General features: G+C 34.2%; 3 protein-coding genes and 2 long non-coding RNA genes across 6 annotated transcripts; 3 read left to right on the plus strand and 2 right to left on the minus strand.

Moving 5' to 3' along the window:
• Nucleotides 1–13,502: 13,502 nt before the first annotated feature.
• LOC141681004 (uncharacterized) lies at nucleotides 13,503–14,322 on the plus strand. 2 transcript variants are annotated; one of them, XR_012558476.1, is made up of 3 exons: nucleotides 13,503–13,691; nucleotides 13,816–13,901; nucleotides 14,065–14,322. It is a non-coding gene; the product is annotated as an uncharacterized LOC141681004 (long non-coding RNA). The 2 variants fall into 2 exon arrangements; XR_012558475.1 differs by having other exon boundaries at nucleotides 13,816–13,896.
• Nucleotides 14,323–15,642: 1,320 nt separating this feature from the next.
• Nucleotides 15,643–19,481, minus strand: LOC141680746 (pentatricopeptide repeat-containing protein At1g19720-like). The gene is made up of 2 exons (XM_074486882.1): nucleotides 19,468–19,481; nucleotides 15,643–16,030 (listed from the first exon to the last, which is right to left on the minus strand). The coding sequence occupies exons 1-2, from the start codon at nucleotides 19,479–19,481 to the stop codon at nucleotides 15,643–15,645; spliced, it is 402 nt and encodes a 133-aa protein (XP_074342983.1).
• A 2,326-nt stretch (nucleotides 19,482–21,807) lies between these two features.
• On the plus strand, nucleotides 21,808–22,764 carry LOC141680747 (uncharacterized). The gene has a single exon (XM_074486883.1). It carries the CDS (start codon nucleotides 21,808–21,810, stop codon nucleotides 22,762–22,764), a length of 957 nt encoding a protein of 318 aa, XP_074342984.1.
• A 19,725-nt stretch (nucleotides 22,765–42,489) lies between these two features.
• On the plus strand, nucleotides 42,490–43,155 carry LOC141680749 (uncharacterized). Its single transcript, XM_074486884.1, has 2 exons — nucleotides 42,490–42,805; nucleotides 42,917–43,155. The coding sequence occupies exons 1-2, from the start codon at nucleotides 42,490–42,492 to the stop codon at nucleotides 43,153–43,155; spliced, it is 555 nt and encodes a 184-aa protein (XP_074342985.1).
• A 4,218-nt stretch (nucleotides 43,156–47,373) lies between these two features.
• Nucleotides 47,374–54,246, minus strand: LOC141677086 (uncharacterized). The gene is made up of 2 exons (XR_012557324.1): nucleotides 53,903–54,246; nucleotides 47,374–47,670 (listed from the first exon to the last, which is right to left on the minus strand). It is a non-coding gene; the product is annotated as an uncharacterized LOC141677086 (long non-coding RNA).
• Nucleotides 54,247–72,089: the final 17,843 nt, after the last annotated feature.

Here is a 72,089-nt window from a genome sequence, read left to right on the forward strand (position 1 = left end):
ACCGGATGGATGTTCTTCAAATATTGCTAGGTGTTGCAAGGTATCACAATTAAAGTTTCACGGAATGAAGTCACATGATTGTCATGTATTCATGCAGAAGTTGTAGCCTTCTTCTCTTCATGAGCTTCTTCCGAATGATATCCACAAAGAACTTTGTGACCTGTCTAATTTTTTTAAGGGGCAATGAAGGCCATGGACATGATGAAGATCGTAATTAAGATACGATGGATGAGGATCATGACCAAGCTCAAGATCAAGGTGACAGTAAAAATGAGGGTCATAAAAATGGTAATCAGGAGGAGAATATAGAGCAGGTGGTTTAGGTTGTTCTCCCTCAGAATTATTGAGGACGTGGTTATTCACCGGGCTTGTTCGGTAGTTTACCAAATCAGCCGATCGTCACCAGGATAGCAAATAATGAGTAAGTCTTTGTATTAAAATGAATAAATTAACTGCATCTTTACTTGGTTAGTTATTAGTATAAGACTGCTTTATTATCTAACATTTATCTAAAATATTATAAGAATCATTGTGAGCTAAGTTTTCATGTCCAGATTATATGTTTATGTGTGACATAATAAATCATAATTGCAGTCGTTCGTCTTGTTTTCATGACTAGAACATGGAAAGAAAATTTATGTAAAAATGAGTTTTAATTGGTGCACCTCACAAATGTCTTCACATTTCACTAAAACTTTTTTTTCTACCTTGTTAACAATTTTCTCATTTTTCAATAATTCTGTAGTAATTTCAGGATAGAGTCTGGTCCGGCATCTCACACACTATTGGCTATTATGCATAGGTTCTGGCGAGAGGGTGTCATATCGCAAACGGATATTGACCAGATGCAGCATAGATGGTGGAATCATGTTCTAACTGAGTTTTAGGTGAGTTGAATTTATATGTGGGATCTGAATAACAGTAACTCAGCCCTTGTTATAAAAGAATATTCAGAAAAGATCATATAGAAGATTCTGCTTTCATTAATTTATTTTAATCCATTTTTTCTTACAGCGATACTATGCGTTTAATCCTGATTATGCTACTCAAGAGAATGCCCGGGATTCAATTATGCATCATATGCGAAATAATGTTCATAAAATCATCAATTGTGAAAAAACAAGGGCTGACAAAAAGATTAGGGAACACGCGGGCACATATGAGAACTACAGGCCTGCTTATTTGAGGGAGGTGGTTTGGAAAAAGTTTTGTGAATGGTGGAGGACCGACCAGTTTCGTAAGAGGTCTGTTGCTACAAGGGGTTGTCGAGGGAAAATCAGAATCCCTCATACTTCTGGATCCCACTCAATTGAGCGACATCGATGTGTATCTTATTTTAACCGTCCTCTTGAATTTTCACTTAAAATGAATTAAAGTAGACTAACATCTATTTATAATTAAGATGAACATTTTAGTGGTCAAGCTCAAGCCATGTCAAGAGGAACATAGAATTATATATTATGCTTAAAACATTAATAAAATTTTGTGTACAGGACTATGTGGTTAAAAACAAAAAGGAACCTTCGGTCCTAGAACATTTCAAGGAATTGCATTCACTCCGTGAGAATGGTGCTTTGACTTCCCCTGAGGCAAAGAACATTATGGTAAATGATTTTATTTTTACTTTCCAAGTTATGTTGCTCAAATACACGTAGAAATAATTTGTTACATATGCTTTTACATTTTACATATATATGTCTACTTTAATCTGTTGAACAGGATTGCTATGAGAAGATTTATGTTGATAAGAACATTGATCCCACAACGACTAGTTTGGAGCTGTGGGTGAAGGCTGTTGGCGGTGTTCGCAAGAACAAGATCCTTGGCAAGCAATCATTCCAAAACTACTGAGAAAGGAAGTGTTCAGGAGTCTGGATATGGATCAAACTCAGAATCTCACCAAAGTCCCCACCTGCAGAGAATTCGTTTGTGTCAAACACAAACTCTGAAGCAAACCGAAACTCTAAACCTAGTAGTAAAGAACCATTAAGGTATAAAACACTTTCGGAGGTGTGTGCATATGCTGAAAGAGTCGATTTAAATGATGAAGAATTGCTTCTAGTGGCTGCTAATGAGCCTGCAAACTATAAAAAAGCTTCCAAACACCGATTGTGGAGACAAACCATGAAGAGAGAGATAGAGGCAGTTGAGCAAAATAAAACACGGAGTTTGTGTACACTACCACCTCGACAGAAAGCTATAGATTTAAAGTGGATTTTCAAACTAAAGAAGGATACGGATGGAAACATAGTGAAACACAAAGTGAAAATCGTTGCAAAAGGTTATGTGCAACGAAAGGGAGTAGATTTTGAGGAGATTTTTGCCCCAGTAATGCGCCTCGAAATAGTAAGCTTATTGCTTGCACTTGCTGTAAAACACAGCTGGGAGGTACTCCATCTTGACGTAAAAACAGCGTTCTTGAATGGTGAAATCAAAGTGTTTCAGCCTGAAGGGTTTGTCAAAGAAGGAGAAGAACACTTGGTATACAGACTTCACAAGGCGCTCTATGGGCTTCGACAAGCCCCAAGGGCCTGGTACTCGAAATTAAATAGATGTTTGGAGGAGCTTGGTTTTAGAAAATGTCCCTATGAGCATGCCGTCTACACCAAGAAATTTGGAGGAGAAACGCTGATAATTGCAGTGTACGTCGATGATTTGCTAATCACTGGTACAAACATTTTAGTCATTGAAGGGTTTAAGGCACAAACGAGTCTGAAGTTTGATATGAGCGATTTAGGTTTGTTGTCACAGTACTTGGGTCTCGAAGTAAAGCAACACAAAGGGCATATAGTGATAAAGCAAACTGCATATGCGAGGAAAATATTGGAGAAGGCAGGCCTATCTGAATGTAACTCGACTAAGTATCCTATGGACCTAAAGGAGGTTATTACTAAGGACGAAATGGGAAAGGAGGTAGATGTGACATTCTTTAAAAGCTTAATTGGTGGTCTGTGATATCTGGTTCATACCAGATCAGATATTGCGTACTCTGTGGGAATCGTCAGTAGGTTCATGGAAAGGCCAACTCTGATGCACCTGAATGCTGCAAAGCGAGAATATGTTAGCATATTAATCCAAGCGTGTGTTTGTTTATCTAGTTGTTTTGAATTTAATTGGTGTCCCAGTTGTCTGTTAAGTCGAGCTAGACTTGGTCCTGCAGTAGTGGCATGGGTTTAGGAGAGTTGAACAAAATAAATGTGTAGTAGTCCAAGTGTTTAGGAAAGTAGTTGTTTCCAGTTCCTAGTTCTTAGCTGTTTACTTTGTATGCACTTTCTATATAGGGTGTAGTTCAGTTAATAAAAAAGTGAGTTCCCCAAAAGATTTATTCTTCTCTGTGTTTCTATTGTCTGCATAATACAATTATACTTTGATCTGCAACAAAAATCACCAAACTCTGGAAAATGTAAATCCTTAGCCTATCTCTTCTTGAATTAATACTCCTACTACAAAAAGGGCAACGTCCTTACTATTTGTATGCAATTTTTATGTATGTATTTTTTCAGCCATGGGATCACTACAAGAAAATAGGCCAATTACGACGGCCAACTTACGACGGAAAAAAATGCGCGCCCAACTTACGACGGAAAAATGTAAAACATCGTAATTATTTACGACGAAAACCAAAACCGTCGGAAGTTTAGTATTTTAATAATAAAATTATCCACAACACGATTAAACAAAAATAAAAATTATTTGAAGTTGCGACGATTTAAATATTTTGTCGTAAGTTAATTATTTTTATTAAAATTTTAAATTGAAATTGAATAAAAAAATATTTTATCTAAATTTACAACGAAATATTTGCGACGGAAAAAATCGGATCGTCAAATTTATGACGGAAATTAAAATTCATCGTAAGTTATCAAAGAGGGAAATTTAACTTTTTCCCAAAAAAATTTGGCGGGAAAACAAAAATCATTTGAAGTTGCGACGATTTGAACATTTCGTCGTAAGTTAAATATTATTATTAAAATTTTAACTTGAAATTAAATAAAAAAAAATTTCATCTAAATTTACGACGAAATATTTGTGACGGAAAATATTGGAACATCCAATTTACGACGGAATTTAAAATTCGTCATAAGTTATCAATGAGGGAAATTTAACTTTTTCCCCAAAATTTTGACGGTAAATTTGACTTCTCTCAATTTCTTTGCAGATAATAATTTATGACGGAAATTAGCACATGATTTTTTAGAATTTTAATTTTTAAAAAATATTATTTCACGATCCAACCATATTAATGCCAGCATTTATTTGTTTGAGTGACATTTCAAGAATTTCAGAAAAAAAAATAAATATTTTGATTAAATAATTTAATATTAAATATTGATTATATCACAAAATATATATTGTCATCCATACGGTTGGATCGATGAAAATATATTTTTAAAATAATCGAACACCAATTCAGGATTAAACACTAGTTAACTATACTAGTCAAACTGATGCTTGACTGTTAAAAAAGGAAAACCAAATTAATTTATTTTGATATAAAATTTTGGTTATATCACTAATAAATATATCTATTGACATCCATACGGTTGGATCGATGAAACATATTTTTAAAATAATCGAAACACAAATTCAGCACTAAACACTAGTTAGTTGTACAAGCCAAACTCATACTTAACTGTTAAAATGACACACCAAATAAAATTATTTTGATATGTAACTTTGGTCATATCACTAATATATATATCTATTGACATCCATATGGTTGGATCAATGAAAAATATTTTTAAAATAATTAAAACACCGATTCAGGATTAAATACTAGTGAGCTGTACTAGTCAAACTGATGCTTGACTGTTAAAAAAGGCAAACCAAATAAATTTATTTTGATATGAAATTTTGGTTATATTATTAATATATATATCTATTGACATCCATACGGTTGGATCTATGAAACGTATTTTAAAATAATCGAAACATAAATTCAGCACTAAACATTAGTTAGTTGTACAAGTCAAACTCATGTTTGACTGTTAAAATGACACAACAAATAAAATTATTTTGTTATGTAACTTTGGTCAAATCAGTAATATATATATCTATTGACATCCCTACGGTTGGATAGATGAAAAATATTTTTAAAATAATCGAAACACCAAATCAGGATTAAACATCAGTTAGCTGTACTAGTCAAACTGATGCTTGACTGTTAAAAAAGGCAAACCAAATAAATTTATTTTGATATGAAATTTTGGTTATATATATATAATAATATAAATATAGATATAGATTTTTCAAAAAAACTAATGACTCAAAACTAAATAAAAATTGTTATCATTCATTTTATTTACTTTCAAGTTCTTAGAGGCCAACAACTTTCTCACTTAGGCCCAACTAGAAGCTCAATTCACAGGCCCAGTAAACCAAAAAACAAAACCCTACAATTCAATCTTATATATACCAAACTTTGTTCCGCCTCCTTCCTCACGACTTATGTTCCGCCTCCTTCCTCACGTCGATTTAAATCGCTGCAAGCAAGTCTTCCACCTTTGTTTCTCCTTTATATCTATCTCTTTAATTCTGTTTGTGTTGCTCCTCTCTCTCTCTCCCTCTCTCTCTCTTTCTCAATCCTCTTCAATGCCAGTGTCGTTTATGCACTCTCTGGGCACGAGATCGAGTCACAACGTGCTCGATTTCTTGACGGTGATACACCAGATTTCGGGGAGTTGCATCTTACAAGCCAACATGTCATACAATACAGTCAATTGAGGAGCAGATTCAAAGAGTATTGTGAGCTAAATATCCAAGTAAATATTGTACTACAGAAGAGTAGGAGGATATTGTACAGTATAAGCGCGCACACGATGTTTGATATAATTCCTAGCTGAAAAAGAGATGGTTTTACTGTATTCTAATAGTAAATATTGAATTGTTTGAGCCATTAAAGCTGGTGGTCTAGATATTTTAAATTTTATTCATTTGCGTTAATGTTGGTGTTTACGGAGCCTTATTATGTTTCGGAGACTTGTAATGATGTGTTTAACTACTGTGAGGAGTGTATGAATGCGAGGAGACAGGGGAATGTGGTTCCGTTTCATTTGTGTGTGAATGATGCTGGTGTCGTTTCGATCTCCGGCTGGACCGATTACTAAGCCTAATTGTTACTGAATGGCGCTGTGATGTTCTGGTACTATTTTGTATAGAAAATGAGGGGGGATGATAACATAACTTATTGGTCCTGCATTGTGGTGATATGCTTTGCTTATGACTTATAACTAGTTTATGTATTGGATAAATAATAGTACTCTACATTTGCACCAATGTAAATGTAAGGATTGGTGATTTAATGGTGTTTTTGAATTGTTAATTTTATACATAATTGTTTGAGCTGCATTTTCTGCTGTTTTTTTTAAGATTGGTGTTCATTAAAATCGACCGATTTTGGTCGAATTAATTAGAATTTTTGTCCAGATTCGGTCAAATTTTGCAAGGTTCTGTAGAGTATATTCGGTAGAATTTAGTATTTAGGCGGTATTTTCAAATTTTTTAAAATTTTGGGGGTATTTTCAAATTTTTAAAAATTTGGGAGGGATAACTTACGACGTTTTTGTTCGTCGTACTGTGATATCTTACGACGATAAATTCCGTCGTAAGTAGATTTATTATTTTATTGAGTATGTGGGCCCCTACTTTCTAACTTGCGACGCAATTTTATCTTGTGACAAAAAAACGAACTTACTACTCGACCAAAAACGATGATTTTTTTCCGTCGTAAATGGCTCAATTACGACGATTTCAGTTCAAAAAAACCGTCGTAAATGGCCAGATTTGTTGTAGTGGATCTAAAAAAGAGGAGCAATTAGAAATGGTTGCTTCAGCTAGAACAAGAGATGCTGCACAAGCTGGTATATTAAGCACTTCCAAAGTCCAATCATATGAATTTTGAACCTGACACATAAACAAAATTTCTAATATTAGTACAGTTTAGCAATTAATATCATTAAATGATTTCATGAGTTTTAATTTATATTGTGTTATACTCGAGCACGTAGTAATGATTTGATCTAGTGTAGTGTGGTTATTAATTGATTAGCAATTCAGATTAATATATATGACCATGATTAAACTTTTGTGTTATAGTTTATTACTAAAATTTATTAACATCATGTGCTATTACATGTTAGTCTATGATGTTGAGTATTATGCAATGCTACTGTTGGGGATAGGAATTACTTGACATATTGTGTGTATGAATTAAGTGCCTTCAAACAAGTACTAAAGAGTCATGGATTCATGTGCATATTTTTTTATTTCGAGTGTACTGTTTGACAAGTTAGACCATATTATATTTTTTTTTTTGGATTTTCGGTGGTCTAACGTAATTAGTCAGAGGTTAATATCTGCGGTGTTTGACTATAAATTAAGAATATATGTTTAAAAGTAAATTTAATTATTGGCAAATTAAAATAAATTATTTATTTAAGTGGACAAATATTTTTTAAGTTAATTGATTGAAGCAATATGTCGCCAAAGTGACCTCTTTTGTGTAGATTGATTATTTAATTTTATGAAAATTTTATCTGTCCAAAGGAAGGTAACGTTTGGCCAAAATTAAAATATTCTTGTGATAATAAGTATGTAACAATATTAAGTTTTTCATGTGAATTATAAGCCGGTCAAAAGAAAGGCATATTATTTGACAGAAATTAATTATTAATACTTGATTATTTCGTGGAGAGTACCAATTATAAATTAAATTTTATGTCCAAAGACTAAAATTTAATGTTGCACTAGGTATCTTGTGATGGTGTTGCTGCATCCAATTTCCAAAAAAAATCCCAATTGTTTCGAACTTTCAATTTTTAGAATGGAATATTTACGGAATCTTCAATATTTAAAATTTTATCACATTATTGTATATACTAGTTTTTTAGCATTATGTTGTATATTTGTTTTCTATTACAATTACTGCTTCTGTTAATTCTGCTTCCGCTCAATTGACCAATTCCAATGTTGAATGGGATAAATTATATCACGTGGAAAGAGAATGTTGAGATCGTTCTTGGTTGTATGGATCTCGACCTTGCGCTAAGGAAAGAACAACCAGTTCCCACTATGGATGATCCCAAAATGGATCAAATAAAGAAATGGGAACGCTCTTATCGCATGTGTCTGGTGATCTTGAAGCGAACGATTCCTACTGGCTTTCGGGGCTCTATTGTTGAGAGCACAAGTTCCAAGAAGTTCCTCTCCGAAAAATGAGAAAGCGAAAATGAGTAATCTTTTGTCAAAACTCATGACCATGAAGTATAAAGGAAAGGGGAACAGAATGGATTACATTATTGTGATGTCTAATTTTGCTTGCAAACTCAAGCAACTCAAGTTAGAACTTTCACATGTGTTACTTGTTCATTTGGTTCCTATGTCTCCGCCTCCTCAGTTCGGACACTTTGTGGTGAGTTATAATACTCAAAAGGAAAAATGGACTCTTAATGAGCTCATTTCACACTGTGTGCAAGAGGAATAGAGGGTTGTGTGAGAGAAGACTGAGAGTGCTCACTTGGCATCAAGCTCTCATGATAAGAAGAGAATGAGAGGTAAGGATATTGTAAGTGGAAAACCCAAGCATCAATTGCAAGAGAAGCGGGATAAGGGAACAACCTGCTACTTTTGTAAGAAGGCTGGACATATGAAGAAAGAGTGTTCCAAATATAATGGTTGGTGTGTGAAGAAGGGTAAGACTTCTATCTTTGTTTATTCTGAAGTTAATTTGGCTTCTATACCTAAGGATACTTGGTGGGTAGATTCTGGTGCTACTACTCATATTGCTTTCTGCTTTGAATTAATAAATCCGCAACTTTTTCATCCCTTCCTTAGTAAATATGGCTATTTTCCACACGGTAGTTTTGTTTTCTATGGAGCCAAGGATCCTGAACTGCCACCACCTCATTTTCATCTCCAATGACCCATCTGAAGCCATTATATAGTGCTTCTTTTGCTGTATGGATTCCGGTCCAAATGAAGCTTGATCCTGTGCATTTAATAGATTTCAGGAAATGCACATCTACGAAATATCAAGCTTTGAACATTCGAGAAAACAAAGATTGGGGGTGATGAATAAATTTCCAACAGTGCTTTCCTAAAATAGCAAAGTTAAAACCATGTAGAGTCCGAAATCCTAGTCCTCATTGACACTTGGTACTGCTCATACCCTCCGAAGATATTCACTTCACGCCTGTATTATCAGAATTACCCGATTGCCACAAAAAAATTGTTGATTAAATGCTCGATCTCCGTACATAGAGTTTTTGGTAGCAGGAAGCATGCCATACAATATGCTGGAATCGATTAAATAACATTCTTAATAAGAACCAATTTACCTCCTCTAGAAATCGGCATACCCTTCCATCCTTGAATACGTTTCCACACCCTATCTTTAATAAAGCCAAAGACCTTCTTTTTTAATCTCCCCACTAACGAAGGAAGTCCTAGGTATTTGCTGTCTCCAAGTGCTTCCGATACTCCCAAAATTTCTACTAACTCTCGCTGCTTTTCCGGTCTCACATTCGAGCTAAAAATCACACCATACTTTTGAAAGTTCACTGATTGACTTGACTATTGTTCATAGATATTCAAATCCCTTTAACAGCATTAGCTTATGCCATGTCGGCTCTGAAAAATAAGAAACTATCATCCGCAAACATTAGGTGATTAATAACTGGAGCTGTAGGACTTACCTTATACCCGTGGATGACACCGTTTGTGGCTTCTAGATTCAAGGCATCCGAAAGACCTTCAACACACAATAGAAAAAGATACGGAGAAAGAGGAGATCCTTGACGAAGCCCCCGTTTAGGGTTTATGGGGCCAATCGAGGAGCTGTTTAAACATACTTTATAAGACACCGTCGTAACACATAACATGACCTAACTAATCTATTTACTGTAGAAACCAAGACTTTTCATACAATTTTAAAAAAAATTCCAATCCACCCTGTCATACGCTTTGCTTATGTCGAGTTTTAAAGCTACCTCTCCTTCCTGTCCTGTTTTTTTCCATTTCATATGGTGGAGCACCTCAAAAGCAATAAAAACGTTCTCTGTTATATTATGTCCTGAGACAAACGCAGACTGGTTCTCCAATATTAAGCCAGAAAGAAGCACCTTAAGACGGTTCGCCAAGACTTTGGCCAAAATTTTATAGAGCACATTGCATAATGTTATAGGCCTAAAATCTTTCATATTATTAGCATCTAACTTTTTTGGAATTAGCACTAGATTTATGTGAAGAAAGCTGGATTCAAACCATCCGGTCCTGACACTTTGTCAGGATGCATTAGTTTCATAACTGCAGAGAATTCCTCAAATGACATCTCTTGAACAAGCTTATTATTTTGTTCTCGTGAAACTCGATTTTGTGGAATACCTTCCTCCATCCTCACCTCATCTGAAGCTTCAAAAATAGTCTGGTAATAATCTTGTATAATAGATTGCATACCTTCATCATTCTCCATTTTTTCACCGGCATCATTCATTAAATAATTAATATAATTCATCTTCTTTCTGCTTGTTGCTGATGCGTGGAAGAGTATAGTAATGGCATCCCCTTCTAACCAGAAAAACTTGGCACGCTGCTTCCAATATGTTTCCTTCTGCAACAAGAAATTATTAAGACACTCTTCTTCCTCCAAATAAAGATTCACCCCAGGTGTGTCAGTTTGATTGACCAGATCAGCTATGATCTCCTTCTGCCTTCTTACTTTTTCTCAGAACTTATTGAAAAAATGCTTCCCCTATTTAGCCATAAACGTAGAGACCCCATGCAGTTTAGGAAGTAAATGAATTGGAGGGATTTTAGACCATTAGCTCTACACTTCTTTTTTAAAATCTGGATCCTTCAACCAAACATTTTTGAATTTAAACTGGAACCGCTTATGCGACATTGTTGAACATACAAGCTCTAGCTGAATTGGCTCGTGATCAGACCTTGTAGTATGATGAATAGATATGTTACACAATGAAAAATTTGTTTAGCCAGCTTACCGTCCTAAAAGCACGATCCAATTTTTCACGGACCCAATCCTACTTACCTCAACACTTCTCCCATGTATACTTTCCTCCATGTAAATCAATTTATGTGAAATAACAGTCCTCCAAAGCTAAGCCAAACCCCTCCATGAGACTCCAAGGGTGATCAGTTCTACCCCATTTATCCTCCTTATAAATCAAATCTTTAAAATCCCCGAATATAACCCAAGGCACTTAAGAGAGTTAGCCAACCTTCTGATTAAATCCCAAGACTTCTTCCGGTTATGTCTTTCAGGATAACCATAAAAGCATGTCAGTCTCCAAGATACGCCATTGTTGTCTAGGAATTCAATGTCGACGTGATTTTGAGAGAAACCTGACACTTGACACGTAGCATAATATTTCCAGAATACTGCTAAACCACTACCGTGACCCACTCTATCCACCGAAAAGCACTGAGAAAACCCTAACTGAATACGAAGACTCTCTGTTCTACTAGCTGTAGAAATTGTTTCTGAAAGAAATAGAACATCAGGTGTACGATCCTTAACGAGATCGCGTAAAACTCGCACTGTCCGAGGGTTCTCCAACCTCCTGCCCAAAGTTATTAGCATCCATAGTCTATACAATCACCATTAGAAAGAACAGATTATGTATGATAAAGCCCAAAGTTATTAGCATCCATAGTATCAGTACAAAATGACCCAAATCTTCTATGTTTTCTTTCCTCCAAGTCCAGCCCAATAAGTTCCTCATCCACAGGTGACATTTAAACTTTTTGAATTATATCCCACTACCTGAGTGATATCACTTGAATTCCAAACTTCCTTAATAATAGACTTTTATTTATTGTTTTTTCGATTTTTGCGCTCATAAATAACCAGCTTCCCAAAATTCCACACCTGATGTTCCGGAAAAGCCTGGAATTTGTTATCCTTTCCAAACCTTTCCCCCCAGTCATCATCTCCCTCCTCTCAGAGCCATTTACTTTTTTCGGCCACCCTACGTGGCTGAGCTCGCAACCACACTCCCCGTTCCTTCTCTTCCGCACCTTCCTAACAACTAAATTTCCTCTGGAAAAATCGCTCAGTGTGTGATAGCATGCTACATCTGAAACAAAAGTCACCAAGTTTTTCATACTTATAATGGACAATGAAGTCTGCTGCATTTTTCCCTTATAATGGACAATGAAGTCTTCTGCATTTTTCCTAGTCACCTTCTTCCTTCTCTTGAGAGGTTTCCTAACGTCCACCTGAATTCTGACATGCATAAAATCCTTCCATATTCCCTGTTGTTATTAGGATCATATTCGATTAATGTACCAAAAAAATTCCCAAGCTATCTACCAATGGATTCCGACATAAACCCAATTGGCAAATCATGGATTTGAATCCAGAAATTCACAGTTGTTAATGGGATTTTCGAGGGATCCTCTCTGAAAGCAATACCACTAAGCACGAAGATTTAGTAAATTGTTAGAATTTTGATGAAGAACAAAATGAAATAATAATTTTTTTTTATAAGATGGTGAATACTACTTTTGAATCAATTTATCAAAACAATGCATCAAAGTTCGTATGAAGCCGTTTCATTGAAAAAATAACCATAACTGTAGTAACAGTGGATGACTTGTCTCAGCTTATTGGATTTGTATTGCTTGATAATCTTAAATTACTTGTGAAGTACTACAATACGCCAAAGACGATTGAATTATTGAATATGAAGTGTGAAAGATTCATACTTGCGAGAAAGATCGCATGTTATGTTACAAGAAAAATAACAGGACAAAATGTGACATGTGCAATGAAGATGGGTATAAAGTGCAAATAAATCCTAAAAAGTAGAAAGATCCTACGAAAAATATTAGGTTACTTTCTATTATCATGAGATTGCATCATTTATTCAATATTGAGAATATTGTAAAATTTATAAGATTGCACTTATTGGACATTAAAGTTCAGTTCTAACCATTCTAAGAAAGTAAAGAAGCTAGTATTATATGATAGAACATGAAATATAGCTAGTTGCCATTTATCACCTTCAATAATGATCAAATTTTAAAGTCTAATTCATTTTAAATTAGACATTTAACCAATAATAATTGAGAAAATAAATCTAACAAACACTGATATTTTTATCATATTTTGACAAATAAATATGTGTAATTAGATTTTTCAAATGGAAGGTGGATTTGTCAACGATATAATTGTAAATAAATATTAAAACATATTGTGAATTATAAAAAGTAGCGATTTAAAAGGATTTTGAAGAAAAAAGAAAATTATAAATAAGTGAGAAAATAAACCATAATTAATGTGGATTTCATAGTTGAAATAGAGAGGCTTATCTATAAGAAAAATTAATTTGGGCTTCACATTTAAATTGGACATGTCCATATGTAAGAAGGTTCTAGATGCAGTAAAGGCCCATCTTCTAGAAACAGGTCATGAGGGTGCACCCTACCTCCCAGCCCTACATATAAGGGAAATGCGGCAGCTTTTGTAGTCAAAGAAGATGAAACACATAAGCTAGATAAAAACTTAGGGTATATATATACACATCTTACTTTCCTATAGTTTTTGAGGCTTTCAAGGTTCAGGCGGTTAACAAAGCCGATCGGATCGTAGATCTTAATTCATGGCCAGTTGAGTTCTGATGATGGCGGGGATAGCACATCAGAAGATGATCTCCTAGTTATTGTGCCAAAAGGTATACAAATAGATAGATAACTCAAGAAATTTATATTTATTATCATATCAGTCTATTGTGTTACAGAAGAGTGACTTCTAATTCTTATTAATTTCTTTTTCCTGTTTGTATATATCATGAATAGGCTATATAAAAAGATTATTCATGATACATCAAATTAGAGGGCTCTTAGTCGATCAGAGGGGAAGACTTCAAGGAAGCGCAAGTAAGGTCATCCGTACGTGTGTTATTATTTTCTTTTTATATATTTGCATAAATCTTCTGTCTTGTGGTCACCAAAAACTAATATGAGAATTTAAAGGGAATAAATCAGACGTTTTGGATTGTTGTCACACAGCTTTTTGATGTTTTGTGATATATGTTTAAATGACAGGACGTGATGCTGCCTTAATTGTGATCAAGGGCTTTCCAATCACAATCCATCAAGGGCTCTTGGAGAGCTATAGGAAATTCATGGTGACCAGAGATTCATCAGCTGCCAAGAGTTCAAAAGAAATCAATAACAACCAGAATCAACAATCTATTTTTTATTGTTTATGAAATAGTATCGCTAAATGTTAGATGTTAGACCATTGTGTAAATTGAATTTTTTTAGAGCAAGTAGTTATCAAAAAAAGAACACTGGTGTTGTAGAAACAATCCATATTTTATAATGTTTTTTGTCTTTCTTAAACTTTTTAATCATTACAAATGGACAAATAACTAATCTAGCTTAAAAGTATATATACTTCCAGCATTTTAATGGTATTATCACTAAAAAATTAACAAAATATACTTCTTAATCCTCAAACATACTCAAAAGAACATAATATTAGTGAAATGAATGACTAAACATTATTTAATATGTATTTAAATGAAAACTAGAAACTGTGATCTCCACCTCTCTTTCTTGTAAAATATTTTTAGGTAAGATTATCTGACTCTAAAATTAGCACTTCTCTTTGCATACTCTTATTGGTGGAATTTATAATAAAGTCGACCAAAATAATGATTTTAAAGTTTTATTAAAATAATGAGATGTTAAAAATAAATTATGAATTTATAACATTATAATATTTGTAAGAAAGAGAATAGTTAATTATTATATTTATTTCCTAAAAATTATAAGAAAATTTATTATTTATAACATAAAATGAGTGATAAATTCAATGGAACTCAGTTGAATATATAAATTAACACTCTTAAATATGACATGAAACCGTTGAATTTAGTGCCACTTGAGCCATTGAATTATATCTGACTTACCAAATTTAACTTTAAATATAACAATCACTACAAAAAAAATGGCTAAATACAACCGCCCAAAAAACGGTTGTATTTAGTTAAATACAACCGGATCCGGTTGTATTTAAGTAATTACAACCATTTTTTGGGCCGGTAGTAAATGCTCGAGTCATAATCAGTAGACCGGTCGTATTTAGTATAGGAGCGGCTAAATATGACCTCTTAAATTCGACCGAAAGCGGTCAAATCTTTTTCACCTAAATTTTGAAAATCCCGCCCAAAAAATTAAATTTTTGAAAAAATTTAAAAAGTCCGCCTAAACTATAAATTCGACTGTATACGGTTGAAAACATTGTTATAAATTCGACCTATTGCGGTCGAATTAACGAGCATCAGATTTTAAAAAAAAAATCTCACCGGAAAATTTTCAGTTTCCGGTGAGCTTCGATCACCGCCATTGTTCATTTACTATTTTCTTTTCAGTGGCTTCTTCTTCACCTCTAGCAGCAACTCAAACTTAAATTCCTCTCCATTTCCTCCTTTTTCACTCCATCCACCGCCATCTCCTTCGGTGACACTTCATTCCCAATTTCCCCCAAACCACATCCCCCTTAACTTCCTTAACACTAAACCGACTATACATCATCCCAACAACCTATTCCCCTCTTTAACTTCACCCTTCCTCCTCTAATCCCCACACTTTCCATAAGCAGCCAACATCATATTATTAAACCGAACATCCAAAATCTATCCCACATTTCACCACTCTCGAATGCATCACCTTCGTCGTCCTCAAATCCCCACAATTCCCACACGCATCCAAAATCTTCACAAACAAAAACTCATCCTGAACAACACCCTCCTCCATCTCACAAAAAAGCTCCAAAACTTCACCCCACCTCTTCTCCTTCGAAACCCCACCAATCATAGCAGGCCAAGTAAACAAACCCCTCTCACGTAATTCATCAAACATCTTCCGTGCATCATCAATAAACCCACATTTTGCAAACATACCAACCAATTTAGTCTCAATAAATGAATCGACATCACCCAACAAATGCAAACTCCCATAAAGCTTACGACCCAACTCAATTGAATTACAACTTCCTTGGTGCCTATAGATGGGTACATAGAAGAAGACATGTTGGTTTGTAGTAATAAATATTTTCTATTTGTGTGTATATTTATTTCTGTAGGTGTTTGTTGTGATTTGATGAGGATGAAGAAGGCGTTTGAAGGGTTTGAGAAAAGATGGAAAGGGGGGGAGAGGTGGACGGCGACAACAGGGGAGGACAGGGGCCGTACGGTTTTAAGTTAGAAAAATATTATTTTTTAGTTTATTTATAAAATATAATACTCACCGTTGGATTATCTTTTGATACTTAAATTTGGTACGTTAGATCTAAATCACGCGGATTGCTGACGTGCCAAGCTAAATACGACCGCAATCAATTGAATTTAGGAGTGTCAATTTATAAATTCACTTCATATATTGCATATTTTTTGTTATGAAAATTAAAATATGGATAAATTCTATAAAAAGTAATGTAATTTGTTAATTTTTTTCTTAAAATATTTTAATTTTATAATTCATTTTAACAACTCACTATTATAATAAAAAAATTGAAATTATGATTTTTATCAATTTTATGATAAATTCTATTAAAAAGAATGTGCGGTGAAATTTAGAATTATGTTTAATTATATATTATATGTTAAAATAATTGATATCTAATGACTAATTCTTTTATCTTTTCAAAAAAAATTATCATATCACTAAAATTTCAAGATTTATATATTATATTGATATGATTAAAATTTTAGAAAAAAATAAATATATTCGGTTTGCCTTTTTAATAGTCAAAGTATAGTTTGACCAGTACTTCTAACTAGTGTTTAATCTCATATTGATGTTTCGATATTTTTAAAAATATGAATGAATGATCCAACCGTACGGATGTCAAAATCAGTATATTTTAGTGATATGACAAAAAATTTTGAAAAAAATAAATATATCTGGTTTGCTTTTTTAACCGTGAACTAGTAATTTGACTCGTACTTCTAACTAGTGTTTAATCCCATATTGATGATTCGTAATTTTGAAAAATATTAATGAATGATCCAACCATACGAATGTTAAGATTTGTATATTTTAATGATATGACAAAATTTTTTAGAAAAAATAAATATATTTGGATTGCCTTTTTAATAGTCAAAGAGTAGTTTGATCAGTACTTCTAACTAGTGTTTAATCTCATATTGAAGTTTCGATATTTTTAAAAACATTAATGAATGATCCAACCGTACGGATGTCAAGATCGGTATATTTTAGTGATATGACACATTTTTTTGAAAAAAATAAATATATTTGGTTTGCTATTTTAACAGTTAACTAGTAATTTGACCCGTACTTCTAACTAGTATTTAATCTCATATTCATGATTCTATATTTTTAAAAATTTTAATGAATGATCCAATCACACGGATGTCAAGATCTGTATATTTAGTGATATGACAAAAATTTTAGAAAAATATAAATATATCTGGTTTTCCTTTTTAATAGTCAAAGAGTAGTTTGACCAGTACTTCTAATTAGTGTTTAATCTCGTATTGATGTTTCTATATTTTTAAAAATATTAATAATTTATCCAACCATACGGATGTCAAGATCTGTATATTTTAGTCATATGACAAAAATTTTAGAAAAAAATAAATATATTCGATTTGCCTTTTTAATAGTCAAAGAGTAGTTTGATCAGTACTTCTAACTACTATTTAATCTTATATTGATGTTTCGATATTTTTAAAAATATTAATGAATGATCCAAACATACGGATGTCAAGATCAGTATATTTTAGTGATATGACAATTTTTTTTGAAAAAAATATATATATTTGGTTTGCTTTTTTAACAGTCAACTAGTAATTTGACACGTACTTTTAAATTGTGTTTAATCCCATATTGATGATTCGATATTTTTAAAAATATTAATGAATGATCCAACCGTACGGATCTGTATATTTTAATGATATGATAAAAATTTTAGAAAAAATTAATATATTTGGTTTGCCTTTTTAATAGTCGAAGAGTAGTTTGACCAGTAATTTTCTGCCATTTTTAAAAATAATTCGACCGAAATCGTTTGAATTTAGTACAAAATTCATTGCCGGGAAAATTCCCTCCATTTTTTAGCAAGGTTAAATTCGACCGAATGCGGTTGAATTTAGGAGCACGGCTAAACTCAACCATATACGGTTGCATATAAATATGACTATATTTATTCAGTTGTAATTACTAAGGCTAAATTCAACCGAATGCGGTTGAATTTAGGAGCACGTCTAAACTCAACCGTACATGGTTGTATATAAATACAATTGTATTTATTCGGTTGTAATTAGTACTAAATTCAACCGCGTAAATACGACCATATATAAATATGACCACATGCGGTTATATTTAGCCGCGCCCTTAATTTCAACCGGAAACGGTTTAATTTGATGTCGGTTGTATTTGTACGATTGTATTTAACCTTGTTTTCTTGTAGTGAATCCAACAAATGTGTTCACATTTTATAAAAAAATAAAAATATAATCAATAACCCCCACCCCACCCCACCCCCTTCTTTCACTCACATAGGTTGCCCTTTCTATTTCTCTCACCTTCACCAAACCCCTCTCTTTTGTTATATTTTAGGGGCAAAAAATCCACTTCTTCTCCCCCCTCTCCCCTCCCGTAGATAATTTTATGAAAATTTTTATTTACTTGATTTGATACAAATTTGTAGTTGTTATAATGACTAATAATTAGCATGACAAGAAATAAACCTGTGCCAGGTTGTAGTACAATAAATTCATTATGTTATTCATAGTATTTGGTGTTCCTCCAACAGCTAAAGGTTTGAGAGGCCCCCTCTTGGATTAATACAAAGGTCAAAATCAAAATCCCTCTGATTTATGCATTATTTATACAAATCTTACAGCAACATGCCCACATTTTGCTGCCGTCGGATCTCAAAAAGGATTCGACCAAACAGAGCAATAAGAAATTGTCGCTTCTACTTGTGTTTAGATGGAACCGGAGAAATTGTCGATCATCCACTTAACGGTCAAGATTAGATAAAAAGTTAAGCATATACGATGAAAGTGCTTACTGTAGGTACCTAGTTGTGTAAGTGTATACAGGGTATGTGTTATGTTATGTGTATTTTATTATTTCTAAATATTCATTTCTGTTGAAACTTTATTTCTAATGAACCAAAGATTGTAGGAGGAAAAAAAAGTATACAACACTATAAATTGAGGTTGATAGTAATAAGAATAAAACAAAAGGAATCAGAAGGATGAGTTCTAGAGTGAGAAGCTCCTCCTTCTCTATAGAATTTCAATTTTCCGCCTAGCTATTACACAGATCTAATATCCAGTGCATGTTATTATCCAGCAGTCCTTCCTTCCTTTTCTTCAACCTGAATTTTCTTCTAACCTTCTTCTCGGTCACTTTATTCACTTACTCTATACACGCTCTGTACTTTCTGCTTCCCCCCTCATTACCTACATTTCAACACCCATATTTCATATCTTCTTGATTCTTCATGGGGTCCCGGAATTCTGAAAACTCCGGTAGCATGAACTTGGAGGAATTTTCTAATTTCATTGGACACAACTACGTGGCTCCCCCTTTGCTAGCTCTTCCAGCAATTGATCATCAAGTATTCTTGGCAGAAGCTGCTCGAAATAGTGAGTGGTCACTACTACAGCTCAAAGAATTTATGGTGAAACTAGATTAATCTTGGATGGTGGTTCTACCAGGAATGACTCTGGCCCTAGCAAGGATAACTCCCCAAAGGGTTCCACTAAATTTTCAGCCTTTATGGCAACTAAGAATCCATGTACAGTTCTTACTAACCCCCCTACCTTGGAAGATTTACATGATAGTGTCTCTGTGCAAAATGGTATACTTACATTTTATGTTCCAAAGGAGATTGTGTTTGAGTCTGGTGCAAGCACGGAACCTTTACCAAATTATGATGCTAATACTGGAAATAAGAATACCAGGAGTTCTATTGTAACTAAGAGCATTCCTTCTAAGGAACCCACACCTAATGATGATGCAAAAATTACTGTTCATGAGGATGGTTCGGCAACAGTTAGACCACCTAAGGATTTTCTTGCCAATGCTCGTAAAAATTGGAGTACTAGTATCATAGGGCATTTCATTGGGGGAAGTTTCGATTTTCATTTTATACGTGAGCAAGCTTTCAAGTATTGGAAAAATCATGGCTTGAGCAGAGTGTTTTATAGCTCCAAGGGCTATTTAACATTCAAATTCAATTCTGAGAAGGAGGAGCATGATGTTCTTAACCTAAATTCAGTTGTTATGGGGGGTTGAACTCTTTACTTACTACCTTGGACGGATGCTAACAAATTCAAGAAAAATGTCATAGAATTAGTTCCTTGTTGGTTGAAACTGGAAGATGTTCCACATTCATATTGGTCTCGGAATGGTCTTACTCACATTGCAAAGGCAGTGGGTTTGCCATTGAAATTTGATGAAATAACTGCAAGATTTGGACCCACTAAGTATTCATCTATTCAGGTGATGTTGTCCTATTCTAGCCCAAGGTCAGACTTTGTTTGGGTGCCAGTTCAAAATGAGTTTGGTGAGGAGGAATTAGTCAAGGTTTACATAGTTTACCCACAGTAACCTTACTCTTGCAGCCACTGTAAAGCATTTGGGAACTCCTTCTCGAGGTGTCCTCATAACCCTAATGTTGTCGAACCGTATCCTAGACCAAGACCGGGGGGAGCTACTTAGGGTGCTTCAAAATTGGCAAAGAAAATTCAGCCTTCTAATAAATTAGCCCAAGTACAACATGATGGTCCTAGTGCTACTACTAATGTAAACAATGAAGATATTAACCCTGTGGTTTTTGGTGAATTCTTGGGCTGTGATCTGGTTTTGGATGGTGATCAGACTCTTGAAGATGTTCAGCAACAGGAAGGAAACATAGATAATGTTGACAACTTAGAGGAATTTGACAGGGAATCTGGCAAATAAATTGACACCAATGATTTGGTAAATACTTCGACTCAGTTGGAGGAACAAACGGTGGGAACTCTTTTATTAGAATCCACTACCAATAATGAGGGCACAATTGTTGACAATATTGCAGCAAAATCACCAGGTTAAAAAAGAAGAAGAGGTCGTAGCAAGGATGCTACACGAGTGATAACTATACTTGCAGCACCCGCAGCACCTGCAGTATGCACAGCACCTGCACCTGTAGTAGTTGTTGCACCAAAAGCACACATTGTCATTGAACTTAAAGCTCCAAAGTCTGATTTAATCGGTGAAGATGGATTTACAAAGGTGGTAAACAGGAAAATTTCAACACAAAAGGGGCATCAACAAAGATTGTAAAATTTTATTCTATCTAATAAAGTTAACCATCAACAAAGCCTCTCATAAAAAAGATTGTAAAATTTTATTCTATCTAATAAAGTTAACCTCCTGGGAGTTTTAGAAACTAAAGTCAAGAGTGGTAATGCTATGGGTATTTCGAAGAAAATTTGTAGGGACTGGAAATGGTTATTTAACTATAATCATCATTACAATGGTCGTGTATGGGCTGGTTGGAATCCCAGTGTGTGGGATATTTCTATTCACTCGATGTCTAGCAAGGTTATTACTTGTAATGTTATTTTTCTAGAAAAGAACATCTCCTTTTTAGTATCGTTTGTGTATGCTTTTAATAATGCAATAGACTGAGTTCCTCTATGGGATTATTACTTGGCTTTGAGTAATACTACATCACCTTGGTGCCTCCTTGGTGATTTCAATTGTGTTACTAGTCTTGGTGAAATTTCTAGTAGCAGGGAACATTGGATGCAAGCAATGCAAGCATTCAAAGATTGTCTTGCTAACTGTGGCCTTGATAATGTGCGTATAATGGGGGATATTTTTACTTGGACCAACAAGCGTCAAAATAACCCTGTGCTAAAACGCTTAGTTAGAATGATAGCTAATGGTCATTGGTTCAATTCTTTCACCGAGGGAAATGTTTTTGTCAAACCTCGTGGCATCATGGACCACAATTCCATCTTTTTTGAAGATCCAATGCAACTTCAAAAGCTCAACAAACATTTTCAGTTCTTTAACTTCATGGCCGATATTCCTGGGTTTCATGATGTTATTGAAAAAGCCTGGTCTTTACAATGCTCAGGCCCTTGCTATAATCGTTTTGCTTCCAGGTTAAAAGAAACCAAAGTTTTTCTTAGACAGCTTAATAGGGATCATGGAAATGTATCTTCTAATGTCCTGATAGCAAGAGCTAATCTAGAGGATATCCAAATGTGTATGATCAATAATGGAGATCCCACCCTTCTTACTTTGGAAAAAGACCTCATTATCAAGCTCAATATGGCTCTTGTCGAGGAGGAATCTTTATTTCTTCAAAAATCTAGAGTGAAGTGGATGGGGCTTGCAGTTGGAAATAACTCTTGTTTCCTCAAACAATGTAAAACAAAGTTGAATTATAACAAGGTGCTAGCTCTTGAGGATTCGGGAACCATGATGCAGGGCCAGTTACCGTGTGCTAACTTAGCAATCAATTACTTCAAAAACATGTTGGGGCCCGAGATTGGTCACTCTCGTATTGATTTGGAGCCTGTGGATTGCAAGGTCCTTACTGAGGCCCATGCTACTTTTCTTTGTGCTCAAGTTACAGATGCTATTATTCTTGATACCTTGAAGAAATTGAAGAAAAATAAGGCTCCCGGGCCTGATGGATTTAATGTCAATTTTTTTTTGATACTTGGAGCACCACAGGGCCTGATTTCTGTTCTTGAGTAAAGAATTTTTTTGAGACTGGGTTTCTTCCCTCAGGTATAAACTCAACATTCATCTCCCTTAATCCTAAAGTAGATTCGCCCACTATTATGAGTGATTTTCGCCCTATCTCCCTTTGCACTATTATGTATAAATGCATATCCAAAATCATAGCAGCAAGGCTCAAATTAATCATGCCTTCTACATTGATATTGCTCAATCTGCATTTATTCCGGGGAGGTCTATATCTGACAACATATTGCTTGCTCAAGAATTATTATGTCGCTATGATAGGGACACATGCTCCTCTAAGTGTGCACTCAAGATTTACCTTCATAAGGCATTTGATTCTTTAAACTGGGACTTTATTATGGTTGTTTTGTCTAGGCTTCATTTCCCAGATATTATTATCATGTGGATCAAAGCGTGTCTTTGCACTACTCGCTTTTCTGTAAAGCTCAATGGTGTTATTCACGAGTATTTTCCAGGGTCTAAGGGCATTCGCCAAGGGGATCCAATGTCTCCTTATAACTTCGCCATGTGTATGCAAATATTGTCCAGCATCCTCAACGAAGTCCCTCAGGATTTCAAATATCATTGGTGTTGCAAAGTAATAGGCCCCACGCACCTATTTTTTGTTGATGGCATTCTCTTTTTCTCTCATGGATCCCGTAATTCGGTTATGCATATTATGTATTTGATTGCTAAATTTTCCTCTTAGAGTGGTCTATCTCCTAGCATCCATAAAAACAACGGCTTTTTAGGCAACTGTGATCCTGATTTTATTGAGTGGTTTGATTCCTTGTTGATTTCTTGTTGAACCGATGTTACCATACTTTTCTTTAAAGTGACCAAATTAAAGTTTTAGCAACCATTTTCACCATAAGTGCCCAAAATCTAAGTCATTCACTACCGTCTGCTTCAACATCGGTCGATTTTGCACAATAGATTTGATTATTCATTTTCGGCCTACTGTTATATACATGATCAAATATAATATATAGCTTTTTTGTGTCTATAAACCATTGCAAATTGGTCATAAATAATTCTACATTTCTGACCAACCTTTTCCAACCAAAATATAGGTCGGTTAGTGGGAAATAGTTGTGAAGTGGATTTCCACCGCGGTATTTGGGGTCACATGTTAAGATATCCAAATCTTTTAAACAATTAAAAATTTTTGTCAATCAAGGTCACTTTACGTTTTATTTCCACCCATTGGGTCAAAACAAACCCCGTTTTAAAAGACCGATTATATTGGTCATTCGACGGTCAGTTTTGCACTCATTTCCAACGTACAAGGGCAAATTGCGACCAATTTTTTCGGTTATTTATGACACTTTTTTCTTGGAGTGAGAATTTATTTGAAGTTCTTCGTCTAAAATTAATAAACTAAACATTGAACATAATGTATTGTTGGCGGAAGAAACAAAGTCCTAGTTTCCATGATATTATTTGTGAAAATAAAATAAACAAAATATCATGAATGACATATAGCGTGAAAATAAAGCATACATAGTATTTATGGTACCCTATCAAAAAATAGTATTTATGGTATTCTATGTACTGCTAAAATTATGATGGACATGTGTCCAAGTGATGAATGTAGTTTATCATAATTATGTATCCACGTCATGAAACTTTCTTATTAAACCTAAGGTGAAAACACGTAAATAATATGGTAATTAAGAAATTAAGAAATGAATATAAAACATAAATGAATACTATTTTCTTATATTTGCCCTTGAACTTGCTGCAGATTTTATTCTTGGCCTTGAGACTGTCCTTCTTGGACGTTGAATGTTTGGTATTTTCCTTGGTGTTGTTTTTGATATTGTTCTACAGGAAGAGTGTTGGGCATATCTTTTTTTCTTGTTTAGACCATTCTTTGATACAAGCCCGACCTTGAACTTGTGACTATCTTTCTTGCAGGATGAATGATGTCACTGGGCTCGATTATTGTTCAGTATGTGATTTAAGGTGGTACCCATGTATAAATCCACATAGCATAAATTAATTTTGTTGTCCGCTAATTTGATGAATAATACATAGCAGATGTTAGACCAGTTATATAAAATTATCAAGAGAAATGAATTGGTTATGAAATTCTAAATAACCCTGTATTAAATTAAATTATGCTAAATAAAGTTTTTGTTCATATTCACGATCTAGAACTAGATATATTTATAAGTTAACATTCATTTAACTAAATTACTAACAATACCTACATATAATCATTATTTCCAAAAGTTAAAAAACCCTTATTTTTGACTAGATCTGTATTTTACCTTCACTAACATCATAAGTTACATCAAACAATAAACCATGACTAAAGAGTTTATTTGGAAACTACAAAATAACATTAATAGTTTTTCAGAAATGCACCTTAATTATTTGATTATTGTCAATAAAATTTTTCACCCATAACTTATATTATTATGTGACATTAAAGTTGAATAATTTTAAAATATCACTAAATATTGTTATATTAGAAAAATCTGAAACCATCCGGAGATGTTCATAATGTAGAGTGACTATTCTTCTTCACTGGCATCTAGCATTTGCTTCATGGAAAAGTTCTAGTACTATTTCCTCTGACCGAGATCTTTGGGGATGATTCTGTACTACTGCTGCCCTTGGAGAAATTTTTTTCTCATCATCTACAACCAACGTCTTTCAAACAAAACTGTACCATCTTAGCTAGTGTAACATCCCAGTCCCACAGCAATAAGATTAAAATTTGTTGTTCAGTTTATAAGGCAAAGTATTATTACTATGTGCAACAACAAATTATGATCTTTTGGGATCCTGTGGTGGGCTTGCTGTTTACCCAAATTGGCTGCATTTGTGATAGCAGTCTTCGACTTATTTCAGACTCAGAATCAGGATTGGACCCAGTTTTCAAAAATACCCAAGATTTGACCGAGGTTGTCACATATGGTAAAAGAGCTGACTCTCTAAATCTTGATTCGTTAGGTTATCGAAGGTGGGAAGACAAAGGCTGGTGGTATTATCTTAAAATGGATTGAGATTCTGAGGTGGGGACATGACGTCAGTCGGTATTATCCCATAATGGATATAGATGTATAATCTTGTTCCTATGGGCTATTCATTTAAACCTTATGAGAATGTTAAAAGTTTAGGTAGGGGAGCTTGTAACATCCTAATCCCACATCAATAAGATTTGGGACTTTTGTTCAATTTATATGGTAAAGTACTACTACTATATGCACCAATAAATCATGATCTTTTGGTGGCCTATGGTGGACTTGTTGTTTATCCAAGTTGGTTGTAATTAGGATAACAAGCTTCTAATTATTTCAGACTCGCAATCGGGACGGGACCCGGTTTTGAAAAATGCTCAGGATTTTACCCGAGTTGTCACAGTCTACATATTTTTAGGAAGACCCGTGACATTAATAAAATTATCGATATTGAAAAATTATCAACATCAATTACCTAATCTAGAAACTCAACAACTCCCTGAGACCCTCAAATAATGGTATATTAGCTCTTACAGTATCATTGTCATTAGGCGAATTTCCCATGGTCGAATGTGAGCTAAATGATATAAATTAGGGTTTTGAGACAATTATACATCGATATGGAAGAAATTTCAACAGTAACAGCAAGATCGTTACCGACTTGCTCTGATACCATGAGAGAATTCACGAATATTAATCAATCTGGTTCCATAATTGCAGATCAGAGATGAAGATCCAGAGATAATGTATAGACATAATATGTTATATGTATATTTATAATATGAAAGTCATTAATCAGAAGAGAAGTCAATTGAGTCTCACTGTACAATCTGATCTTATCTATATACAAAACTTAGTTTGTTAAACTAAGTTTCCCGCCAAAATAACCAACTCTAAAATGTGTAATTGTAATTTAAATATATTCATTTATTCCAATACAACTAAAGTCAAGTATGCAATGTATTTCTTATTAACTTTACAGACTATTAGGCTAAATGGGATGGGATATGGTGCAACTCATTCTAAGCATTCTTGTCAATCTTCAGCCTTTATAGAATAAGAGAAGAAAATTTTAGAAAATAATCATGGGTTAACTGGCTAACCCAAATGATATTTTCTGCCTCGAAAGACTCTATTTTTATCTATTTTACTTCTATAGTGCTTGTTTTTTGTTATTCATTTTGGATATTAATGTATCGTGAAAACCTCCAAAACTGTTGTTAAAGTTATCGTAAACTCTCGAAGATCTTCTTTCTTAATTGGATCTTCCAAAGTAAATTAGGTAATAAAAAAAGACAGGAAAAACCCTTCCATAATTCTTATTGACACACAACAAAATCCTAGAAAAAATAAGAGCTAATTCTCAAAATAACTATTACATTGGGAATCCTTACACACCTTAAAGTCTAGAAGACATTGAATCCACAAGGAAGAATTCTTAAATCCACAAGAAAGAAAAGAGAAAAATCTTTTAGTTTTATGTCCGGATGCAAAACCATAAAATAAAATAAAAAAATCTAAATTAGAATTGAATATTAAATAAAAAAGGAAGATAATATGGTCATCAATATTAACCTTCAAAGTCTCTAAATGCTACATGCCAAAATATGTTGTATTTCTTTAGTTTTATATGAGCATACAGTCCAAAAACAACATGATCACCCAATGCTACTATATTGTTCTCGTTGTGCTATTATTGTCATTAATTGTTTATAATTACCCCACGGTCACTGACATGATCATGCTTTAATTCTAGCTTAGCCTTCTTGCCATTCTTTGCGACCTCGAATCACAACAACAACTCTGTTACGTCAGATTTTATGCTTTATAGTATTTTTTGTTAAGATACACTGACAATACCTTGACCATGGAAATGCATCTATATGAAGAGATAGAATTCTTTGGAAAAGAATTAAGTAAACACTATTTTTTTAGAAGACGAGTAGCCTCTAAGTGATTATGAAATTACATGGGATAAACAATTCTTTCATTTTATTTCTCCTTAATATGTTGAAATATATATAGACTCTGCCATTTTAGCCTAGTGAATAATTTTTCATAAAGAGGTAATTGTAAATAGAAGTTTTAATATACCCTAGTTGCTTAAAGACTCCAATCAACAATTGAATGATTTGAGTTTCATGGAAATAGAAGCACAAACTGAGATGAATGAAATAGAGGGGGAGTCATTGGTTACCATTATCATGCTATTAGAACAACTTCACATACTCTACTCATGTATATCTTGATAATACTATTTTAAAGTACTCAACATTTTTATTCGAGAAGTATAATCCATAAGTACAAAAAAAAAGTTATTGTGTAACTATAACCGAGAATCGCATATTTTAGATTTAAATATTGCATAGTCAATAATATTTATTATATTCATAATTTGAATGATTTTTATTGGGTATAAAATATTACTATACATACTTAAAAATTCAAGTTCTAAGCACTTGGCAATCACATATGTTATCGAACATTTATTTATGATTTTAATAGGAAAATTGGGGTATTTAATTTATTTATTTTGAAAGAAAATTCAAAGCCTCTAGATGAGTTCATGAAATTTAAATTAATGATGAAAAAAAGTGGCTAGAATTTTGTAGATAAGTAGTTGAGAGAAAAGGGAACCGCTATACTTCAAGCTTATTTAAAGGCTTATATGTGGCACATGGAATCAATGTCAAAGAAAAAAGGGGAAGGCCTTTTGACTCGATAATCTAGTAACAAAGAATTTAATCCGTTATTCTTCTATTCTATCATTCTAATATTGAAGATAATAACTCCTCACACAATATAGTTAGGGTTGCAAATCAATATAATGGTTCATGAACAAAATTCGGGATCAACCTATTTAAATGAAACTCAGTTCAATTCATTTCCATAAAAGAGATGATCTTGAACATGAAATCAAGTTCAGATGAGTAAATGAGCTGAGACGCTCTTTCTCTTTGTTCGGTTCGGACTCAGCTGATTTAGCTTGGAATTGGCTCGGACGATCTACTCGAACTCGACTAACTCAACTCAGATAAAAATAATAAAAAATTATTAATCATAAAATACATATTTTTATCACCATTTATTAATAATTTAATTAATTCAAAAAAAGAGTATGTTTCTAAATTAAATACCTAGCTTTTCCCCAAGGAAACTATTCAACATTTTTATCACGAGGTAATTTATAATTTTTAAAAACCAAATTTATGTAAAAACATTTGAACTTAATAAAATTTCGACATCAAAATTTTAAAAAGTAATATAGGATTTTTAAAATTATAAATATCTCAATAATTTAAAATAATAAAACTGGTATGTTCTTAAACTCGGCCCGACTCGGCTCAGCTCGTCTTAAAAAACCTAACCTCGTCTCGGTTCGAACAAAACTTGACTCGGCTCGGTTCATTTTTATGTCTAATAATAGTTGAAAAGATAGTTTAACTTTTCAACAAAAAAATCAATAAATTCCCAGGTCGACACTATTGATAAAGTAGCGTAAATAATAATAATTCTAAATAAGCACCAAAAAATGTGACGTCCAGATAATAACTTTGATTCAATAGTACACATACCTTTGATTATTCTTTTTTTAAAAAAAAACTTTAGAATAAATTAAGTCGAACAAGGTCATGGAAGCCAAAATTGGTACAGTGAAGGAAAATAACACTTAGGTACAAATACTTTCTAGAAAACATAATTAGGAAATGATCAATGCCAAAACAATGTGTTAAGCTAAAGTTTTGTGCATATAAATAAATTTGATGAAAATAAAAGGGTTTTCCACAATTGTGATATAGATTCTGAGAATCATCATCGATGGTGATATGTTTGTAATCAAAAGAGGAAGTGTAAGTGTATCTCGGAATCACTTAATTTTGTTAAAAAACTTTTTAGGATCATTATAATCAATCCAGTGGATTGTTACTAGATTGGTCAAAATAGAAGTATTTTTAAACTATGTACTCATGGAAGTAGTTTTTATTCGTTCCCTTTCTGATGGTGAAAAGACACGGTAAAGTAAGTGTCGTACAACTTATATAGGAGGTGTATATATATATCTATTGACCCAGACTTGAATTACCATGTACTTTCACCAGAATTTCTTGGCGAACCCAGGAAAACTTATTACACGGGTACTCGGTTAAAAAATACTTCCATTATTAATGTTCTGGTAAAGACTTAATGACTTGATCACATGGATAGACCCTAAGCAACTTTTTTTTACCCAATAAGTAATTTTGAGATACACTCATATTTCTTCTTTCGATTATCGATATCGTTATATATTTCACTCCTAGAATCCATATTATATTTAACTATGACACCAATCTTTCCATAAAATATATTACTACACAAAAGTCCCGATCTCATTATTTTGGAACTAAATTCTTATACATATTTATGTCATGTCTTTATAAAATTATTTTATATAGTAGTTATAAAGTGAAAATTCGTAATAAACTGTTAAAAAAATAAAAATATACTATAATGAAAATTCTAGTGATTGGACATTTATAATTTTATAATTCTAGGTCTAAAGTTTAAAGAGGTTGAATGGTTTGAGTAATCATTGAGAAAATAGGAAAGTAGAGTGTTTTTACTACTATTAAGAAGTAGCAGACTCATTTTTGATTGACGGTGGTTGAAAATATTCTACTACACCGTTAAATATGATTATAATAGCATTCTTATCTTATTAACACTAAAAATCATCAAAATATACTTCTCCATCCTCACTCATACTAAAAAAAATAATAATAGTGAAATGAAACACTAAAACTAAACATAATTTAATTATTTATTAATAAGAAAATTATAAACCGATCCCCATCTCTAAAAAAAGATGAATCTCCCTCATAAATCTAATATTTATATTTACATCATTGTCTTTTTACTCATTTCATACCCAGAAGCGCGTAGCCTTTTCTTTCGCAATTATAGGTGGCCACCGTGCACGAACACTTTTAGTGGCTGTAGATGAGACATTAAAGTGTTGATCCTTACTTTACTCATCTTGTGTTGTCCACATTATAGACCAATCAAATATTAAACCTTAAACTACTTGTATTGTACTACAATTACATACTTTGTCATGTAGTATAATATCATGCAATATTATCAATAAAAAATACATAGTTCTGCACTGATAAATTGTTTAACAGGTTTGATTGGTGTACGTAGAATATTTGCTGACTTATCTAATTTTTTACATCCAAACATAATCATATACAAATTATAATATCCTAATTTTTTTCCTTCATTGTATTTTATCCACTCTTCTCATATAGTGCATCTCTCTCCCACTCCCTCCATATATATCTCTCTGTGTGCCTACATATATTTTACATATCGACATTATAATGGATATAATTCAATAAGGTCAGGTAAGTATGATCAGAGAATCACAGTGTATATACATACACATGCTTATGAGAGAGAGAGGAATGAAGAGAGAGAGAGAGATTATAAATTATGATTGTGCTCAGAGGAAGCATGAGATTTTGCGATTGACTTGTGATGTATTTTTGGGAGATATTATTTTATGATTTTAAAGTGTTTATAGGCACTCTTAGAAATCATACATGTATCTTGATAATTAGCAAAACATATAACATAATTTTGTTAAGTATCTTTGTAGCCTTCAATGGCTAATCAACCTAAGGGATGGATGTTGAATGAGTAGTCAATCAACTGATGAGATTTTTGTAACATTTTTTATGAGATTCTTAAGATAGATAGTGATGGTGTTATTCATTTAGAGATCATGATGACTCGATAGAAAATCGGGAATTGGATGACTAATTGTAAATATATGATGTAATGTAATTCTAATTAAGTTGGTCCTGCAAAGATCATATTGATCACCGGGCCTCATTGTTGGTGGTTTCGCCCCTGATCATCTTGATCCTTCCTTCGTTCATCAATTTTTTCTCTCTCATTATTTTTCATTTCTACCCACTCACCATCTCCAGTATACATACTCAATCTTCCTTTTCGAATAAGGAACTCAATCTCGTCTTTCAACTATCGGTACTCATTGGTGTAATGGCCAGCATCCTTGTGAGATCGAAAATAGTTTCTTGTATCCAACTTGGCAGAATCATCCTTCAAAGGCTTTGGCCAGGAACATCTCTATCCCTTTCAATTTCAATCAGGATCTGACTCTTAGGAGAATTCAGTCTAGCATATTTAGTGAATCTTTTCCTGGGTCCACCCTTCTTTGGTGATGAATCAGAATCTGTGTTAACCCAAGGATACTTATCCTTTACGTTACATTTCTGGTATGTTTTATGCTTCTTTCCACCAGCGGGCTCATTATTTACCACTGTCTTGTTCATACTTTCCTCAACTTGGATATACTTTCCTGCTCTACGTTGGAGTTGTAGCGTGTTCTCTGGTGGACGTTTTGCTAGAGACATTTTAAAGAACATATCATTGGTCCCTTGGTGCAAAGTAATCTTGGCCATCTTATTATCAAGATATGGGACCCTCTTGCTAGAAGCCTCCTCTGTGAAATGATTCAAGTAGTCCCTAAGGGATTCTTTTCCTCCATTCACAATGCACATAAGAGAAGCAGAACTTTTTGTTTGCACCTTCTTGCTGATGAATTATTGGATGAAAGCCTGATTTAATTCTCTGGAGGATCTAATCAAATTCAGGGGAAAATAGTTATACTACCTTTGGGCCATCCCCGATAAGGTTTGAGGAAAAACCCGATATTTAATAGCATCATTCAGGGGTTGCAACATCAGTGAATTAGAGAAAGTGCTGACATGATTTGCCGGATCCCCAGTCCCATCATAGGCTTTTATGGTGAGCATCTTGGACTTCCTTGTGATATTGGTATTCATGATCTCCGCTGTAAAAGATGGCATTTCCTCGAGAGAAATTCGTCATTTTTCTTCTGAGAGTGTCCTCCAAGTCGATGACTTGAGTAACTCCTTTAGTTCCTCTAGCTTGATTTGTTCAAGGTGGCTGTTTAGCCTGACTAATCTGCATATCTCTCTTAAGCCTTAGGATTTCTGCTTCATGAGCATGTATCCTTTTATCAAAAGTCTGGGATGTTACCCCTTGAGTTTTCTAAAGCTCAGGGCGCCTACCTATAACGGGCTCGGGGCGCCTACATCCAACGGGCTCTTTGTCTCTACATCTCCTCCTATGATGAGCATCCTCGTTAGTTGATTCCCCGCTATCCTCAATTATATAGGGTCTAGGAACATCTCGTTCATTATTGATTGGTGGAGGACCTCTATTATAATTAGGATCATTCCATGGTTGCAGTTGAGGCATCAGGGGCAGCCTACTTCCTCCAGTCTCAAAGTATAATGGCATCCCATAGGTGGTGTTTATTGTCCTACGGTGCACAACAGTTGATATCTCAAAACCCGTAGATTGTACCCCAAATGAGCATTCAGAGTTCAGTTTTGAGGGTTCGCCCTAGAGTCGGGATTGGCTGAGATCCATATTGGGGTATGATAGGATTCGTCGTCCCTTGAAAGTAGGTGGGTGAGGTGGAATCTTAATGGAAGATGAGATTGTTTGAGTAGTTCCAGTTGATGCTTTTTCAGGAACGTTATTTCTGCTTCGTATGGTTACCATGGTTGTTGTCTTCTTCTCACAGATGATGCCAAATTTTATGGGTAAAAACTAGTTCGTAATTAATTCTAGGCTTCCTGAGCTCAAGGCCCTTGATTGACTGCTCTCATAGTTCGTGACTCAAATCTGCCTTCACAAGAGGCGCACCTTACTCTATGCCAAGATCAAGTCAAACAAATAGTTTTAATCTATGCGGTGAGACCCCTTATATAGGCATGGATAATCTTGAATTAGGTTCGGGCTAGGAGACTTGGTCAATAAGTCTCAGACCTAGATTGGACTTTGGAGTCCTAGAATACAGGAAGTTGATTCTTTGTCCTTTCATGTTTCCTGGACGCCAAACTCCAAGAAATTATACCCTCAATAGAATATTATTTAATAGTTGATTTTCACAATATTTATTATTTACAAAATTATAAATATTTAAAGTTTCAGACCTTATTTAATGTGCTTTACTTATGGACCATATTAAGTCTAATTAATACAATATTAATTACGCAATTCTGGTTTATTTTATTCCTTATCAATACATATATATATATATATATACACTAAGAATTTTTTTTATAAATTACATATTGTGTTTCTAAAAAATTAAATTTTATTATTTATTTCTATAAAATGTTTAATTTAATTTCTTAAAATTGCTATAAAATGTTTAATTTAATTTCTTGAAATTGCTTATTTCATAAAAAATAGAATATAAATTAGTTATAAAGTTCAAACTTTGAATGATTCTTGTTGACTTTTAACAATTACAGTCTCAGAGTATAATGGCATCCAATATGTGGGGTTTATTGGCCTATGGTGTACCACAATTGACATCTCAAAACCCGTAGATTGTGCAACCAATGCAACGTTCAGAATCCAGTTTTTAGGGTTGACTCCTAGAGTGGGTGTGGTGGAATCCCAATGGCGGATGAGATTGTTTGAGTAGTTCCAATTGATGCTCCTTCAGGAACGTTATTTCCGCTTTATGTGGTTACCATGTTTGAGGGTAAAAACTAGGTTATAATTAATGCTAGGGTTCATGAGCTCTAGGCTCTTGATTGATTGTTCTGGTGTTTCGTGACTCAAATCGGACTTCACAAGATGCATACATTGCTCTATGCCAACGATCAACTCAAAAACGTAGTTCTCATTTGTGGAGTGAGACACCTTATATTGACTTGGCTAACCTTGAATTCGGTTAGAGTTAGGAGACTTGGTGAACAAGTCTCATACTTAGATTGGACTTTGGAGTCTTAGAATACAGAAAGTTGATTCTTTGCTTCAATTCCTTAAATATATATATATATATTTATATTTATATATATTTATATATATAATTATATATATATATTTACACTAAGCAGCTTTTTTTATAAATTACATCTTGTGTTTCTAAAAAATTAAATTATATGTTTAATTTAATTTCCTAAAAATGCATATTTTATAAAAAATTAGAATTTAAATTAGGTATCGAAGTTCAAACTTTTAATGACTCTTGTTGACTTTTAACAATTAGTTGCACTCATTACATCTTGAAATGACTCATATTCAAAATTTATCATTTGAATTGTGTTTTTAGATAACTAAATAAAATAATGAACCTAATTAGGGGTGTCTTTGGTATTGTTGTTGCTGACACAACTATTTGGTAAAATTCAAAAGGTTCTTTTGGAAAAAGTGTTTTGGACCTAAAAACTGACGTTAGAGAAAGCAAGTCCCCCATACTTTTGGGAAAAGCCTCTTTTCAGCTTTTGCGGGAAGCATATGCTGATTTCACCATCAACCCATAACAAAAGCATTATGATTTTTAATTTTTTGCATCAAAACATATACATATTAACCAAACAGATATCTGATTTTTATAACGGCACTTTTTAAACAGAGATAACAAACAAAAGAATTCTTTTTAAACATTAAAAATATATGAGTGAAGAAAAATAACAAACAAATTGAAGAAATATAAAAAATCACTTGACTAATGAAAATTAAGCGGGTGTATTCAATTCAGATTTTAGAGGATTTATAACAATGCATTGATTTTGAATTATTGTTGTTGATTTTGGCTGATTTTATTTTCTATGCGGATTTTAGCGGAGTTGGTAAATAAATCTAGTAGTGTCTTGCTGATTTGTTGATTTGAATATTGATTTCTACAAATGCGTCAAAATCTCTTGAATTTTGCTAAAATTTCTGAAAATATAAAATACACTAGCAAATCCATCAAAATCTACGATTTTAAAAAATACAAAAAATGCATCGACTTTTGAAAACCAAGAGATATTAATGAATTTTTTAAAATCTAAATTTGAATATACTACCGGATTTTAATGGATTTTTTAAAATCTAAATTTAATAACCCGGATTTTAAAAGAATTTTTTCAATCGATATTGAATACCATCATATTTTAAAGGATATTTTAGAATCCAAATTGAATACACTAGAATTTTCTAAATCCAAAAAAATCCTTTAAAATTCCAATATATTACACCCCCTCTAAGAATAAGAAATTTCCAAGAAATTTCCCATATTTTACCAGCGGCCTATATAAGTTGGGGGTTGTTGCACATACGGCATAAACCCAAGATCACCGCCCCCATCGTACCATATTTAAGAACTTCTTAATTCAGTAAATGGCAAATCAATTGAGCTGCGAAGATGATGAGGAGAGCGGATCTGGAGATGACTTCATTCTCCATGTGCTAAAGGTAACAGTAGTTTCTAATGCATTCAATTTTGATTTGATTTTTTAGAAGTTGTCAATTCTAATCTTTGATTATTTTTTTTGTTTCAAATATTCATAGTTTTATCAAGGATTGTTCATCTTACATCAAAAGGGTTGCTAAGGCAGAGAGGCAGAGGAGTGGTTTTTCCATAGTCATATTTATACTCCTTTGTACCACAGATCTTGTTGTGAGCTTTTAGGTCCTAATGCACAGCATACTTTTTGTTACACTTATCACAGTTGAATTTTTTCTTTCCTTGTTTTCGAGAGAAGTGTATCTTCATACCAGTCAAATCTCCGAGAGCTCTTGGAGGATGGTGAAAGTCACAACTGCGTTCTGGGCAGATGTACAGCATATCTTTCATGGATTTCCCGGAGAGTTCCTCTTCTTTCTTTAAAAAGCAAAAGCAGCACTTGTTGGAGAAGCCATTATTGTATTAGAATATTATTGTAGTAGAATATTTAGATAGCTGAAATGGATTGTTGTTTACTTTCAGTTGAAATGTTAGCAATTTCTCATGACATATTGTGATATATATATAACATTTTGCAGGCTCCTATATTTTTCATTTTCAAATTTTTATTATTTTTGTTATTTATTATAGATTCTAGTTGATTGTCATATCTATTATTATCTTGCTTACTACTGGTTAGGTAGTATAACATAACAGTTTGGTATAAGTATAACAATTTTGTATGGCTTTTAACAAATTAATAAATAATATTGTTATAGATCAAATTTTTATTATTTTTGTAACTTAATAAAAATTTCATTAGAATTGTGTATTTTATATAAGGTCGTATTTGTTGTACAAGGGTGAGTTGTATCTTTATCATCTAACTTACCAGTATCAATTTGGTACCCTAATGTTTGAGAAAAAAATTATAATTGTTATACTTCAAAGTTTTATATTTATATCATTTACTATAGATTTCACTTGGATTGTCTATCTTACATAAGGTAGGATATTTTGATCAATATTGGTGGGTTACTACTGTTGAAGTTTATTCTAAACTTGTTTGTTTATCTTTGTTATTTAATTATGTCTGAATTCTTTAGTTAATGGTGATCAGCTTCTTAGACGTGGTCTTTGTAGCTGTGGAGTATTTTCAGGAGTTATAAGAGAATAAGCCTAGTATTTGGTTTGTATCAGGAGAGTTAGTATCTTTAGGTCCTATTTTCTAGCCACTACTATTTTTGGTGTGGTATTTATCTTGTACTTGATCTGCAGAATAAAACTTAAGTTGTTCAGCGTGCATCTTGTTTTCTTAATTTTTCAAACTAAATACATAGTAATATATATAGTTACTCTGTAGTTCCAACATTTTTGGTATCAAAGCTCTCGGGAGTTCTTGGTGAATGCCCAAGTACATGCCCAGAATTGTTAAATAAACTAAATTCTGATTTAAATATGTAAAGTCACATTAAATGTGAACCATGGAACTCAAAGGATATATTTAGATTCATGTATGATGGTTTGAATTCTCCTACTATAAATGGAGAAGCATGTATTATCATTTTAAGGTAAAAAAAAAGAAGTAAGAGAACAAAGTTTTAGCACTGTTTCATATTCTACAATATTTGAATCATACATATATCATATACTGAAACACAGGAACAACAGATTGGTATCAGAGCTACCATCGAAATTAAAATGAGCAATTTTCTCACTGTTTCGAAACTGACAAAAGAAAATTATGGCCACTGGTGTATCCGGATGAAAGCCTTGCTGGGATCACATGAAGCATGGGAAATTGTCGAGAAGGGCTATGATGAACCAGAAAATGAGGGAGCTCTAAATCAGTCTCAGAAAAATAATCTACCAAAATCAAGAAAACAAGATCAACAGGCTTTATCAATTATACATATGGGTTTGGATGAAGCTATGTTTGAAAAGGTTGCAAGTGCGGGAAAAACAAAGGAAGCCTGGGAGATTCTCCAGAATAATTTTAAAGGAATTGATAAAATAAAAAAGGTACGTTTACAAACCCTACGGGGAGAATTTGAAGCATTACGCATGAAAGAATCAGAGTCAGTTCCAGACTATTTTACAAAGGTTTCTTCTGTTGTAAATCAAATGAAAAATTATGGAGAAAATCTTGAAGATGCCGGTGTAAATGAAAAATATTGAGGTCGTTGAATACAAAACTACAACTTGTTGGCATCTCTATTAAAGAATTAAATAATACATAAACTATGACTGTAAATCAACTTATGGGATCTTTGCAAGCATATTCAGAGAGGTTGTTAAATACAGGAGAGGCAAAATCACAAGCACTGAAGAGTAGTGTCACAATCGAAGACAAGGACAAGGCGTTGTACACACAATACACCAAAGGAACAGGAAGAGGACGTGGATGTTCAAATCAAAATTTTACTCGAGGCAGAGGACGTGTCTCTGGAAGCAGCAGATATGAAGAAAACATACAAACAAATAATCAACAAAATTGGCGTGGCCGAGGACGTGGTCGTGGCAGAATTGGAAGAACAAATCCTGGAAGAGGTAATAGACCTGTTGAATGTTATAATTATGGAAAACTTGGACACTTTGCCAAAGATTGCTGGTTTAACAAGAAGGTTGAGGAAAATGCAAATTTTGCTGAGACGGGGGAGCAACAAGACAAAGGTATTCTACTAATGGCATGCCAAGGTATGGCTCTTGAAGATAACATTATGTGGTATCTTGATAGTGGGGCCATCAGCCATATGTCTGGCCTCAAACATCTTTTCAGTGATTTAGAAGAAATAAACTCTGGAGTTGTATCATTTGGAGACTCATCAATAATAGAAGTGAAAGGAAAGGGCAAAATATATTTTACTAGAAAGGATGGCAAACCAGGAAGCATTGAAGATGTGTATTACGTTCCTGATATGAAGAATAATATCCTAAGCCTTGGTCAATTACTTGAGAAAGGATACTCTGTTTTTATGGAAAATAAAGCAATATTTTTAAAGGATAAATTTGGCAAGACAATTGCTAAAATTGAAATGTCCCAAAATCAGATGTTCAAGTTGAATTTGAAGAATATACAGGAGACTTGTCTACAAGCAAGGTCAGAGAACAAAGCGACTTTATGGCACAGGAGATTTGGACACTTACACTATGGCGGTTTGAAGGAGTTGGCAAATAAAAGAATGGTTCATGGAATACCAAGTATGGTTTTCACAGAAGATTTTTGTGAAGAATGTGTGGTGGGAAAACAAACAAGAAATTCATTTCAAAAGAAGGCAATTTATCGTGCTACAAAGCCTCTAGAGTTGGTACATACGGATATATGTGGTCCAATCACACCCAAGTCATATGGTTCCAAGAGGTATTTTCTTACTTTTATAGATGATTATTAACGAAGAACAAAGGTTTATTTCTTAAAAGAAAAATCTGAGGCATTACAAGTATTCAAGAAATTTAAAGCCTCGGTAGAAAAGAAGGAAGAAATGCATATCATGGCTTTATGTTCAGATAGAGGCGGAGAATATACTTCAAAAGTTTTTGCAGAATACTGTGAAGAACAGGGAATAAGACATTTTTTAACAGCTCCATATTCACCACAACAGAATGGCATTGTTGAACGTAAAAATCGGACTATTCTGGACATGGTACAATCAATGTTAAAGAGTAAGGAATTGCCAAAAGAACTCTGGGCAGAAGCAGTCCAGTGTGCTGTATACATCCAGAATCGATGTCCACATTCAAATTTGGGAATTAAAACACCTCAAGAACTGTGGAGTGCTACCAAGCCCACTGTATCACACCTAATGATTTTTGGGAGCCTGGCGTACACACATGTCCCAGACCAGAAGAGAACAAAGTTGGACGACAAAAGCAGGAGGTATATTTTTATTGGATATGATGAAAAATCAAAAGCTTACAGATTACTTGATCCAGTTCGAATGAAGGTGGATATAAGTCGAGATGTGTACATACAAGAAGATGATGCATGGAACTGGAATTTAACACTAGAGAAGGAAGCTCAGGAAAATGTTTTTCCAATATCAGAAAAATCACCAAGCCATGATGTACCAAAAGATGCTGAGGAGGAGCCCCAGAATCCTAGAATGAGGAATTTGCAAGAAATATATCAAACAACAGATGAAGTGCATCTGGTGTGTTTGGTAGCTGACACAGACAAACATAATTTTTGAAGAAGCAGTAACATAAAAAGGTGGCAGGCTGCAATGGATGAGGAAATCAGGGCTATTGAAAAGAACAAAACCTGGGAACTAGTGGAACCTCCAAAAGGTTGTAAGCCCATAGATGTTAAATGGGTCTATAAGAAGAAAATGAATGCCCAATGAGAAATAGAGATATACAAGGCGCAGTTAGTCGCAAAGGGGTACCGACAAAAGGCTGGAATAGATTATGATGAGGTTTTTGCCCCCGTTACAAGAATGGAGACAATACGGCTTCTAATCTCTCAAGCAGCTCAATGTAAATGGCCTATCTACCAGATGGACGTAAAATCAGCTTTTTTGAATGGAAAAATAGAAGAGGAAGTGTACGTGAACCAGCCACCCGGTTATGTAAGGGTAGGGCAAGAAAGAATGGTGTTAAAACTATACAAGGCGTTATATGGTTTAAAACAGGCGCCACGCGCATGGAACACCCATATTGATGCTTATTTCAAGAAGAATGGATTTATCCAATGTCCATTTGAACCTGCAGTGTATGTCAAAGTAAGGCAAGATAATTTATTAATTGTTGCACTCTATGTTGATGATCTTATTTTTATTGGTAACAATGAAGACCTGGTTAAGGAATTTAAAAAGGAGATGACCAAAGAGTTTGAGATGACAGACTTGGGTTTGATGAGATTTTTTCTTGGAATTGATGTGAAGCAGGATGAGTCTGGAATTTTTATATCACAAGAATCATATGCTAACAGTGTTCTAAAGAAATTTCACATGAAACACTACAATCTAGCTGTAACACCCATGTAATTGGGTACAAAACTCTCAAAATTTGATGAAGGAGCGTCAGTGGATGCAAACTTGTACCAAAGTCTAGTTGGGAGCTTGAGGTATCTCACATGCACAAGACCTGATTTACGGTACAGTGTTGGAATTATGAGCAGATTTATGGAAGACCCAAAACAGACACACTGGAAAGCAAATAAAAGAATTCTGTGATATTTTCAAGGAACAAAATCCATGGGATTATTTTATTCTAGTACACAAGATTACAAGTTGCTGGGATATTATGACAGTGATTGGTGTGGAGACGTGGATGATCGGAAGAGTACGTATGGATATATGTTTTTTATGGGAGAAACTGCATTCACATGGTACTCCAAGAACCAGCCTATAGTTACATTATCTACATGTGAGGCAGAGTATGTAGTAGCCTCTTACTGTGTTTTTCATGCCATATGGTTAAGGAGGTTAGTTCATGAGCTAAAGATCCCACAACCTCTGTCAACTGAGATCAGAATTGATAACAAGTCTGCGATTGAGCTAGCAAAGAATCCAGTTCATCACGAAAGGAGCAAACACATCGATGTCAGATTTCATTTCATTCGGGAGCACGTAAAAGGAAAAAGTGTGCATTTATGTCATGTTGCAAGCAAAGATCAGATATCAGATGTGTTGACCAAACCATTGTCAAAAACTCTATTTGATAATTTCAAAAGGTTGATGGGCATGAAGGATCGAAAGGAGTTAGTTTAAGAGGGGAATTTGTTAAATAAACTAAATTCTGATTTCTGAAATACGTAAAGTCACATTAAATGTGAACCATGAAACTCAAAGGATATATTTAGATTCATGTATGATGGTTTGAATTCCCCTACTATAAATGGAGAAGCATGTATTATCATTTTAAGGTAAAAAAAAGTAAGATAACAAAGTTCTAGCACTGTTCCATATTCTACAATATTTGAATCATACATATATCATATACTGAAACACAGGAACAACAAGAATGACGGCCGTAGAAACGGGAAAATTGAAAGATGGAACTGTAAGCTTGAGTTATCCCATGCTATCACGAGAAAATTACATGGCTTGGGCCATGAAAATGAAGATTTATATGCAAGCTCATGGTGTTTGGGTAGCTATAGAACTGATTGATCCAAATACGACAACCGATGATAGAACAGATACGATAGCCCTAGCAGCAATATACCGGGGCATCCCGGAAGACAATCTGCTATCCCTCGCCGAAAAGAAGACTGTAAAAGACGCATGAGAGGCTGTGAAAACCGTGTGTCAGGGTGCAGAATGTGTGAAAGTAGCAAAGGTACAAACTCTGAAAGCAGGGTTTGAACCCATAATTATGAAGGATACAGACACTCTGGATGATTTCTACTTAAAGATGAGTGGGCTTATAACTAAGATACAGGCCCTTGCTGAATAAGTAGCAGAATCATATGTGGTTAAAAAACTCCTGAGAGTTGTACCAACAAAATTCCTCCAGAGAGCTTCTACCATCGAATAATTTGGTAACATCGAGGAGATGTCGATTGAAGAAACCATTGGTTCGTTAAAAGCTCATGAGGAGAGGCTTCATGGTCAAGTTGAAAGCGATTGTGGACAGCTGCTTCTAACAGAAGAAGAGTGGAACAAAAGAGGGAAAGAAGACAAGAAATTGTTGCTGACATGGGATGAATGGTTGAAATGCTCAAACAAGGGAGGACATGAGACCCAATATGGGTCAAGGTATCGAGGTAGGGAGAGTCCACGGGGAGTACGAGATAAAAGTAAAGTGAGATGCTTTAATTGTAGTGCCTACGCGCATTTTGTTGCGGACTGTCGAAAGCTAAAACGTGAAAGTGAGAACAGAGAGTAAGCTAATATTGCACAAATACCAGACAATGAACCAGCCTTACTATTCACAGAGGCTGTTAAAGATAAATAAGATGTTGTGATGCTGATAAACGAAGAGAGTGTGACACCAAAATTGAAGGAAGGAAAGGCAGAAGTAGTGTCAAACATGTGGTACCTCGACAACGGTACAAGCAATCACATGACAGGCCAGCGATCAAAATTCAGCGTCTTTGATGAGAATGTGACAGGGCGTATGAATTTTGGAGACGGGTCAGTTGTTCTCATCAAGGGGAGAGGGTCAATAGCTATAAAATGCAAGAACGGGGAGGAACGCCTTATTAAGGGAATAATGTGATTCTTAGAGGTGACTTCCTGTGGTTCCGAGATTCAGAAGAGGAATTAATTATGAAGGTGAAATGTTATAAAAATAGACTGTATAAAATAATTATAGAGAACAATGATGCTAAAAGATTACTGTCAAAAATTGAGGAAGAGAGTTGGTTGTGGCGTTCTCGTTTTAGCCACATAAATTTCAAGGCCATGAAGCAAATGTCAACTTTGAAAATGGTATATGGTCTACCCAACATTGAACATCCTAAGGAGATGTGTACAGGATACTTGGTCTCGAAACAAACGAGGAAGTCGTTCCCGTCATAGTCAATGTTCAGCTCGAAAGAAGCCCCGAAACTTGTCCATGGCGATCTTTATGGCCCGATTTCGCCAAGCACACCAGGAGGGAACATGTATGTATTTTTACTAGTTGATGATTGGAGTCGAGTTATGTGGGCATACTTACTAAAGAGCAAGGATAACGTATTCAAGGCATTTAAAAAATTTCGTGCACTAGTTGAGACTCGAGAAAGAAAGATATGAATTTTTAGGACGAATAGAGGAGGTTAATTAATGTCTAAGGATTTTGTGGCGTATTGTGAGGCAACTGGTATTGTTCGATATTTTATGGCTCCATACTCACCCCAACAAAACGGGGTCATTGAAAGGCGTAACCGGACTATGATTGAGATGGCTAGAAGCTTCTTTAAGGAAGCTAAAATGCCAAATTACTTCTGGGGAGAGGCGATCAGGCATTCAATATACATACTGAACAGGTTACTAACCCGGGCTGTTACAGGGATCACACCTTATGAAGCGTGATGCTGAGTGAAGCCTCATGTTGAGCACATAAGGGTGTTTGGGTGTGATGCTCATATGAGAGTGGCAGGTACAAATTTAAAAAAACTGGACGATAGGAGTAAAGAAGTGGTGTATCTTTGCAAGAAGCCTGGTACAAAGGCATTTCGACTATATGATCTTAAAATGAAGAAAGTGTGAGTTAGTATGGATGTACTTTTCGAGGAGAAGAAAATGTGGACTTGGAATGCAGAAAAACATCTTGAGGATGACAAGGTTGTTTCATTTATAGTAATTATAAATGGCATAGCACAGACAAATGAAGATATAGACGAAGGATAATTGATCACACCACAACAGTCGAGTGATGGAAGTGACGATACAGATTCTGATCGTGTTCGTGACTTGGGTTCAATATTAGATAATCTGGAGTCTGGGAGCGACAGTGAGCCGAGAAACATGAGAAGCCTTGCAGATATTTATGCCAACACAAAAGTAATCGAATTGGAGGATGAAGAATTTTACTTGATGGGTATAGATGAACCTACGCATTATAGTCAAGCAGCAAAGGATGTTAATTGGAGAAAGGCTATGAGTCAAGAGATCGAATCTGTGGAAAAAAACAACACTTGGAAATTGACAGAGTTACTATCGGAAAGGAAATCCATAGATTTGAAGTGGGTTTATAAGTTGAAACGTGATGCGAATGGTGAGATATAAAAGTATAAAGCGAGAATAGTACCGAAAGGGTATGTTCGGAAGAGGGGTATCGACTTCGAGGAGATTTTTGATCCATTCACATGCATAGAAACAGTACTCTTACTTGTTGCTCTTGCTGCGAAATAAAGTTGGGAGGTGCATCACCTCGATGTTAAAATAACTTTTCTGAATAGGGAGGTTCAAGAGGAAATTTATGTAAATCAACCTGAGGGCTTTGTCAAAAGAGGCAATGAGCATTTGGTTTATAGATTGTTGAAAACTTTGTATGGTTTGAAACAAGCACCCCGTGCTTAGTATGCGACACTAAATCAGTATTTGGAAGAGCTTTGTTTCACACGGTGCCCGTATAAACACGTGGTGTATACAAGACGAGTGGGAGGAGAAGTTTTCATTATAACTGTTTACGTAGATGACATCTTGGTTACAGGTTCTAATTCGGAGATGATAAAAGATTTTAAGAAACAGATGAGTGGTAAGTTTGATATGACATACCTGGGTAAGTTATCCTATTATTTGGGTATTGAGGTAAACCAGGGGGAAGGCTACATGAAGTTGAAACAATCGGGATATGCAAGAAAATTTTTGGAGAAAGCAGGAATGGCTGATTGTAACTCGACAAAATATCCTATGGATCCTAAAAAATACATCACTAAGGATGAAGGTGGAGTTGCTGTCGATTGCACACAGTTTAAGAGCATGATTGGGGGACTTCGTTATTTGGTACACACAAGGCCGGATATTGCTTATTCGGTGGCAATTGTAAGCCGGTTTATGGAGAACCCTACCCTGATGTATCAGAATGCGACGAAACGTATACTTCGATATGTGAAGGGTACTCTGGGATATGGTCTGATATACACGTAAACCAGTGGAAATAATGTTTTAATGGGGTATTCAGATAGTGACTTGGCAGGGCATATAAAGGACATGAAAAGCACCAGTGCAATAGTGTTTTATTTGAATGAAAGTCTTGTGACTTGGGTCTCACAAAAACAGAGGTGCGTTGCACTTTCCTTCTGTGAAGCAGAATTCATGGCGGCTACGGCGGCTGCATGTCAGGCAGTTTGGTTACGGAAACTGTTATCTCAAGTAACTGGTGATGAAGCAGGTCTAGTGGTTATTTTTATCGATAACAAATTAGCTATCGATTTTGCCAAGAATCTGGTGTTCCATGGTCGCAACAAACATATAGATATTAGGTACCATTTTATTCGTGAATGTATGGAGAAGGAAGAGATTGTTGTTAAACATATCAGGACTGATATGCAGCGCGCATATGTTTTGACAAAAGCTTTAACTACAGTCAAGTATGAAAGGATGCGCCAGCTTTTGGGAGTCAAGGAAGTTCAGAAACAAGTTTAGACTAAGGGAGAGTTTGTTGGAGTTTATTCTAAACTTGTTTGTTTATCTTTGTTATTTAATTACGTCTGAATTCATTAGTTAGTCGTGATCAACTTCTTAGATGTGGTCTTTGTAGCTATGGAGTATTTTCAGGAGTTATAGGAGAATAAGTCTAGTATTTGGTTTGTATCAGGAAAGTTAGTTTCTACAGGTCCTATTTTCTAGCAACTACTATTTTTGGTGTAGTATTTATCTTGTACTTGTTCTGCAGAATAAAACTTAAGCTGTTTAACGTGCATCTTGTTTTCTTTGTTTTTCAAACTAAACACATAGTAATATATATAGTTACTCTGTAGTTCTAACAACTACAAGAAATATGGCATTTACCGACAGGAATTTCAGTTGGTATAGTTGTATTCAAAAATAACGTCCGATTGGATTATCCTTAGAGTTATTTACATTTTTTCCAAATTTTTCGCCGACTAACCTGGACTACCTCACGCGTGCATGACATGTGACGGGGCCCATCTGACATATCATTGTCCCATGACCCGACATGGTAGTGCTACATGGTAATGGGGCTCCTCGACACGTGGCCTTACACTTCCCTACAACCGACTATTGCAATGCCCTCCAAATTCAGGATCTAGATTTGAGGAGTCACTAAATGATCAATACTATGATATGCACAAAAGAATACAATAATAGATATGATCCCTACATATATATGAATTTTATATTGGACATTATATATTGGTGGAAGTAATTAACTTATAACCATATGACTGTCACATGTCCATTGGTTTGATCCTCATTTTCAATGGAGCATAACGAACCAATATGGTTGCTCACAATTATGATCATAACCAATCAAGTACTATCCCACGCAAGCATTGGCTCTAAATACTATCATAATCGACCTATTTTGGTTGGTTATGTTTTTTTGCAGGTCCCGCCTTATGGCGCAACGGTCATGTGATTAAAAGGCGACTGAAATTGGTAATAAATATATATATTACCATATATAAACAACTGAACTTGTTTCGAATGGGATTGTTGTAAATGCATGGTAGGTGCATTTAATGCACTCATACACACTATTGTGTTACAATAATAAACACTATTGGTGGATAAAGTTACATGTTACGTGTGTGTATTGATATAAATTCGATTGGTTTTGCTTGTGAGACAGACATAAGTTATAGTATCCATGTTTATTATCTTCTTGATTGAGTATTTACGAAACAAAAATTTTAGAGAAAAAATTTTGAAAAAAAATTCTTCATTTTTCTTTGTTAGATATAGTGTATTTTACTATTTATATTCAACAAAAAGTGACCAATGTAGCCTTAAAACAATAAGTTATCATGAGTAGCCACATCAATAAATAAATCATTTTTAATTTCTTATTTACCAAATTAAATGCATATGAAATTTCATACCATTTGACAATCAACAACAGAACTTGTAAATCACCAAACTCTGGAAAATGTAAATCCTTAGCCTATCCCTTCTTGTATTAATACTCGTACTACAAAAAGGGAAACGTCCCTGCTATTTATATACATTATTTATGTATGTATTTTTTCAGCCATTGGATCTGAAAAAGTGGAGCAATTAGAAATGGTTGCACAGGGGGTATATTAAGCACATCCAAAGTCGGATCATATGAATTTTGAACCTGACACAGAAACAAAATTTCTAATATTAGTACAGTTTAGCAATTAATATCATTAAATGATTCCATGTAATTTAATTTAAAGATATATATAATAAAATTTCACTGCTTAATTTTTGTATTCAACAATATATATTGGTGGAAATAATGAAATCATATTAAAAAAACCCATATATGTCTATCATTATCTAGTCAACATATGTATACACGTGACGGAGGCAGAAAATAATTTTAAGGGGTCCAATTTGCTTAGAGGTTAGAGAGAATTTAACTCTGGTATGCAATAACATATATTGTCCATCTCTTGAACAAGATGTTATCTTATAGTAGTTTAATAGCCTGAACTTGCAAGTGGATAAAATTAAAATTTATCTGAACGTTTATCATTCCACCAAGATATATATTTAATAGCCAACACTACCGGTATTTGTGAACAACTATAATGCAACACCATCATACATGTATTAGTACACAAATTCTCTTTGATATGCTTAAAAGTTAAAACTATATATTCACCAATAACATATATAAAACAACATACCTTAAAAAAACTTGAACATCCAATGTGAAGAGTTTTAATAAAAAACAAAATTATGACATGTATTATTAAGTATTCATGAAAGCACGCATTCACAAAGTGAGAAATATCAATAAGCTTGCAACACTGGCCTCTTGGCAAGCCTGGATCGAACTGTTGTCTGCTACCAAACACATAACCCACATGACAAGTGTGCTAAAGAAACAATGACTATTAAATTTTATACTACCTGGTATTTCTTCCCATCTCAGGGGGCCAAGGACCCCGTATGTTGGATTTAATCTAAACATATTTACCTATTTATTTTTTTGATTATTAGTTTCTCAAGTATAGCTGTTGTCATGTGTATCCAGGGACCAGTCTTCTGGTACATCGTGAGTTTAGGAGCTAAATAAACAGTAGCAGAGGTTATGTTGGAGTCTGGTAGTGTAGTGGTTCCTGATTTGTACTAACTACTCTTTTCTTTTGTTTTTAAATCCCTTGTATTCTTCCAGTTTAAAATAAGAACTTCTGTTTTATTTTCTTCCATTCAGAGCTTATACAAAGTAAGTGAGTATCAGGTGATTTCTTTTACACTTAGTATCAGAGCTTAGGGAAAATTCAGAGCAGATAGAGACTACTAGTAAACCCAAAGAAAGATCATTTGGCCTCAATTACCCAATGCTAACGAAAACAAATTACACTACATAGGCAATGAAAATGAAAGTTTTTATGTAAGCTCATGGGGTGTGGGAAGCCATAGAACCCAAGGATCCTAAGGGCACGGTGGAGGATAAAATTGATAAACGGGCATTGGCTGTAATATACCAAGGTATCCCTGAAGATGTGTTGCTATCGTTATTAGAAAGGAAGACGTCCAAGCAAGCTTGGGATGCAGTCAAAACAATGTCACTAGGGGTAGACAAGGTGCGAATGGCAAATGCACAGACTCTCAAATGTGAATTCGAAATATTGAGCATGAAGGACACCGATCAGTTTGACGATTTTTATCTGAAACTCAATAATCTGGTCACTAATATCAGGGCTTTGGGAGAGAAAATAGAGGAAGTTTACGTTGTTAAGAAGATACTCGGAGCTGTTCCCACTAGGTTCCTGCAAATTGCGTCCGCTATCGAACAATTTGGCAACCTGGAGGAGATGTCGGTAGAGGAAGTTGTTGGTTCTCTCAAGGCCCATGAGGAACGGGTGAAGGGCGTAACAGAGACAAGCCAAGGACAACTCCTCTTCATAGAGGAAGAGTGGAGGAAGAAAGAAAACAGTGAAGGTCATCTACTGTTAACCCGAGATGAATGGTTGAGGAGAACCAGTAAAGAGAGAGAACAAAACAACAGCATGAGAGTGAGAGGTGAGAGTAGCAAAATACGTTGTTTTAACTGTCAAGCATATGGGCATTTCACGTCGGAATGTCGCAAACCCCGCAGAGATCGAGAAGTACAGAAGGAGGCAAACCTCACTCTCATTCAAGAGGACGAGCTAGCTTTGTTAATAGCTGAAGTTGGATAAACGGAGATCGTATCCATGCTATTGAAGGAGGAGTCAGTAGTGCCAAAATTGCATATGAGTAAAGAGAAACGAAGAGAATCACAGGTTTGGTACTTGGATAATGGCGCCAGCAATCATATGACTGGAGCACGGGGAAAGTTCAAAGATCTTGATGAACGAGTGACAGGAAAGGTACGTTTCGGTGATGGGTCCACAGTAAATATAATGGGGAAAGGGAAAATTGGATTTTGATGCAAAAACGGCGAAGAAAGAATCCTGACAGATGTGTATTACATCCCTAACTTATGTAATAATATCATAAGTTTGGGACAACTATCTGAAGCAGGGAACAGAGTCATATTGGATGGCGAGTACATGTGGGTATACGAAGACAGTGGCAAGCTATTGATGAAAGTGAAACGGGCTGAAAATCGGCTGTATAAAATCGGCTGTATAAAATCGGCTGAAGAGGATGCTTGGGTGTGGCACAGTAGACTCGGGCATGTCAATTTCCAGGCCTTGGAACTCAAGTCAAGAGAAGGAATGGCATACAGATTGCCAAAACTAGTACAACCACTCAAGAAATACGAAGGAAGCCATTTCCATCTCAATCCACTCTTGAGTCAAGGAAGCCACTCGAGCTGGTGCACGCGGAAATTTATGGACCTATCTCGCCTGTGACTCCGGGAGGTAACCGCTATTTCCTGTTATTTGTTGATGATTATAGTAAAAAAATGTGGGCATATATGTTGAAATAAAAGAGTAATACTTTTGAGAAGTTTAAGAAATTTAAGGTGTTGGTTGAGGATGGTATTGAGAAAAGAATAAGAATTTTGAGAACTGATCGGGGTGGTGAATTTTGCTCGAAAGAATTTACAATGTTTTGTGAAAGCGCTGGGATTCCAAGACACTATATGGCTCCATACACCCCACAACAAAATGGTGTGGTGGAGCGTAGAAATCATACGGTTGCAGCAATGACAAGAAGTTTTCTGAAGGGAGCTAAACTTCCTGCATTTTTGTGGGGTGAAGCAGTGAAGCATTCAATTTATATCCTTAATCGATTGACAACCCGCGTCTGAAGCGGAAGCACCCCATTCGAAGCATGGTATGGAAAAAACCATATTTGTCTCATGTTAAGAAGTTTGGGAGTGTTGCATTTATGAAGGTTCCATCAGTTCGTCAAGAAATTGGATGATAGGGGAAAGATGGTGATATATCTTGGGAAGGAACCTGGAAGAAAAGGTAGCAGACTATACGATCCCAAGACTGGAAACTTACATGTTAGCAGGGATGTTGTGGTACAAGAAGGTGACACCTTGGTGTGGGATCAAAATATGGGAAATGAGGTTTCGTTTCCTGGGCAGTACATTGAAATGGGAGAACAGGAGAATGTGATTGAAGCAGAGGATGCAAAAACTGAGTCACCAACTTCGTTACCGACACCACCTACGCAGTCGCCCTCTGTGTCACCAATTTCATTGGAAACACCATCTACACAGTCGTCTTCTGTATTTTCAAAGACACCCACAACAGCTGCTACACCAGAAGGAACTAGTGTCATGTCCTCTACACAAACCAGTGAACCAAGGAGGTTCAGGTCACTTGAAGATATTTACAATGAAACAGAAGTCATAGATATGATTGAAGATTTCATGCTTTTGAAAATTAAGGGGCCAACATCATTTGGTGAAGCAGTCAAGGAAAATGAGTGGCAAGATGCAATACAAGTAGAATTTGATACCATTGAGGAAAAGAAAACCTGGATGTTGACAGATCTGCCACCTGGACACAAACCGATAGGTTTGAAATGATTCTATAAAGAGAAGAAGGACCTTGGAGGAAATGTGGTGAAACATAAAGCACGTCTCGTAGCGAAGGGATACATGCAAAGAAAAGGAATAGACTATGATGAAGTAATTGCCCCAGTAGCTCGCTTGGACACAGTACGGTTACTATTGGCTCTCTCGGCTAAAGAAGGTTGGGAGGTTCACCATCTAGACGTTAAAGCTGCATTCTTGAATGGTGAGCTCAATGAAGATGTGTATGTTACTCAACCAGAAGGATTTGTAAAGGTAGGACAAGAAAGTAAAGTTTATAAGCTCTCAAAGGCCTTATACGGATTGCGACAGGCTCCTAGAGCATGGAATGCGAAGCTAGATAAGTATATGAAGGAGTTGGGGTTTACTAGGTGTCTACACAAACAGGCAGTATACACAAAAATCACTGGAAAGGACATTGTAGTTGTGGGAGTCTATGTCGATGATTTACTCGTAACTGGCTCGAATATAATGCAGGCGGAGGAATTTAAATTGCAGATGAATAAGCGTTTTGAAATGAGCAACTTGGGTCTCTTGTCATATTACTTGGGTATAGAGGTAAATCAAGGAGGTTTATTTACAACACTAAAACAAGCCGCTTTTGCAAAGAAACTACTAGAAAAAGCTGGAATGATGAATTTTAATTCATCCAAATTTCCTATGGAACATAATCTACAGCTCGATAAGGATGAAGGAGGTCAAACAGTTGATGCCACTGAGTATAGACGTATTGTCGGGAGCCTTCGATACCTAACTCATACACGTCCAGACATTTCTTTTGCCGTGGGGGTTGTAAGTCGGTTTGTGGAGAAACCCACGACGAAGCACCAACAGGCACTAAAACAAATTTTGAGATATGTGAGAGGCACTGTGGACTATGGGTTAGTGTACATGAAGGAAAAGAAAGAGGAGATGTTATCTGGGTTTACAGATAGTGATCTTGCAGGGGATGTTGGTGACAGACGAAGCACTGGTGGGATATGCTTTTACCTGAATAAAAATTTAATCTCCTGGGCATTACAGAAGCAAAGCGTAGTGGCACTATCATCGTGCGAGGCAGAATATATGGCAGCAACTATAGCAGCATGCCAGAGTATATGGCTTCAAGGTTTACTCGAAGAAATTAGTGGAAAGTGAGTTGGACCTGTGGTCCTTCATATGGATAATAAGTCAGCCATTGAGTTAATGAAAAACCCTATCAACCATGGTCGAAGCAAGCATATCGATGTTTGTTTCCACTTCATTTGTGAGTGCATCGAACGGGGAAAGTTAGTAGTCGAGTACGTGACTACACAGGAGCAGCGGGAAGATATTTTAACTAAAGCATTAGGAAGAGTAAAGTTTGAAGAAATGAGAAAGGTTATTGGGGTCGTGGACTTGTTTACAGTTTAACAGGGTGAGCTGGAAGCATGTTTTGATTAGGGGGGAATGTGTTGGATTTAATCTAAACATTTTTACCTATTTATTTTTTTTGATTATTAGTTTCTCAAGTATAGTTGTTGTCATGTGTATCCAGGGACCTAGTCTTCTGGTACATCGTGAGTTTAAGAGCTAAATAAACAGTAGCACAGGTTATGTAGGAGTCCGGTAGTGTAGTGGTTCCTGATTTGTAGTAACTACTCTTTTCTATTATTTTTAAATCCCTTTTATGCTTTCAGTTTAATATAAGAACTTCCGGTTTTTTTCTTCCATTTAGAGCTTATACTAAGTAAGTGAGTATCAGGTGATTTCTTTTACACCGTACCCCTTAAATCTCCGTGTATATATTTAGCCATGGAGAGGTTTATGGGAAGACACTACATGAAATAGGGTCCATAGGCTACCATCACAAATATGACTGTCACTTCCATTGATTTTGATCCTCATTTCTAATTAAGTATAACCAACCAATATGGATGATCAGAATTATGATCATAACCAACCAAGTAAAAACCCACCGTTGGTCATTTTTTTCCCTATAGACATAAACCAATGGAAGCATGGGTTGGAAGTACTATCATAATCCACAGATTTCAGTTGGATATGATTTTTGTAGATCCCATATTATGTCAAAACAGTCATATGGTAGTACACATCAGATTAAAAGGAAACTAAAATTGGTTAAAAACCCTTAGTTGGAAATGCATGGTAGGTGCATGTGGCGCCACACTATTGATAGAAAAAGTGAGATGTTGTAGAAAACCGGCAGTTTTTTATGCACGTTGCACACTAGCTGCTTTATATTTACTTGTAATCATTCATTTTATCATTAGTAAAATATATTATTTAATATATACACCATAAGTTTTTGTCACTGATATACTTATATATATAGACACATAAACATTTGGTATCCGAGCTTAGGGTTCTTAATGGTGACCTGCGGGTGTTAAATGTGGAAAAGAAATAGCCATACCCGATATGATGCTTTGTCTTTTGCTTGAGGTAGGCGTTGCACAAGGATGGTTGCAAAGCTGCATGTGTAGTATGGGATGCATGTGTGGTATGTGGCTGCCGAGAAAGATGAGACGGTGCCGGAGAAGCCTGCAGAAAGCAGAAAATGTGATACATTGGCATGATGTCATGCAGAACGAGATGGAACACTTCTTGGAGGTGAACGTGCCAGAAGGGCAAATAAGTTGAAGGGCCGACGAGCAGGAAGAGTGTTAGACGGGAAAACATTAGCCATACGGGCTCAGTTTATTAGCCATACGACTTAGTTTATTAGCCATATGGGCTCAACAATTTATTAGCCATATGGGCTCATTTTATTGGCCATACGGGCTCAGTTTGAAAGCCATACGGGCTGGGAGGATTGCATGAGACTTGTTTATGTGTCTATATATATAAGTATATCTGCAGGAAGAGTGTTAGAAGGAAAACATTAGCAATGCGGGCTCAGTTTATTAGCCATACGGCTCAGTTTATTAGCCATACGGGCTCAACAATTTAATAGCCATACGGGCTCAGTTTATTAGCCATACGGGCTCAGTTTGAAAGCCATACGGGATGTGAGAATTGCATGAGACTTGTTTATGTGTCTATATATATAAGTATATCAGTGACACAACTTCCTGTGACAAAAACTCATGGTGTATATATTGAATAATGTATTCCACTAATGATAAAATGAATGATTACAAGTAAATATAAATCAAACAACTAAACCTATAAAATAGCAACTACTCCTGGTTTTTATCCGGTACTTGTGTTTATTATTGAGATACTTATTCTCTAGTAAATGCATGACCTAGTCATACATGTACAAACTGATCTAAAACAAATAAAATAAAACTTTAACACAATAAAACAAGTTTAGATTAATTTCCCAACAGATGTCAGGTTGGAGCCCAAAAATAACAAAAGAAGTATGTTTTAATACAGATTTATTTTGTTTGGCTTCTAACATAAATAAGTTATAGTACCTATGTTTATTATCTCCTTGGTTGAGTAATTTCAAAACATACATTCTAGAAAGGAAATTTTGAAAAAAAATCCTTGGTGGCCGTGGGATATAGTGTATTTTACACCAATTTTTACCATTAATATTCTAGAAAAAAACATTCAAAGCAAAATTGACTGTATGGCCTAAAGGACTATATTTTTCTAATATTTAATCATTTTTCCATCAGTTGGAAATAAGATTTATTTTGAATTTTAGAACGTTCTTCTCTAAAACCAACCAATTAAAATGATTAGATGAGAATCAACCCATATTTCAAAAGCAACTACCCAAAATCAACAGCTAGGCTCTAATTGGTTATTTATGATTTCAAAAGCCACTGATCTAAGTGACCAAAGTGGTCTATAAATAAGAGAGTGGATATTATTTTTTTCAATTTTTTGTTTAATTATATAAAACATAAAAAATATTATAAAATACAATAAGTCCTCTCAAATATATTAAAGTAATGTAAAAAATATATAAAAAGAAATTTTATTTTATAATAAGTTAATATTTCACTAAATTGTGATAAAACCTTCTAAAAAATATTATGAAAAAAATAAAATATTATTATGAAAAAATTATTTTTGTTACGAAAGGTCACATATTAAATGGAAAGATGATTATAAAAAAGTAAACAAAAATTTAAAAATATCGATTATATTTTGTGTTAGAGTATGAGTTTAGGAGACTATAACCATGTGCATTCAAACATTTTAGTTTAGCTGCAAAAAAAGTTTTATCTTTCATCAAATTTTTAGGGGAGAATTTAAATTTTCTTAAAAATTTGAATAATCCATCATTACAAAACCAACCACTTAATGACGAAAAGCAACCCAATTTTGTTAGTTTTAGTTTAGCCTGAAAATTTTGAATTTTCATGAATTTTTTTGGCTGAAAAATTAAATTAGCCGTTATTACAAAATAAATCGCATAATGATTGTAACTGACCAGAAATAGTTATTTTAGTTTATCCTGTAAAATTTGAATTTTCGTGAAAATTTTATTTAACCGGTAGTTATATAATCAACTGATTTTTTGAATCATTCAGTTGGATTTAATCCAAATTGACATGTTAATATGTTTTCTTTCTAATTTCCTTTATTTGTATATCTTCTAATCGATCTATCATATCATTATAATAACCAATTTTTGGTGTAATCAACTTCATCGTGAGTGGGTGTTTGATTATATGGGTCTAGTTTTTTCATGTAAAGATATTTAACTTTATATTTTTACATATGTGAATTTGTATTCAAATATCTTAATATTATATGTATGTTTGTATATACTAGTCAATGATGGGTTAATTTGGGCAACTGAAAAAATCACTTTGTTCAAACAAAATTTTGAAAACAATAATGGTGAAGAAGAAGATGGCTCACTTGTGAACAAGGTGATGATTTTATCGATAAAAGAATTATACTATTTCGTGTTTAATTTAGTTCTATTGTAATTCATTTTAATTTTTTTCTAATAATGTATTTTAATTTTAACTAATTGTACGTCACTTATTATTTAATGATGATAATGAAAAATAATTCTATGATTCTGTTATTTGCATTTAAAAGAATTTGATTTTGATATATTTTTTTGTAAATAATCAAATTATTGAACCGATTTTACCATACTTTTCTTTAAAGTGACCAAATTTAAGTTTTAGCCACCATTTTCACAATAAGTGCCCAAAATCTAAGTCATTCACTAACGTCTGCTTCAACATGGTCGATTTTGCACAATAGATTTGATTATTCATTTTCGGCCTACTGTTATATACACGACCAAATATAATATATAGCTTTTTTGTGTCTATAAACCACCGCAAATTGGTCATAAATAATTCTATATTTCTCACCAACCTTTTCCAACCAAAATATAGGTCAGATAGTGGGAAATAGTTGTGAAGTGGATTTCTACCGCGGTATTTGGGGTCACATGTTAAGATATCCAAATATTTTAAACAATTAAAAAGTTTGGTCGATCAAGTCGGTTTACGTTTTATTTCCAACCAATGGGTCAAAACCAACCCCGTTTTAAACGACCGATTATATCGGTCATTCGAGTGTCAGTTTTGCACTCATTTCCAACGTACAAGGGCAAATTGCGACCAATTTTTTCGGTTATTTATGACACTTTTTTCTTGGAGTGAGAATTTATTTGAAGTTCTTGTTCTAAAATAAATAAGCTAAACATTGAACATAATGTTTTATTGGTGGAAGAAACAAAGTCCTAGTTTCCATTATATTATTTGTGAAAATAAAATAAACAAAATATCATGAATGACATATATAGTGTGAAAATAAAGCATACATAGTATTTATGGTACCCTGTCAAAAAAAATAGTATTTATGGTATTCTATGTACTGCTAAAATTATGATGGACATGTGTCCAAGTGATGAATGTAATTTATCATAATTATGTATCCACGTCATGAAATTTTCTTATTAAACCTAAGGTGAAAACACGTAAATAATATGGTAATTAAGAAATTAAAAAATGAATATAAAACATAAATGAATACTATTTTCTTACATTTGCCCTTGAACTTGCTGCAGATTTTATTCTTGGCCTTGAGACTGTCCTTCTTGGACGTTGAATGTTTGGTATTTTCCTTGGTGTTGTTTTTGATATTATTCTACAGGAAGAGTGTTCGGCATATCTCTTTTTCTTGTTTGGACCATTCTTTGATACAAGCCCGGCCTTGAACTATGTGATTGAAGGTGGTACCCAAGTATAAATCCACATAGCATAAGTTAATTTTGTTGTCCGCTAATTTGATGAATAATACATAGCAGATGTTAGACCTGTTGTATAAAATTATCAAGAGAAATGAATTGGTTATGAAATTCTAATTAACCCTGTATTAAATTAAATTAGGCTAAATCATGTTTTCGTTCATATTCACGATCTAGAACTAGATATATTTATAATCATTATTTCCAAAAGTTAAAAAACCCTTATTTTTGGCTAAATCTGTATTTTACCTTCACTAACATCAAAAGTTACATCAAACAATAAACCAGGACTAAAGAGTTTATTTGGACTAAAGAGTTTATTTGAAAACTACAAAATAGCATTAATAGTTTTTCAGAAATGCAGCTTAATTATTTGATTCTTGTAAATAAAACTTTTCGCCAATAACTTATATTATTATGTGACATTAAGTTGAATAATTTTAAAATATCACTAAATATTGTTATATTATAAAAATCTTAGCAAGTGTAACATCCCAGTCCCACAGCAATAAGATTAAAATTTGTTGTTCAGTTTATAAGGCAAAGTATTATTACTATGTGCAACAACAAATTATGATCTTCTGGGATCCTGTGGTGGGCTTGTTGTTTACCCAAATTGGCTGCATTTGTGATAGTAGTCTTCGACTTATTTCAGACTCAGAATCATGATTGGACCCAGTTTTGAAAAATACTCAAGATTTGACCCAGGTTGTCACATATGGTAAAAGAGCCGACTCTCTAAATCTTGATTCGTTAAGTTATCGAAGGTGGGAAGATAAAGGCCGGTGGTATTATCCTAAAATGGATTGAGATTCTGAGGTGGGGACACGACGCCAATCGGTATTATCTCATAATGGGTAGAGATGTATAATCTTGTTCCCATGGGCTATTCATTTAAACCCTATGAGAATGTCAAAAGTTTAGGCAGGGGAGCTTGTAACATCCCAATCCCACATCAATAAGATTTGAGACTTCTGTTCAATTTATATGGGAAAGTACTACTACTATATGCACCAATAAATCATGATCTTTTGGTGGACTTGTTGTTTATCCAAGTTGGTTGTAATTAGGATAAAAAGCTTCTAATTATTTCGGACTCGCAATCGGTACAGGACCCGATTTTGAAAAATGCTCGGGATTTGACCCGAGTTGTCACAGTCTGCAGATTTTTAGGAAGACCCATGACATTAATAAAATTATCGATATTGAAATATTATCAACATCAATTACCTAATCTAGAAACTCAACAACTCCGTAAGACCCTCAAATAATGGTATATTAGCTCTTACAGTATCATTGTCATTAGGCGAATTTCCCATGGTCAAATGTGAGCTAAATGATATAAATTAGGGTTTTGAGTCGATTATACATCGATATGGAAGAAATTTCAACAGTAACAACAAGATCATTACCGACTTGCTCTGATACCATGAGAGAATTCACGAATATTAATCAATCTGATTCCATTATTCCAGATCAGAGATGAAGATCTAGAGAAAATGTATAGACATAATACCGCCATTTATTAATAATTTAATTAATTCAAAAAAAGAGTATATTTCTAAATTAAATACCTAGTTTTTCCCCAAGGAAACTATTCAACATTTTTATCATGATCTTTGTCTACAACTCACATTTTCATAAACACCATAAGGTAATTTATAATTTTCAAAAACCAAATTTAAGTAAAAACATCTGAACTTAATAAAATTTCGACATAAAAAATTTAAAAAGTAATATAGGATTTTTAAAATTATAAATGTCTCAATAATTTAAAATAATAAAACTGGTATGTTCGTAAACTCGTCTCGGCTCAGCTCATCTTAAAAAACCTAACCTCGTCTCGGTTCAGACAAAACTTGACTCGGCTCGGTTCATTTGTATGTCTAATAATAGTTGAAAATATAGTTTAACTTTTCAACAAAAAATCAATAAATTCCCAGGTCGACACCATTAATAAAGTAGCGTAAATAATAATATTTCTAAATAAGCACAAAAAAATACGACGTCCAGATAATAACTTTGATTCAATAGTACACATACCTTTGATTATTCTTTTTTAAAAAAAAACTTTAGAATAAAGTAAGTCAAACAAGGTCATGGAAGCCAAAATTGGTACAGTGAAGAAAAATAACACTTAGGTACAAATACTTTCTAGAAAACATAATTAGGAAATGATCAATGCCAAAACAATGTGTTAAGATAAAGTTTTGTGCATATAAATAAATTTGATGAAAACAAAAGGGTTTTCCACAATTGTGATATAGATTCTGAGAATCATCATCGATGGTGATATGTTTGTAATGAAAAGAGGAAGCGTAAGTGTATCTCGGAATCACTTAATTTTGTTAAAAAACTTTTTAGGTTCACTATAATCAATTCAGTTGATCGTTACTAGATTGGTCAAAATAGAAGTATTTTTAAACTATGCACTCATGGAAGTAGTTTTTATTCGTTCCTTTTCTCATGGTGAAAAGACACGGTAAAGTAAGTGTCGTACAACTTATATAGGAGGTGTGTATATATATATATTGACCCATACTTGAATTACCATGTACTTTCACCAGAATTTCTTGGCGAACCCAGGAAAACTTATTATACGGGTACTCGGTTAAAAAATACTTCCATTATTAATGTTCTGGTAAAGACTTAATGACTTGATCACATGGATAGACCCTAACTAACTTTTTTTACCCAATAAGTAATTTTGAGATACAATCATATTTCTTCTTTCGATTATCGATATCGTAATATATTTCACTCCTAGAATCCATATTATATTTAACTATGACACCAATCTTTCCATAAAATATATTACTACACCAAAGTCCCGATCTCATTATTTTGGAACTAAATTCTTATACAAATTTATGTCATGTCTTTTTAAAATTATTTTATATAGTAGTTATAAAGTGAAAATCCGTAATAAATTGTTAAAGAAAATAAAAATATACTATAAAGAAAATTCTAGTGATTGGACATTTATAATTTTATAATTCTAGGTCTAAAGTTTAAAGAGGTTGAATGGTTTGAGTAATCATTGACAAAAATAGGAAGGTAGAGTGTCTTTACTACTATTAAGAAGTAGCAGACTCATTTTTGATTGACGGTGGTTGAAAATATTCTACTACACCGTTAAATATGATTATACCAACATTTTTATCTTATTAACACTAAAAATCAAAATATACTTCTCCATCCTCACTCATACTCAAAAAAAACATAATAATAGTGAAATGAAACACTAAAACTAAACATAATTTAATTAATTATTAATAAGAAAATTACAAACCGATCTCCATCTCTAAAAAAGATGAATCTCCCTCATAAATCTAATATTTATATTTACATCATTGTCTTTTTACTCATTTCATACCCAGAAGCGCGTAGCCTTTCCTTTCGCAATTATAGGTGGCCACCATGCATGAACACTTTTAGTGTCTATAGATGAGACATCAAAGTGTTGATCCTTACTTTACTCATCTAGTGTTGTCTACATTATAGACCAAACAAATATTAAACCTTAAACTACTTGTATTGTACTACAATTACGTACTTTGTATTGTAGTATAATATCATGCAATATTATCAATAAAAACTACATAGTTATGCACTGATGCAATTGTTTAACAGGTTTGATTGGTGTACATAGAATATTTTCTGACTTATCTAATTTTTTACATCCAAACATAATCATATACAAATTATAATATCCTAATATTTTTCCTTCATTGTATTTTATCCACTCATCTCATTTCTTTCTCATATAGTGCAACTCTCTCCCACTCCCTCCCTCCCTCTCTGTAGTATAAATTATTATTGTGCTCAGAGGAAGCATGTAATTTTGTGATTTACTTGTGATCTATTTTTGGGAGATATTATTTTATGATTTTAAAGTGTTTAAAGGCACTGTTAGAAATTATACATGTATCTTGATAATTAGCAAAACATATAACATAATTTTGATAAGTATCTTTGAAGCTTTCAATGGCTAATCAACCTAAGGGATGGCTATTGAACGAGTAGTCAATCAACTGATGAGATTTTCATAACATTTTTATGAGATTCTTGTGATAGATAGTGATGGTGTTATTTATTTAGAGATCATGATGACTCAATAGAAAAACGGGAATTGGATGACTAATTGTATATATATGATGTAATGTAATTCTAATTAAGTTGGTCCTGCAAAGATCATGTTGATCACCGGGCCTCGTTGTTGGTGGTTTCGCCCCTGATCATCTAGATCCTTCCTTCGTTCATCAATTTTCTCTCTCACATTATTGTTCATTTCTACCCACTCACCATCTCCAGTGTACATACTCAATCTTCCTTTTCGAATAAGGAACTCAATCTCGTCTTTCAACTATCAGTACTCATTGGTGTAATGGCCAGCATCCTTGTGAGATCGAAAATAGTTTCTTGTATCCAACTTGGCAAAAAGTGTACAACTCGAAGCGGATTTAAAAGTAGGGGGATACAAACTGTAATTTATGAAAATTGGTACACAAAATTAAATTTTGTTCAATCTACTAATTAAAGTTTACAATTATTTACGGCTATGCCAATAAGTTTTCAACACTTTCATCTTACATGACCTCATTAGCAGTGGATGAATTTCTCAATGGAAAAAAAAGAAACAAATGTAAAACTATAAAAGAATCATGATTCATTAATGTTATTATAATATTAACATTACAATATCTTCAATAGACAATAAGTTTGCAATTAACACCCCATATATATCATTTTCATCACTTTAAGGAGTAAGTTGCCTTTCAATGAATGAAAATAATAAAATAAATGAAAATTTAAAGAAATTAGTAAAGAAATTGCTTGATCAACTAATGACATTTCACTTGGATTCTCCTTCAAATATTTTTTCTTTAAATTTCACTCTTTTGGAAAAATAATGGATCAGTATAAATACCCTATAAGGGACCAGTCATGAATAGCCACATCAATAAGTAAATCCTTTTTAATTAGTTAGTTACCAAACAAAATGAATATAAAATCATACCATTTAATTATAAACAACATAAATTGAAAATCACCAAACTCATTGATGGAAAAGCTAAATCCTTAGCGTGTCCGTCCTTGTATTAATATTATCACTACAAAAAGGGCAACGTCCCAGCTGTTTATATGCATAATTTATACAGATCCTTCTGAAAAATGTCCGTATTTGCTGCATATATTTGCTGCATAGGATCTAAAAAGGATCGTACAAACAGAGTAATTAGAAATGGTTGCTTCAGCATGCCTTTCAAGAGATCCAAAGACGAATTACATAAATATTGAACGTGACATAAAAATAATATTTCTAATATTAGTGTGGTTTAGCAATTAATATCATTAAATGATTCCCTGTAATTTAATTTTAAGATATATATATATATATATATATATATATGAGTCAAGTTTTATGGAGACCTTGTTTTTGTTGGGGACCTTGGAGACCACTTATGTTCTGCAACTAAAATCTTGCATAAAAACATTACAAAACGTAATATTTTGCGAATTATATTCTACAAAGATCATTATTTTATTGAAAATCTTGAATTTTTATGCATATACTGCATGCAGAACATTATAAAATGTTTTATTCCGTGAAATATATTTAGTTTACAGAACTTTTGTTCAAATTGTAGAACATACACATTATATTTATTAAACTTAAAAGATCTTCAACAATTTTAATTAGTGATATTCATAGAATATACTTCACAACAAAATATATATTTCATAGTGTTTTGAATGCACAATATAGGTGGTCTCCGAGATCTCTGATAAAATTGTGGTCTCCATAGAACTTTTCTCTATATCTATGAATTTTATATTGAACATTATATATTGGTGTAAGTAATTAACTTATAACCATATGATTATCACGTGTCCATTGGTTTGATCCTCATTTTCAATTAAGCATAACGAACCAATATGGTTGCTCGCTATTATTATCAAAACCAATCAAGTACCAGCCCACCAAAGCATTGGTTGTAAATACTATCATAGTCAACCTATTTTGATTGGTTATGTTTTTTCAGGTCCCGTTTGAGGGCACAACGGTTATGTGATTAAAAGGCGACTAAAATCGGTTGGAAATATATATTACCATATAAAAACAAGTGAACTTGGTTGGAATATGATTGTTGTAAATACATGGTAGGTGCATTTAATGCACTCATAAACACTATTATGTTGTAATAATGAACACTATTGGTGGATAAAGTTACTTGTTACGTGTCTGTATTGATATAAATTTGATTGCTTTTGCTTGTGAGACAGACATAAGTTATAGTATCCATGTTTATTATCTTCTTGATTGAGTATTTACGAAACAAAAACTCTAGAGAAAAAATTTTGAAAAAAATTCACTACAACACATAAGCCATTTTTTGACGACAATCTTTTGACGGATTCTACATAAGTAGGAGCTTGTGACGGAATTTTAACTTTGGACCTCTAGCTTTTGACGAACAGTAAAATCAGTCCAAACATTTTTATTTTATTATTATTATTTGGCGCTCATCAGTTTATTATTATTATTTTTTGGCGCCAAATTTTTTGGAGGACTTACGTTGTGACAGATGTAGCAGTTAGTCAAAAGTTCATATATTTAATAATTATAATCCAATTTTTAAATTATAAAATTAAATCATACTTTTGAGGAATGGTATTATCCGTCTAAAGGACTGAATCAGTTTATTTGGTAAAGTAGCTTTACCGACTCACTGAATTCCCATTCCCCTGCTTCTCAAACTTTCTTCCTAGCTTTTGTCTCTTTTCTTCGCTCATGCTCTTCTTTTTTTCACTCCTGCTTTTGACCATACCGTATCATTCATCAATGTAAGCATTCTTTTGCAATTTAATTTTTTCAGTATTCTACAATTTTATGCCAATTTAAATGTTTATGTTTCTTGAATAAGATGTGTTTATATATATGCACAAATCTGAACACATACTCGCACATCATTGCTTATGACTATAGCCATTTCAATTTTATATTCTTATTACGAAATGATGTGTTCGATTTATAAGTTTGTTATATAAGTGTACATTTTTAAAGTAAAATATCTGATTTTATAGATACTCTTTATTTTATGTTATATTGTAGATGTTTAATAATCAGAGTTGGATAAATCGAAGAACTAATCCCACCGGATATGGCTGGACGAAAGAATATTGTGAAGGTGTGAAATATTTTTTAAAATTTGCAAAAAAAAATTGTGAGCAATTGAATGGGGAAATTAGTTGTCCATGTAATACATGTAGAAATAGATACTTCAAAAGTATTAGAGATGTCGAGTTTGACTTGTTTGCTACCGTATTTCATATGAATATTAGACGGTCAAGTAATGAACATATGAATATTGATCATGAAGATGTGTTCGATCAATATGAAATGTTGAGGGATGCTTTTGGTGAACAAGATTATACAAATCCTGAAGATTTTGGTGACCAAGATCATACTCATAAGGAGCCGAACTTTGAAGCAAGCAGATTTTACATTAATATGCACAATCTTGATGCCCCTATATATCCGGGAAATACCAAGTTCACCAAGCTCATGTTTGTCATGAGATTAGTGCACTTCAAAAGTAAAAATAATTGCAGTGACACGGGGTTTGATGAGTTGCTTAGCCTGATTGCTGATGTGTTGCCTGAAGAGCACACACTTCCATCGAAGTATCGAGATATTAAGAAAATGGTCAAGAAGATTAATTTGGGCTATGAAAAAATACACGCATATGAGAATGATTGTATGTTATATTTTGGTGATGATAAGGATAATTCTTGTTGCAGATATTACAGAATAAGTCGATACAAAGATGCCAAAGAAGGAGGGAGCAATACCATCCGAGAAAGGTTTTAAGATATTTTCCTCTCACAACGCGTCTACAGCGATTGTATATGTCTGCCCACACTGCTGAACATATGAAATGGTATAAGAATCAAGTTGTCACTGAAGGGTTTCTTACTCACCCTGCGGATGGAGAGGAATGGAAAGAATTTGATAAATATATCCAGATTTTTCACAGGATATTCACAACGTCAGACTTGGCCTTGCAACAGATGGATTTCCTTTGAATAGCAATGGTACTTCAGGAATCTTCTTGGTCTGGCATGTTGTAATTTTTGTGTATAATCTTCCTCCTTCAATGTGCATGAAGGATCCATACATGCTCATGACTTTACTAGTACTTGGGCCTAATGATCCTCGAAAAAAATTAAATATTTATCGCAAGCCTATAATTGATGAGTTGATTCAGTTGTGGCAGTGTGGTATGGAGACGTATGATGCTTCTACAAAGACTAATTTTATATTGAGTGCAACTTTATTTTGGACTATTAGTGACTACCCGGGTTTAGCAATGGTTAGCGGGTGGTCAAAGAAAGGGCAAGCTATGTTGCCATGTTTGTATGGGAGGAGTCAAGGCCAAATAGTTGATGCACAGCAGGAAGAGTAGTTTTTATTTATTGCATAAAGGGTTCTTGAATAAACGTCCACGGCTTCCAACAGGTTTCACAGTGCGCAGGAAGTTTGCGAGAATACATTTTCCGCTACTTGGGAAGCTGCACAGCAAAGAAAGGGCTGATGGATATGGGGTTACACATAATTGGACACACGTCACTAGTTTCTTTGAAGCCCTGAACATCATGCCTGAGTTATGGTTAAATGGTTCTCGTAAGCCTAAGGCTAAATACACTCTCACTCGAGATCGGCTAAAACTCTTATATAACTAGGTGGTTCAATAAAAATTACTGGATGGATGTTCTTCAAATATTGCTAGGTGTTGTAAGGTATCACAATTAAAGTTTCACGGAATGAAGTCACATGATTGTCATGTATTCATGCAGAAGTTGTAGCCTTCTTCTCTTCGTGAGCTTCTTCCGAATGATATCCACAAAGCACTTTGTGACCTGTCTAATTTTTTTAAGGGGCAATGAAGGCCATGGACACGATGAAGATCGCAATTAAGATACGATGGATGAGGATCATGACCAAGCTCAAGATCAAGGTGACAGTCAAAATGAGGGTCATGAAAATGGTAATCAGGAGGAGAATATAGAGCAGGTGGTTCAGGTTGTCCTCCCTCAGAATTATAGAGGACGCGGTTATTCACCGGGCTTGTTCGGTAGTTTACCAAATCAGCCGATCGTCACCAGGATAGCAAATAATGAGTAAGTACATTGTATTAAAATGATTAAATTAACTGCATCTTTACTTGGTTAGTTATTAGTATAAGACTGCTTCATTATCTAACATTTATCTAAAATATTATAAGAATCATTGTGAGCTAAGTTTTCATGTCCAGATTATATGTTTGTGTGTGACATAATAAATCATAATTGCAGTCGTTCGTCTTGTTTTCATGACTAGAACATGCCAAGAAAATTTATGTAAAAATGAGTTTTAATTGGTGCACCTCACAAATGTCTTCACATTTCACTAAAACTTTTTTTCTACCTTGTTAATAATTTTCTCATTTTTCAATAATTCTGTTGTAATTTCAGGATAGAGTCTGGTCCGGCATCTCGCACACTATTAGCTATTATGCGTAGGTTCTGGCGAGAGGGTGTCGTATCGCAAACGGATATTGACCAGATGCACCCTAGATGGTGGAATCTTATTCTAACTGAGTTTTAGGTGAGTTGAATTTATATGTGGGATCTGAATAACAGTAACTCAGCCCTTGTTATAAAAGATTATTCAAAAAAGATCATATAGCAGATTCTGCTTTCATTAATTTATTTTAATCCATTTTTTCTTACAGCGATACTATGGGTTTAATCCTGATTATGCTACTCAAGAGAATGCCCGGGATTCAATTATGCATCATATGCGAAATAATGTTCACAAAATCATCAATTGTGAAAAAACAAGGGCTGATAAAAAGATTAGGGAACACACGGGCACATATGAGAACTACAGGCCTGCTTATTTGAGGGAGGGGGTTTGGAAAAAGTTTTGTGAATGGTGGAGGACCGACCAGTTTCGTAAGAGGTCTGTTGCTACAAGGGGTTATCGAGGGAAAATCAGAATCCCTCATACTTCTGGATCCCACTCATTTGAGCGACGTCAATGTGTATCTTATTTTAACCGTCCTCTTGAATTTTCACTTAAAATGAATTAAAGTATACTAACATCTATTTATAATTAAGATGAACATTTTAGTGGTCAAGCTCAAGCCATGTCAAGAGGAACATAGAATTATATATTATGCTTAAAACAAAAAGGAACCTTCGGTCCTAGAACATTTCAAGGAATTGCATTCACTCCATGAGAATGGTGCTTTGACTTCCCCTGAGGCAAAGAACATTATGGTAAATGCTTTTATTTTTACTTTTCAAGTTATGTTGCTCAAATACACGTAGAAATAAGTTGTTACATATGCTTTTACATTTTACATATATATGTCTACTTTAATCTGTTGAACAGGGTCACTATGAGAAGATTTGTGCTGATAAGAACATTGATCCCGCAACGACTAGTTTGGAGCTGTGGGTGAAGGCTGTTGGCGGTGTTCGCAAGAACAAGATCCTTGGTAAGCAATCATTCCAAAAGTACTGAGAAAGGAAGTGTTCAGGAGTCTGGATATGGATCAAACTCAGAATCTCACCAAGAGTCCCCACCTGCAGAGAATTTGTTTGTGTCAAACACAAACTCTGAAGCAAACCCAAACTCTGAAGCTAGTAGTGAAGAACCATTAAGGTACAAAACACTTTTGGAGGTGTGTGCATATGCTGAAAGGGTCGATTTAAATGATGAAGAATTGCTTCTAGTGGCTGCTAATGAGCCTGTAAACTATAAAAAAGCTTCCAAAGACCGATTGTGGAGACAAGCCATGGAGAGAGAGATAGAGGCAGTTGAGCAAAATAAAACACGGAGTTTATGTACACTACCACCTCGACAGAAAGCTATAGATTTGAAGTGGATTTTCAAACTAAAGAAGGATACAGATGGAAACATAGTGAAACACAAAGTGGAAATCGTTGCAAAAGGTTATGTGCAATGTAAGGGAGTAGATTTTGAGGAGATTTTTGCCCCAGTAATGCGCCTTGAAACAGTACGCTTATTGCTTCCACTTGCTGCAAAACACAGCTGGGAGGTACATCATCTTGACGTAAAAACAGCGTTCTTGAATGGTGAAATCAAGGAGGAGATGTACGTGTTTCAGCCTGAAGGGTTTGTCAAAGAAGGAGAAGAACACTTGGTATACAGACTTCATAAGGCGCTCTATGGGCTTCGACAAGCCCCAAGGGCCTGGTACTCGAAATTAAATAGATGTCTGGAGGAGCTTGGTTTTAGCAAATGTCCCTATGAGCATGCCGTCTACACCAAGAAATTTGGAGGAGAAACGCTGATAATTGCAGTGTACGTCGATGATTTGCTAATCACTGGTACAAACATTTTAGTCATTGAAAGGTTTAAGGCACAAACGAGTCTGAAGTTTGATATGAGCGATTTAGGTTTGTTGTCACACTACTTGGGTCTCGAAGTAAAGCAACACAAAGGGCATATAGTGATAAAGCAAACTGCATATGCGAGGAAAATATTGGAGAAGGCAGGCCTATCTGAATGTAACTCGACTAAGTATCCTATGGACCCAAAGGAGGTTATTACTAAGGACGAAATGGGAAAGGAGGTAGATGTGACATTCTTTAACAGCTTAATTGGTGGTCTGCTATATCTGGTTCATATCAGACCAGATATTGTGTACTCTGTGGGAATCGTCAGTAGGTTCATGGAAAGGCCAACTCTGATGCACCTGAATGCTGCAAAGCGAGTGTTACGATATGTGCATGGAACTGTGAATTTTGGGCTCACGCATACAAATGATAGTGGCAACATTATTTTGACAGGGTATACAGACAGTGACTTGGCAGGGAACCTTGTTGATCGAAAGAGCACGGGAGGTATGGCATTCTATTTAAATAAAAGCTTAATAACATGGGTATCTCAAAAGCAGAGAAGTGTTGCTCTTAGTTCGTGTGAAGCTGAGTTCATTGCGGCAACTGCTGCAGGCTGCCAAGCCATATGGTTAAAGAATCTGCTATCCATGATTACAGGTGAACGTATTGGTCCTGTGGTGTTATATATCGATAATAAATCAGCAATCGACTTAGTTAAAAATCCTGTTTTTCATGGAAGGAGCAAACACATTGATATAAGCTACCACTTTCAACAGTCAAATTTGAGAAGATGCAACGAGCAGACGTCCTGACTAAGTCACTTTCAATAGTCAAATTTGAAAAGATGCAGAAATTACTTGATGTAGTGAACCTGTCTGAGCAAGCTTAGATTAGGGGGAATATATTAGCATATTAATCCAAGCGTGTGTTTGTTTATCTAGTTGTTTTGAATTTAATTGGTGTCTCAGTTGTCCGTTAAGTCGAGCTAGACTTGGTCTTGCAGTAGTGGCATGGGTTTAGGAGAGTTGAACAAAATAAATGTGTAGTAGTCCAAGTGTTTAGGAAAGTAGTTGTTTCCAGTTCCTAGTTCTTAGTTGTTTACTTTGTATGCACTTTTTATATAGGGTGTAGTTCAGTTAATAAACAAGTGAGTTCCCTAAAAGATTTATTCTTCTCTGTGTTTATATTGTCTGCATAATACAGTTATACTTTGGTCTACAACAAAAATCACCAAACTCTGGAAAATGTAAATCCTTAGCCTATCCCTTCTTGTATTAATACTCCTACTACAAAAAGGGCAACGTCCCTACTATTTGTATGCAATTTTTATGTATGTATTTTTTCATCCATGGGATCTAAAAAAGAGGAGCAATTAGAAATGGTTGCTTCAGCTAGAACAAGAGATGCTGCACAAGCTGGTATATTAAGCACATCCAAAGTCCGATCATATGAATTTTGAACCTGACACAGAAACAAAATTTCTAATATTAGTACAGTTTAGAAATTAATATCATTAAATGATTTCATGAGTTTTAATTTATATTGTGTGATACTCGAGCACATAGTAATGATTTGATCTAGTGTAGTGTGGTTATTAATTGATTAGCAATTCAGATTAATATATATGACCATGACTAAACTTTTGTGTTATAGTTTATTACTAAATTTTATTAACATCATGTACTATTACATGTTATTCTATGATGTTGAGTATTATGCCATGCAACTGTTGGGGATAGGAATTACATGACATATTGTGTCTATGAATTAAGTTCCTTCAAACAAGTACTAAAGGGTCATGGATTCATGTGCACATTTTTTTGTTTCGAGTGTACTGTTTGACAAGTTAGACCATATTATATTCTTTTTTTTGGATTTTCGATGGTCTAACGTAATTAGTCAGAGGTTAATATCTGCAGTATTTGACTATAAATTAAGAATATATGTTTAAAAGTAAATTTAATTATTGGCAAATTAAAATAAATTATTTATTTAAGTGGACAAATATTTTTTAAGTTAATTAATTGAAGCAATATATCGCCAAAGTGACCTCTTTTGTGTAGATTGATTAATTTAAAATTATTATTATGCCGATAGAATATTTAATTTTATGAAAATTTTATCTGTCCAAAGGAAGGTAACGTTTTCCCAAAATTAAAATATTCTTGTGATAATAAGTATGTAACAATATTAAATTTTTCATGTGAATTATAAGCCGGTCAAAAGAAAGGCATATTATTTGACAGAAATTAATTATTAATACTTGATTATTTCGAGGAGAGTACCAATTGTAAATTAAATTTTCTGTCCAAAGACTAAAATTTAATGTTGCACTAGGTATCTTGTGATGGTGTTGCTGCATCCAATTTCCAAAAAAAATCCCAATTGTTTCGAACTTTCAATTTTTAGAATGAAATATTTACGGAATCTTCAATATTTAAAATTTTATCACATTATGGTATATACTAGTTTTTTAGCATTATGTTGTAAATTTTTTTCTATTACAGTTACTGCTTCTGTTAATTCTGCTTCCGCTCAATTGAGCAATTCCAATGTTGAATGGGATAAATTATGTCACGTGGAAAGAGATTGTTGAGATCGTTTTTGGTTGTATGGATCTCGACCTTGCGCTAAGGAAAGAGCAACCAGTTCCCACTATGGATGATCCCAAAACGGATCAAATAAAGAAATGGGAACGCTCTTATCGCATGTGTCTGGCGATCATGAAGCGAACGATTCCTACTGGCTTTCGGGGCTCTATTGCTAAGAGCACAAGTTCCAAGAAGTTCCTCTCTGAGATTGAGCAATATTTTTCTAAAAATTAGAAAGCGAAAACGAGTAATCTTTTGTCAAAACTCGTGACCATGAATTACAAAGGAAAGGGGAACATAAGGGATTACATCATTGTGATGTCTAATTTTTTCTGGCAAACTCAAGCAACTCAAGTTAGAACTTTCGGATGTGTTACTTGTTCATTTGGTTCCTATATCTCCGCCTCCTCAGT

Source organism: Apium graveolens, chromosome 8, assembly GCF_009905375.1.
Source record: "Apium graveolens cultivar Ventura chromosome 8, ASM990537v1, whole genome shotgun sequence".
NCBI classification, from domain to species: Eukaryota; Viridiplantae; Streptophyta; class Magnoliopsida; order Apiales; family Apiaceae; genus Apium; species Apium graveolens.

Bases quoted from the DNA above. Each gene is read 5' to 3' on its own strand.
- LOC141680749 (XM_074486884.1), top strand. From the start codon at position 42,490: ATGTCGATTGAAGAAACCATTGGTTCGTTAAAAGCTCATGAGGAGAGG. The intron at 42,806-42,916 runs GTGAGAACAGAG...TGATAAACGAAG, and splicing joins TCGAAAGCTAAAACGTGAAA to AGAGTGTGACACCAAAATTG.
- LOC141680747 (XM_074486883.1), top strand. From the start codon at position 21,808: ATGCAAGCATTCAAAGATTGTCTTGCTAACTGTGGCCTTGATAATGTG.